The sequence below is a fragment of the Phoenix dactylifera genome, chromosome 7, assembly GCF_051530095.1.
Source record: "Phoenix dactylifera cultivar Ajwa chromosome 7, Ajwa_hap1_PhDact_Kaust_v1.1, whole genome shotgun sequence".
Lineage (NCBI taxonomy): Eukaryota > Viridiplantae > Streptophyta > Magnoliopsida > Arecales > Arecaceae > Phoenix > Phoenix dactylifera.
Genome location: NC_143196.1, coordinates 28,875,844 through 28,943,262, shown reverse-complemented (window position 1 = coordinate 28,943,262; position 67,419 = coordinate 28,875,844). Strand labels below are relative to the sequence as shown.

General features: G+C 38.6%; 4 protein-coding genes and 1 long non-coding RNA gene across 12 annotated transcripts; 2 read left to right on the top strand and 3 right to left on the bottom strand.

Moving 5' to 3' along the window:
- Nucleotides 1-3,529: 3,529 nt before the first annotated feature.
- LOC149753216 (uncharacterized) lies at nt 3,530-8,302 on the bottom strand. Its single transcript, XM_089924078.1, has 2 exons — nt 4,986-8,302; nt 3,530-4,214 (listed from the first exon to the last, which is right to left on the bottom strand). The coding sequence occupies exons 1-2, from the start codon at nt 8,300-8,302 to the stop codon at nt 3,530-3,532; spliced, it is 4,002 nt and encodes a 1,333-aa protein (XP_089780204.1).
- A 12,758-nt stretch (nt 8,303-21,060) lies between these two features.
- LOC103721206 (serine carboxypeptidase 1-like) lies at nt 21,061-24,372 on the top strand. Its single transcript, XM_017846201.4, has 8 exons — nt 21,061-21,721; nt 22,180-22,287; nt 22,479-22,753; nt 22,828-23,082; nt 23,390-23,508; nt 23,598-23,696; nt 23,823-23,928; nt 24,145-24,372. Exons 1-8 carry the CDS (start codon nt 21,325-21,327, stop codon nt 24,286-24,288), a joined length of 1,503 nt encoding a protein of 500 aa, XP_017701690.4. The 5' UTR covers nt 21,061-21,324; the 3' UTR covers nt 24,289-24,372.
- A 3,566-nt stretch (nt 24,373-27,938) lies between these two features.
- Nucleotides 27,939-35,180, top strand: LOC108511803 (transcription termination factor MTERF8, chloroplastic-like). 5 transcript variants are annotated; one of them, XM_017846200.5, is made up of 3 exons: nt 27,939-28,495; nt 29,152-30,457; nt 31,541-32,222. In XM_017846200.5, exon 2 carries the CDS (start codon nt 29,268-29,270, stop codon nt 30,432-30,434), a length of 1,167 nt encoding a protein of 388 aa, XP_017701689.4. In that variant the 5' UTR covers nt 27,939-28,495; nt 29,152-29,267; the 3' UTR covers nt 30,435-30,457; nt 31,541-32,222. The 5 variants fall into 5 exon arrangements, with proteins under 5 accessions (XP_017701689.4, XP_088557642.2, XP_088557640.2 ...); XM_088701513.2 differs by lacking the exon at nt 31,541-32,222 and adding an exon at nt 34,316-35,180 and having other exon boundaries at nt 27,941-28,495; XM_088701516.2 differs by lacking the exon at nt 31,541-32,222 and adding an exon at nt 34,288-35,180 and having other exon boundaries at nt 27,939-30,457.
- Nucleotides 35,181-35,647: 467 nt separating this feature from the next.
- LOC103721207 (DNA polymerase I A, chloroplastic-like) lies at nt 35,648-67,198 on the bottom strand. 4 transcript variants are annotated; one of them, XR_005507496.3, is made up of 13 exons: nt 66,681-67,139; nt 64,359-65,226; nt 63,583-63,771; nt 58,394-59,070; nt 54,826-55,240; nt 54,410-54,505; nt 47,986-48,078; nt 47,676-47,870; nt 42,249-42,341; nt 39,617-39,829; nt 37,777-37,866; nt 36,585-36,722; nt 35,648-36,330 (listed from the first exon to the last, which is right to left on the bottom strand). XR_005507496.3 is itself a non-coding variant. In XM_039117213.3 (12 exons), exons 1-12 carry the CDS (start codon nt 66,818-66,820, stop codon nt 36,169-36,171), a joined length of 3,231 nt encoding a protein of 1,076 aa, XP_038973141.3. In that variant the 5' UTR covers nt 66,821-67,198; the 3' UTR covers nt 35,648-36,168. The 4 variants fall into 4 exon arrangements, 3 of the variants coding, with proteins under 3 accessions (XP_038973141.3, XP_088557637.2, XP_088557638.2); XM_039117213.3 differs by lacking the exon at nt 36,585-36,722 and having other exon boundaries at nt 66,681-67,198; XM_088701511.2 differs by lacking the exon at nt 36,585-36,722 and having other exon boundaries at nt 64,359-65,269; nt 66,681-67,087.
- LOC148702997 (uncharacterized) lies at nt 48,833-54,403 on the bottom strand. Its single transcript, XR_016396004.1, has 2 exons — nt 50,650-54,403; nt 48,833-50,596 (listed from the first exon to the last, which is right to left on the bottom strand). It is a non-coding gene; the product is annotated as an uncharacterized LOC148702997 (long non-coding RNA).
- Nucleotides 67,199-67,419: the final 221 nt, after the last annotated feature.

Sequence of the window (67,419 nt, the reverse complement as noted above, 5' to 3'; positions counted from 1 at the left end):
TTTCCCCATAATGCACACTGAAACCTATCGAGAAATGAAGATGTTTCAGCATGAATGCCTCGCAAGAAATAGAAGAAGAAAATGCTCACAGTTTAACCTGCACTTGTCTCCTGTAAAGAGGAGGCAACAACAGATTGGCAGCTTGCATGGATATTGATAGCTGTAGGGACAAGATTGATGTTGAACTCTTGACATGACTTTCGCAAGTTGAAGCATACATCATGTTGGAAAAAAAAAAAACTTAAATGCGCACGCGGCCAAAATCTCGGGCCGCGTGTGCGTTTGAGAAAAGGTAACGCCCAGCGGGTGTTACGCATTTGAAAACGGACGCGTTTTACGCGTCCGCAAATGACCAAACGGCCCCTGTAAAAACCCCTATTTAAATCCCTTGATTTCATCTCTTTGGAAGCACGAAAAATTTCAAAAAAATAGTGAAAAAATTCTGGAAAAATTCTTCTTCCTCTTAGCCACTTCCAAATTTTATTTTTACATTTTTATTCAGTTTATTTAGTTCTTTTCATTCCGTTCTTTGCTGGATCTGCAAGTTCGATAGGGTTCGCTTTGACTTCTTCCGAGACGTACCGAAGAAGAAGTTGTAGGGTCGTCGTATCTCCGAGAAGGATTGCCGGGTGACCCGTACGTGGGGGCAAATACTTCTTTGGGACAGCGTCTACGCGCTTCGACCTGCCTTCAATCAGGCTACTTTCTTCTACTTTTATTTTTAATTTAATATTAGTAGATTTGTAGGATTTGAAATTCTATAATATAAATTTATTAAATGCATAGATTTATTTTGTGCTAGAATAGATTTATTTTGCATTAAAATAGAATTATTTGGATGCCGAATGATATGCATGTATATTATTCCCTTTAAGATTTTCCATTAATTGAATTAATAGAATTATTGTTTATTTATATGATATATTGCTAACAATCCAAAGAAGTATGTGCTTTTGTTAGTAATATATAATTAATTAAATTTTTTTATTACAATTGTGGCATATTAGATTTTAATTGCAATAATTGTTTTTGCTAGCACATCATTAATAATAAATTATTCTAAAGAGGTAATAATTTGGTTAACCTCCAAGAGGTTTATTATACCTCCATTTGGACTCCTCAAGGAGTAATTTCCAGATCCCATTCAAACGGAAATTCGGAAATTGGTTGATACATAATAATTAATCTATTGAATTGACCTATTAGATCTCAATCAATTATTTTAATAAAGGAATAAATCTTTTAATTCATTGAATTGACTTATTAGATCTCAATCAATTATTCTAATAAAGAAATAAATCTTTTAATTCATTGAATTGACATCTTAATTACATAATTGATTTGCTACAAAATTAGTAATTAATTATTCTAATAAGAAAATAAATCAATTCTAATATATATAATTTATTGAATTGATAAATTAGATTTTAATTACAATAATTGTTTTGCTAGAATTAAATTTAGTAATCAATCGTTACTAATTCGGAAAGGTCAAACGAAAAATTCAAAAATTAGTTAATTCGTTTAAATTTGCATTTAGGTTATTTTAAATATTGAATTTGTGTGATTTCTAGTGATTATATCCACTAACTAATAGTGTCTAAGCTTGTCAAAAAGGCATACGTGCCTAAGAAAGGCTGGTACTTAAGTGAGCCTAGTGCTCCACCACCGATCTGGAGCTGATCTGGCTATTAGTTTTTTGAATATATCAATTAGACATCCAAAGTTCAATATAAATATTAGTGCAACCTTTTGACATAGATTTTTTGCCTTCAATCAGGTTTCTGTCACTATTCTGTAACCCTGATCCTATGGCCTCAAACACTAGTGACCATCTTAGTGCCAAACCTGAAAAATTTGATGGCCATAACTTTAGGAGGTGGCAGAATCAAATGCGGTTCTGGCTCACCACATTAGGGTTAATCTCAGCCATAGTGATGTGGAACAGGATCAATGCATGCAATCTAAATTTCTTTTTTTTTCTTCTTATATATAATTAGATTTCAGCAACCTAATTCATAAACTATTAGCCAACTCAAATCTAACAGCTATCAGATGATTATATTAAAATCGAATCTACTGTAAGAAACTACCGACAATTGAACCAGTTCCTTTAACAAATTTTAAAGAAGGATCGTTGTTGATTAGGAAATCAACACATAATTAGGGCGCTTTGTTCTACTTTTATTTCCTGCTGTTAAGCATAAAAATTTGGGAACTTAAACTGAATCCAATAACGACTTACTCAGAATTTTAGTGGAAGGATCACACGGACACGATGCTCGAGAAAAAAATCCTGGAAGAGGGAGGCAAGTCCAGGGTCCTGATTTGCTGACGGGTCGCCCTTCGTTGAGACGGATGGAGGAAACCGACAAGATCTGGAACAGAAGTCCTGGGTTAGTTGAGGTAGCAGGATGTTTGGGAAAACAAAACACAATAATCTATTCAAAGGATAAATAATCCGAACGAAGATTCGTCGGATCGGGATGAAGTCCGGAAGAGGGAATGGGAAGCCGGATGAGGAGCGCCGCCTGCGCTAGAGGAAGTTGTGGAAGTCAGGGAATGCCGCGTTCACTTAGAAGAGAAGGACTTTAGAGAAGGGAGGAAAATAGGATCTTGGGATTGGACACCAAACTTCTTTCAGGCAATTCATCAAACAGCCTCTCTTCTTTTTTCATTCATTTTCTTCATCCCTTTACATAACGAGATAAACCCCTTTTATAGGCAGGGCAACCCATTTACATGATATTGCTGAAATAAATGGATCCAAAAACCAGCTGTTACATTGATGTATCGATGGGAAGATAAATGTTCCAAGGAATCGTGGAAGCTGGGAAGACTCGTGATGGGGAACAAGACATTGAAATGGATCGGGATGGCTTCTTCTTGGATGAGTAACGGCAGCGATTAAGATCTCATGGCAACCGGCTGATATTTCCTTGAAACAGGGATGCCTCTTGGGCTTCAAAGAACGGCTGGAAGGCGTTGGAACCTGATGGGTTTCCGTCGGTTTTCCCATCTCTTCATCTTCTTTGGCTGAAGCTGGGAGTGAATCTGATGCGGAACAGGTATGCAGAAACCGAACCGTCTCTTGCCGCTTCGGGAGGAAGATGAGCCATGGGAAGTCAGCTGATGGAGGCTTGGATGATCCCTTCTGAAAATCCATCGGTTGAGGCTTCTTTGAAGACGTGGCTGGGAAGAAGACTTGGAGCTTCATTCGGTTGGGAAGAAACTCCCTTGGAACCGGCTGGGGAGAAGATGAGTACGGTGCTTTGGAACAAAACAGGGGAGCTGAACCGGCTGGTGCTTGATGAGTGAACCGGCTGGAGCTTTGGGATGGTTCTTTTGAATGTAGACTTTATTATGACATGGACTCAATACTACTTGGGCTGGACCGACATTGACTTGACTCAGCATTACTTGAACTGGACTTGAATTGGATTGGAACTGACACGAACTTGACTTAAATAAATCACTAGAGAAATAAAAAAAAATAAAAATAAAAACTGGACGACACAAGAAATGTGGACTAACGGTCAAGCCAAAGTGATGCTGGCTCATTGGTGTCCCCACCAATTCTCCCGGACTGGAGAAAATTCAACTCCGTTGAAGGAAGTTGTTTCTGGCTCTGATAGTGCTCAAGAATGTCTGGATCAATCTGCTGCAGTTCTTCTCGGGTTATCCATGTGTCATCAGACTCTGGCCGACCGTGCCAACGAACCAAGTATCTCTGGTAGTCTTTCCTCCTAGTAGAAATAATCTGCTCGTCCAGGATCCTCTCAATGCAATCGTGTTTCTTGGAAAACTTTGGCCGTGGACACTCAGGTATGGGTTCACTCTCAAAGGAGGGATTAGGCTCAAATGGCTCACTGGGTATCGTTATTGGCTTTTTATACTTAACCAAATCAGAGATATTAAAGGTAGAACTAATGCCAAAATCTGGTGGTAAATCTACCACAAATGCATTTGATCCGATCTTCTTTAAAATTTTAAAAGGACCTGCTCCTCGTGCATGCAATTTCTTAACAGTTCCAGAAGGAAATCGTTCTGGTCTAATTCGTATCATAACATAATCACCTTCAGCTAAATCAGATGTCCGGCGATGTGAATCTGCTAATTGTTTATAAATTTGATTGCTGATATTTAATTTTTTTATAATATCTTTATGCAGATCTCTAATATGTTGTGCAAATGACTCAGCTGACTCAGATGTCCTGGAATGCATGGGTAATGGAATGAGATCAACAGGTTTTCTAGGGTGCTGACCGTAAACAACCTCAAAGGGACTCATGCCAATGGTTCTATTGACGGAACTATTATATGCGAATTCGGCTCGAGGGAGTAAAAGATCCCAAGTTTTCATATTTTCACCTACTAAACACCGAAGTAAATTACCCAGACTTCTATTTACGACTTCGGTTTGACCGTCAGTTTGAGGATGATATGCAGATGAAAATTTTAATTTTGTTCCCATTAGATGCCATAAAGTTTTCCAAAAATAGCTAACAAACTTGACATCTCGATCTGATACAATGGATTCGGGTAACCCATGTAGACGAACGATTTCGTTAAAATATATCCGGGCAACTTGAGAGGCATCGAAGGTTTTAGAACAGGGCAGGAAATGAGCCATTTTCGAAAATCTGTCTACAACCACAAAGATGGAGTCATGTCCCTTGGCAGTCCGTGGTAATCCTAGAATGAAATCCATACTGACATCTTTCCATGGATATTCAGGTATTGGAAGTGGAGTGTATAATCCCGTATTCTGTCTTTGCTGTTTGGCAACAGCACAGATTCGACACTGTGCCACAATTTTGGCAACGTCGCGCTTCAAACTGGGCCAGTAGAATTGACGCTCTACGGCTTCAATAGTTTTGGCCTTCCCAAAATGACCAGACAATCCTCCAGCGTGTAATTCCCAAATTAAAAAATCTCGAACAGACGTATGCGGGACACATAATTTATTATTGAGGAAAAGGTACCCCTCTTGAAGGGAATACTTATCTATCTCTTTCGAAGTTCCTTGTTGGAGTGCAGACATGATTCTTCCAAAATCAGGACAGTTATCATATTCTTCTTTTAATTTCTCAAATCCAGTGACTTGAATACTGACTATTGACAACAGGTTTGCCTTTCGAGATAACGCGTCAGCAGCTCGATTATCTACACCGGATCGATGTTTTAATACAAAAGTGTATGATTGTAAAAATTCAACCCATTTGCCATGTCTAGGATTTAATTTCTTTTGTGAACTAAGGAATCTGAGGGCTTCATGGTCTGAATATAAAATGAATTCTTGTGGTAGTAGGTAGTGCCTCCAGAATTTAAGAGTTTGAATTATGGCATAAAATTCCTTATCGTAGGTGGAGTATTTGCGCCTGGTTTCATTTAGTTTTTCACTAAAATAGGCCACAGGGTGTTTGACTTGACTAAGAACTCCACCAATTCCTACTCCAGATGCGTCACAGGATACTTCAAATACTTTAGAAAAGTCAGGAAGACGCAATACAGGAGCACTAGTCATCAAAGTCTTTATTTCCTCAAAAGCGCGATTACTAGCCTTAGTCCACTCAAAGGCTCCTTTACGAATACAATCTGTAATTGGTGCCATGATCGTGCTGAATCCCTTAATAAATCTACGGTAAAAGGTGGCTAACCCATGAAAACTTCTTACTTCATGCACATTCTGGGGTGCGGGCCAATTCTTGATTGCACTCACCTTTTCAGGATCTACAGATAGCCCATCTGGAGTCACAACAAATCCTAAGAATGTAACACGCGTAGTCATAAACTCACATTTCTTAAGGTTGATAAATAGGCTTTCGGATCTAAGCGTCTGGAAAACTTGCCGAAGATGGTCTAGATGTTCCTCCTTTGTTTTACTGTAAATGAGGATGTCGTCAAAGTAGACAACAACAAATGTTCCCATGAAAGGTCGTAGTACTTGAGTCATTAGTCTCATGAAAGTACTGGAAGCATTTGACAGACCGAACGGCATTACTAACCACTCATATAGTCCATCCTTTGTTTTAAATGCGGTCTTCCATTCGTCTCCTGGTCTGATTCTAACATGATGGTAGCCACTTTTAAGATCAATTTTAGAAAATATATTCGATCCAGAGATCATATCTAGCATGTCGTCTAGTCGGGGAATCGGAAATCGATATCGTATTGTGATCTTGTTAATTGCCCGACTATCAATACACATTCTCCAAGTTCCATCTTTTTTTGGAGTTAAAAGGGCAGGTACGGCACATGGGCTTAAACTCTCCCTAATGAATCCTTTTCTTAGGAGTTCTTCGACTTGACGTTTCAACTCGGCATGTTCGGTAGGGTTGAGCCGATAGTGAGGGGCATTTGGTAGGGTCGCTCCTGGGACTAGGTCTATTGCGTGTTGTATATTCCTCATAGGTGGTAGTTGATCAGGAAGTTCCTCTGGGATGATTTCCTCAAATTCTTTAAGAAGACTAGTCATTTCTTGTGGAATTGGGCTTGTTTCTTTCAGACTAACTTCTTTAACAGCTAAAACCCACACAGAAGGGCTTTCTTTGATGTCTCTTTCTAGTTCTTTTGCGTTGATCAAGTGTAATCCCTTGGGTTGTTCTTCCTCTTTTGGTTTTATTGGGTTACTATCCTTTGGCTTTTTTGGTGGTGAAGGGTATAGTGTGATTTTCTTGCCTTTGTGCATGAATGAGCAAGTATTTGTTCGACCAAAAAGCGTGGCATTTTGATCGAATAACCAAGGTCGTCCTAAAATAATGCTTCCGACGTCCATGGGAAGAACGTCGCACCAAATTTCTTCCTGGTAAGATTGAAACTTAATGGGTACCTTGCAACGGTATCTAACAGGTATGGATGAAGTGTCTAGCCAGGCGACCTTGTAGGGACTGGGGTGGTCGACGGGTGTTAGCCCAAGCTTGGAAATCGTATCAGTGGAAACTGCGTTGATGCAACTCCCACTATCAATGATAATTTTACAGACCTTGTTCCCATTGTTTATGTAGGTATGAAAAATTGTAGTTCTTCGCCAATCTTCACATTCCTTTGGTTGAGTCAGGGTACATCTTAGTACGTTTATCCTAACTTCAGGTTCAGTTTCTTCAGTGAAATTTGGTTCATCGAATCCCTCGGCTAGTTCAGGATCAGCTATGTGAATTTCTTCGTCTTCTACAGTTTCCCCAGGGTGTTCCTCTTCGATCTCTCCAATATGTAGGGCACGAGAAGGGCACTGGTTTGCAAAATGTCCAATTCCATGACAGTTGAAACATCTACCCCTTGAGCTACCCTCCCTACGTCCTTCATTCAGGGTGCCTTTGCCTCGGTCTTCTTTCCTGGGTGGAGGAGCAACTAATGGAGGTCTAGTGGTTGAGGTTGGATTTGGATTAGTTCTGGGGACTTGGTGTGGTTCGGGTCTAGGACCTAGTATACTCGAAGTTCTAGGTTCACTGGGTCGAGTGATTGGCATTCTTTGGAATCTCTCATAATCCTGAGCTAATTGATATGCCTGCTCTAGACTATAGACCTCTCGCATGAAAAGCTCTCGTTGGATGTCATTTCTTAACCCGGCACGAAATCGGGAAAGGGTGACAGAGGGATCCTCATTGACATGACATCGCATGAGATACTCATCAAACTTGGCGATGTAGTCAGTGACTGATTTGTTTCCCTGGGTCAAGGTCTGCCATTGATCAAGGAGGCGTTGTTGATAGGAAGTAGGTAGGTATTTCTCCCTAAGTTTATCCTTCATTTCATCCCAGGTTCGGATGGGTTCCTGTCTCCTATGTAAAATTAGACGTTCCACATTCTGCCAATAATATTTGGCTTGACCGAGAAGCCTCATTTTTGCAAATCGAATTTTACGCTCTTCAGACATATCGTACCATTCGAAATAATGATTCATATCTGACTCCCAGTCAAGATACTCATGAGGATCCATGCGGCCTACGAAGCTGGGTGCCTCAACCCTGACACTTCGAAGTATACGGTCATCGATGTCACGGTGATCATTAAGAGGTTGATTTATAGGATCACGACCTCTTTCATTGTGATGGGGCCTTTCTCTGGGATAGTCATCTAGTGGACGATTGAGATTTCTGTCAAAGTTTTGCCTATTCCTGGGATAGTCATTGACATGTTGGTGGTTCCGATCAAAGAGTGGGTGATCAATTCTTTCTCTTGGGTTATTGGCTAGGGAAGGACTACTCCTATCTTGGTATTCTTCTAAGGCATCGACTCGGGTACATAACCTTCCTAGCTTCTCATTAATTTCTCTAAGGATTGAGCTGATGTCAGGGTCCATCCCACGACTGGACTCAGGCTCGTCTGGTTGATAACTAGTTCCGGATCTGGTAGTCATGGAGTTTGGGTAGCTTTTCTTTGAATTTTATTTTTTTTTATTTTTTTTTTTTACACAAACACCCTATTACAATAAAACAAAAACATGCATCACCCAACAATTTCTAAGGTTTTCCTAAAAAATTCTAGACAGCTCCTAACTGGGTTGAAGAGTACACTTAAGCCTCCAATCCGGTCTAATAACCTAGTCGACCAGGTAAGCTCCCAGGTAAGTGGAGGGGTCACGTTGCATGTAGCAAAGGTCCCACTTAAAACCCACTTTCCTCGAACAGAGACTGTCTCCCTTTAATCACTTAAAGGGACAAAGCTTGCCTAGACATCGACCGGGATCATAGCGCGAAATTGGTGCAACTTTCAGTGGTCTTCGTCCTATTGAGCTCGATTATCCTTAGGGGCCAACGTCTAATTGATTTTAATTAGGCTTAGGATTTTATGCACGGGAATGATTTTTGGGCTAAGGACGAGTGATGAAATCCCGACCTTATCTTGTTAATGGGTTCAGCCCTTAGATTATTTTATGCAAATGCTCATATGCAACAATCAAGAATTTTTTTTTTTATCATTTTATGTCATGTCATTAAATTGCATTTGCATAGTTGATCAAACAAACTAGCTAAAAAAAAAAAAACTTTTAATCTTAATGTTGATGCCCAAATAAACTATACTCAGAAAAGGATGCGAAAAGATTAAAATTGGTGCCTAGTAATCCTAAGTTCTGCAATAATGCATGAAAATGGTGCCCTAATTTTTTTTTTTTTTTTTTAGAACCTGGCTCTGATACCAAATTGATGTGGAACAGGATCAATGCATGCAATCTAAATTTCTTTTTTTTTCTTCTTATATATAATTAGATTTCAGCAACCCAATTCATAAACTATTAGCCAACTCAAATCTAACAGCTATCAGATGATTATATTAAAATCGAATCTACTGTAAGAAACTACCGACAATTGAACCAGTTCCTTTAACAAATTTTAAAGAAGGATCGTTGTTGATTAGGAAATCAACACATAATTAGGGCGCTTTGTTCTACTTTTATTTCCTGCTGTTAAGCATAAAAATTTGGGAACTTAAACTGAATCCAATAACGACTTACTCAGAATTTTAGTGGAAGGATCACACGGACACGATGCTCGAGAAAAAAATCCTGGAAGAGGGAGGCAAGTCCAGGGTCCTGATTCGCTGACGGGTCGCCCTTCGTTGAGACGGATGGAGGAAACCGACAAGATCTGGAACAGAAGTCCTGGGTTAGTTGAGGTAGCAGGATGTTTGGGAAAACAAAACACAATAATCTATTCAAAGGATAAATAATCCGAACGAAGATTCGTCGGATCGGGATGAAGTCCGGAAGAGGGAATGGGAAGCCGGATGAGGAGCGCCGCCTGCGCTAGAGGAAGTTGTGGAAGTCAGGGAATGCCGCGTTCACTTAGAAGAGAAGGACTTTAGAGAAGGGAGGAAAATAGGATCTTGGGATTGGACACCAAACTTCTTTCAGGCAATTCATCAAACAGCCTCTCTTCTTTTTTCATTCATTTTCTTCATCCCCTTACATAACGAGATAAACCCCTTTTATAGGCAGGGCAACCCATTTACATGATATTGCTGAAATAAATGGATCCAAAAACCAGCTGTTACATTGATGTATCGATGGGAAGATAAATGTTCCAAGGAATCGTGGAAGCTGGGAAGACTCGTGATGGGGAACAAGACATTGAAATGGATCGGGATGGCTTCTTCTTGGATGAGTAACGGCAGCGATTAAGATCTCAGGCAACCGGCTGATATTTCCTTGAAACAAGGATGCCTCTTGGGCTTCAAAGAACGGCTGGAAGGCGTTGGAACCTGATGGGTTTCCGTCGGTTTTCCCATCTCTTCATCTTCTTTGGCTGAAGCTGGGAGTGAATCTGATGCGGAACAGGTATGCAGAAACCGAACCGTCTCTTGCCGCTTCGGGAGGAAGATGAGCCATGGGAAGTCAGCTGATGGAGGCTTGGATGATCCCTTCTGAAAATCCATCGGTTGAGGCTTCTTTGAAGACGTGGCTGGGAAGAAGACTTGGAGCTTCATTCGGTTGGGAAGAAACTCCCTTGGAACCGGCTGGGGAGAAGATGAGTACGGTGCTTTGGAACAAAACAGGGGAGCTGAACCGGCTGGTGCTTGATGAGTGAACCGGCTGGAGCTTTGGGATGGTTCTTTTGAATGTAGACTTTATTATGACATGGACTCAATACTACTTGGGCTGGACCGACATTGACTTGACTCAGCATTACTTGAACTGGACTTGAATTGGATTGGAACTGACACGAACTTGACTTAAATAAATCACTAGAGAAATAAAAAAAAATAAAAATAAAAACTGGACGACACAAGAAATGTGGACTAACGGTCAAGCCAAAGTGATGCTGGCTCATTGGTGTCCCCACCACATAGGTGAAAGTACGACCGAAGTTGATAATGGGTCCAACCCAACTACCTCTTCCAACACTGAACATTCTGCCTCCACTAGCACACCCTCTAGGACACCTGATGAGATAGATTATCATTGTATCCATAGAATCCTAGGTGCTCTTTCTGAGAGGCTGTATGATATCTATTACACAGCCAAGAGTGCCAAAGAACTCTGGGACACCCTAGATAGCAAATATGGTCTTGATGATGCTGGGGTAAAGAGGTTCAAGGCCTCCGATTTCAATAAGTTTAGGATGGTGGACTCAAAGCCTATGAATGACCAAATTCATGAATTTGAAACCCTGATCCACCAGCTTAGGGCTAATGGAACCAATTTGGATGAATCATTCCAGGTAGCCTGTCTGATAGATAAACTACCTACTTCCTGGTCTGATTTTGCCAAGACCCTGAGCCATACCCAAGGAGTTCTCATCCTAACCCAAGTCTTAAACTCCATTAGGATTGAAGAGCAGCATAGGCTCAGAAATAATACCTCTACTGGACCCAAAAATAATGCATATAATGTAGAAGCTCCTCCTAAGAAAAATCAGAACCGACCCTTCCGTAAGAATTTCAAGAAGAAACCCTACAACCCTAGAAACCCTAACCACCACTACAATGGGAAGCCTATTCAATCCCAGGAGCAGAAGAAGAAAAAAGAGGAAGGTGGTGCTCGTTTCTGTTATGTGTGTGGTCGGACCAACCATTTGTCTCCCCAGTGCTTCTATAAGAAAACTGCACCTCTTCAATCTAAGAAGAAGGGTCCACACACATCCAGTGCTCAAGTCAACATGGTGACTTCCGGCGCTGGCTCCTCTGAGACAGCTTTCAGGTCTGTTTCCTTCACTCCTGAAGTTAACATGACTTTACAAGCACTTGATTGGTGGATTGATACCGGAGCTGGTATTCATATTTGTTCGGATCGCTCCTGGTTTTCTTCTTACCAGATCTCAAGTGGAGGAGCTGTGATCATGGCAAACAGCTCGGAGGCGCGTGTGTTAGGAGTAGGACGTGTGGACTTAAAGCTTACATCTGGAAAAGTCCTGTCCCTGCACGGCGTCCAACATGTTCCAGTTGTTAGGAGAAATCTCATTAGTGGTTCCTTGCTTGTCCAGCAAGGCTTTCGTCTTGTTTTTGAGTCCAATAAGGTTGTAATTTCTCATGGTGTAATGTTTATTGGAAAAGGATTCCTTAGTGAAGGATTGTTCAAGTTGAATGTAATAGCTCCTTTAATAAATGAAAATCATTTGATTATGAATATAGAACCCCCTTCTATTTGGCATGGTAGATTAGGTCATGTAAATTATAATTCAATTAAGCAACTTATGAACCTAAATCTAATACCAAAAAGTGATCTTAAGAACCATGAGAAATGTCAAATTTGTGTAGAAGCTAAACTCCCTAGGAAGCCTTTTAAATCCGTTAAGAGGGATTCAGATCTATTAGAGTTGATCCATAGTGATGTTTGTGACTCTGGTAGAACTTCTAGGGGAGGTAACAGATACTTTGTAACATTTATAGATGATCTATCGAAGTTCTGTTACATCTACCTAATTAAAACCAAGGATGAGGTGCTCAGCAAATTTAAAATTTTTAAGATTGAAGCTGAGAATCAACAGAAAAAGAAAATTAAAATTCTTAGATCAGATCGGGGAGGTGAATATACATCAAATGACATAACTCAATTCTGTGAAGATCATGGAATCATTCATGAAGTGACTGCACCCTATTCTCCCCAATCAAATGGAGTAGCAGAAAGGAAGAATAGGACTTTAATGGATATGGTGAACTCCATGCTTATAAGCTCAGGAGTGCCAGAAAATTTGTGGGGGGAAGCTCTTGTTTCAGCCTGTTATATCCTTAATAGGATTCCCTCTAAAAATAATGATCTAACCCCATATGAAGTTTGGAAACATAGAAAACCTAATCTTAGCTATTTAAAAGTGTGGGGGTGCTTGGCAAAAGTAAAAAATACCTGATTTTAAGAGAAAGAAAATAGGCCCTAAAACAGTGGATGCCATATTCATAGGTTATGCAGCCAATAGTAATGCCAATAGATTTCTGGTGATAAGTTCAGAAGTAAATGATATTAGTAACAACACTATCATAGAAGCTAGAGATGCAACATATTTTGAAGACACCTTTCCACTTAAGACTAGAGTAGATAGCGGTATAGCTAGTAGCTCTAGTAGAATAAGGACAAGAAAAATAGAAGTAGAAGCAGAACCTAGGAGGAGTAAAAGATCCAGGGTAGAGAAAACATTTGGAGATGATTTTTATACCTTCCTAATAGAAGACTCTCCAACTACCTTTGAGGACGCAATGAAATCCTTGGATTCACCTTTTTGGAGAGAAGCTGTGGATAATGAGATGCAGTCAATTATCCAAAATCATACTTGGGAATTGACTGATCTTCCTCCTGGTTGTAAAACTATAGGGTGCAAATGGATCTTTAAGAAGAAACTTAGGCTTGATGGCTCTGTAGATAAATTTAAGGCTAGATTAGTTGCCAAGGGCTTTACTCAGAGACCTGGGGTAGATTTCTTTGATGTTTATGCACCTGTAGCTAGGATTACTACTATTAGAGTCCTTATAGCATTAGCCTCCATTCATAAATTAGTGATTCATCAGATGGATGTTAAGACAGCTTTTCTAAATGGAGACTTAAATGAAGAAATTTATATGGACCAGCCAGAGGGATTTAAAATTCCAGGCCAAGAAAATAAAGTTTGCAGACTAGTCAGATCTCTTTATGGTCTTAAACAAGCACCCAAGCAATGGCACTTGAAATTTGATGAAACCATACTGACATTTGGATTTGAAATCAATAGTACAGACGAATGTGTATACCACAAGAGAGTTGGACACAAATTTGTGATCTTGTGCCTCTATGTAGATGATATACTGATCTTTGGGACAGATCTTCAGATAATTGATGAAGTAAAACAATTCTTAACTCATAAGTTTGATATGAAAGACTTGGGACAAGCTGACTTAATTTTAAATACCAAAATAATTAGAAGTGCAAAAAGTATTGAGTTATCCCAAAGTCATTATGTTGACAAGATACTTAATAAATTTAATTATTCCGATTGTCAGCCTGTCTCTACTCCATTTGATCCCTCTACTCATCTTAAGAAGAACTTAGGAACTCCTGTCCTTCAAAGCCTATATGCTCAAATCATAGGCTCACTAGGATTCCTAACAAACTACACCAGGCCAGACATAGCATATGCTGTAAATAGACTTAGTAGATATACTATTAATCCAAATAGAGATCACTGGACAGCATTAGAGAGAATTCTTAGGTATCTTAAGGGTACCAAGTCCTATAGTTTGCACTTTAGTGGGTTTCCTGCTGTTCTAGAAGGCTATAGTGATGCCAACTGGATCAGCGATACCTTAGATGTTAAATCCACCACAGGATACGTCTTTCTCCTAGGAGGTGCTGCTGTGTCTTGGAAATCCACCAAACAAACCTTAATATCTAGGAGTACCATTGAGTCTGAACTGATAGCTTTAGACACTACTAGTACTGAGGCTGAGTGGCTCAGAGATCTACTAATAGACCTTCCTGTAGATGAGTCACCTTTACCACCTGTCTCCTTACATTGTGACTGTAAATCTGCAATAGATAAGTGCAACCAAGAAAATGCCAATGTAAAAATGAACAGGCACTTAAAAGTGCGTCATAAATCATTAAGATATAAATTGAAAAATAATGTTGTTGCCTTAAATTTTGTTAAATCAGAAAATAACTTGGCTGATCAGCTTACTAAAGGCTTGTCTAGAACAGTAGTTCTAGAGTCGTCGAGGGGGATGGGGCTTAGCCCATAAAGATAGATCACCACGGTGGGAACCCAACCTTAAAAGGTTCAATAGGTAGAAACAAACCGGAGTGTGACTAAGAGGAGCACTATTTCATGTTTTCCTCATCCCTATGGCGCTAGTGCTCATAAAAGCAAGCGGTAGGATGAGTTCGTTTGTATAACTCTTAATGAGTCCGAGACCCAAGAGGCAGGAGCTTCCTTGCTAGCTTCCTTATTAGGACTCACCTATATGTGCAGTCGTGAGGCCGCGATTATGGAAAATGGGCGATTCCCTAAAAAGCACATGATAGATATCTGCGCATGGCCATAACAGCGCAACCCGCTTAGAACCCAGATCGGGCTATATTATGTGTGTTGTTGATTTAATCTGAGCCATGGACCGAGGTTCAAGGTTAAGACCACCTTGGCTCCACAGATGTAATCAATTGTCACTAAGTGAAGGTTCAAACCGAAAGGTACCTACACCTATTACATAATATAAGATATCCAGCATTTTATTTTGATTTTAAAATTATTTAAGTTTTTTTTTTGTGGGGGATTGTTGGAAAAAAAAAACTTAAATGCGCACGCGGCCAAAATCTCGGGCTGCGTGCGCGTTTGAGAAAAGGTAACGCCCAGCGGGCGTTACGCATTTGAAAACGGACGCGTTTGAAAACGCGTCCGCAAATGACCAAACGGCCCCTGTAAAAACCCCTATTTAAACCTCTTGATTTCATCTCTTTGGAAGCACGAAAAATTTCAGAAAAATAGTGGAAAAATTCTGGAAAAATTCTTCTTCCTCTTAGCCACTTCCAAATTTTATTTTTACATTTTTATTCAGTTTATTTAGTTCTTTTCATTCCGTTCTTTGCTGGATCTGCAAGTTCGATAGGGTTCGCTTTGACTTCTTCCGAGACGTGCCGAAGAAGAAGTTGTAGGGTCGTCGTATCTCCGAGAAGGATTGCCGGGTGACCCGTACGTGGGGGCAAATACTTCTTTGGGACAGCGTCTACGCGCTTCGACCTGCCTTCAATCAGGCTACTTTCTTCTACTTTTATTTTTAATTTAATATTAGTAGATTTGTAGGATTTGAAATTCTATAATATAAATTTATTAAATGCATAGATTTATTTTGTGCTAGAATAGATTTATTTTGCATTAAAATAGAATTATTTGGATGCCGAATGATATGCATGTATATATTCTCTTTAAGATTTTCCATTAATTGAATTAATAGAATTATTGTTTATTTATATGATATATTGCTAACACATCATTGATCAGATTGAAACCAATAGCAACCTGCATAGATATATAATTCACTCAAACAACTTCATTCTAGCACTTCCAAAGCAAACAATCCACTAGATATATTCAATAAGCCAAGATTTCCATTAAACTAATTAGGCAACACAGGCCCTGTAATTCCTTGAACACTAATAGCCTCAAAGCAGGCAGCATGGATCACTGAAAGAGTAATTCGGATGGGTTCCATTGAGCCAGGAAGGGAGCTTGCACTGCTTCAAGTTCATGCTCCAAAGGCACATCTTCTATACTGCCCTGTGCACAAATAGAGTCCTGGCCTTTAATTCTGAATTTTATCATACACCAGGTTATAAGGAGAAACAGATAATGTTCAACACTAATGATATCAGATATATTAGTTTTAAAAAACGTTACGTGGAAGAGAGGATTTTTTTAAAAAAACAATATTATTTGAGTCTGTGTACTATGTGATCCAACGGAATATTACTTTGAATTTGCTCTCAGACTAAAGCAGATGCATTCCAATGAACTTAATAAAATGTCTGAGAAAGAAGATCCTCTGTTGTTATATGCATTCTGAAGGTAACAATGCAGTACAAAGTTGTACAATAGTTCTTTACTGTTACCGAATATTATAACTGCAGATGACCACAAAAGTTCATCTGCACTTGAAAACAAAAATCAAAAACACTGCAATAGCCAATCAATAAAACTGTGCGAACAATTCAAACAACCACCTTTTAAGAGTCTTGTAGAAAATAATGCAGTAGGCATACGTGGACAAAGTTTTCTCTTTTCAAAAAAAAAAAAGAAAAAAAAGATTAGGATCTTAACATAGGATATGGACATTGTTAATTCTGGAAGATTAGGGGCATCAATGAAATTACAAACAGCATAGACCACAGGTGGAGGACATAAAAATTTTCGCTCGGCCAGCAACTGAGATTGGATTGACTCCAAGTTCATGCTTCAAGGTGGTAGTCTTCATCACTGACCTCATGAGCAGGGTATTTAGATCTTATTTACACTGGTTTGTGGTAGTATTCACTGATGATATTCTGGTATACTCGAAGAACCTAAAAGAGCATAAAGCACATCTGAGGATAGTGTTGCAAACCTTCAGAGAAAAGATTTATCCTAAGCGGCAAAATAGTGTCGCTTTTTTTGGATACATGATATCCAAAGACAGTGTTTTCATCGACCCAAAGAAAGTATAATAGAATTGTCCTACTAATTAATGTATCTGAGGTGCACAACTTTCTATAGATGGTTGGATATTACTGAAGATTCGTTGACCGGTCCTCTCATATTTCCCTGCCCTTGTGTCGCCTTACTAGAAGCGGGTAAAGTTTGATTGGATAGAACAGTGCAAGCAGAGTTTCCAAGAGTTAAAAATGATAATATGTGACAATCCCAATGTCAACCATTCCATCTGAAACTTGAAGCACGAGGATGAGATGAGGGCTAAACATCCTCAACATTTTGAAATCCCAGGTAAGTTAATTTTGAGTATAAAAAATATTTTTAAAGGGGAGGAAATGTGAGGCCTAGTTAAAAAATAATCTAGCAAAGCTAGTGCTGTGTTTTTTTTTTTTTTGGTAAGCCAGCCTCTCACTACACTCAGAAACGACCCAGAACAGTCACAATACAAAATATGATTTAATGCCAGCGGCATACAATCGAAAATACTCCAAAAAATACTCACAAAATAGTAAGCTACAAAGGAGGCGACTCAGTCCGCTGCATTGTTCGTCTTCCGAAACACATGCGAAGCCCGAAATGACTCTAACTCCGCCATGAGCCGCCAAATATCCCAAAGTAGTGCGTGCCGCTAAATATTCCGGAGTAGCGAGTGCTATGTTTGAACAACCAAAACTGACTTCGCCCCCTCCGTGACTCTACCGAAGGCTAGGAAACCTAATCTCCATCTTTATTAAGCACCTCTTACCCCTTGTGGCATATCACCACCGCAATCGAGCACCTCTCTCTCTCTCTTCTCATTCTCAGAAATAATTATTTTCTTGCCGTGCCACTACTCTTTGTTCTTGTACTACCCTTGATACCTTGTCGAAGATGGGGTATTAGACATCAAACCCTTAGCTTTCCTTCTCCCCCACCCATCCCATGGTTGAGGCCGCCTCCTTCCCTATTCGAGCCTTAAATCCCTCTCTATGGCCCTTATCTTCCTCTTGCCAGCACTTGAGTCACTAGTGTCTTTGCTAGGACCTCGACCCTCGACTAGCAGCCGAGCCCAAGCCATATTCTTCAATCCCCTATTTTGCCTGGACCCTTTCATTCTTCTCTTTCTTCTTTTCCCTTTAGCTATTGAGCACTCATTGCTTCACTGCTGTCGAAGTAGCCATCTATCGCCAGACTTCTAGTCACTACCCACCGCTCCATCGCCAGACCACCATCACCTCCCATCTCATTTTCCTCTTTCCTAAATAATGGGACAACCCCCTTCCCTCTCCCCTATTTTCTTTTCTATCTCTCTCCTCTCTTTCTCTCTCTCTCTAGGGCTCGTTTAGTTCGCGGGAGGCATTTTTCCTCCTAAAAATATGATTTCTGAAAAGCAGATTCTTGGAAAGAGGATGCATGAAAAAGTATTTTTGACATGTTTCGTTGACGATAGAAAAGTAACAGATTTTCAGAGTACTTATGTTTAGTTGACCATCCACTTTTCTAAAAAAGTTATATGTAATTTCTATTATACCCTTAATAAAAATTAGGTCTTTAATGCTTTTGAAAAAAAAATAAAAATGGAGTGATTCTCGGCTCACAGGAAAGTAACTTTTCCATATTTCTCATGAAAAAGACTTTTTCATAAAACGTAGAAATCATATTTCCATAGGAATATAACTTTTCCATCTCTCTCCTTTGAAAACTCCAACCAAATAAAAGACATCTCATTACTTTTTCGTTGATCATACTTTTCTCCATTCTTTTCCCGCGAACCAAAGGAGCTCTTCAAATAGAGGATTCCATACCTTTTTCTCTATGGGTCCCAATAAAAGGTGTTCGGGTGACATTGTTATGAGTGCCCATTGTATTAACCTACACACCAGCCTATATTGACCTTTGACGTGCTGTTTCTATTTAGATCGGACTTGCAATCCTTGATTTTGTATGTTGTTGCCTAGATTTAACCAACTCAAGTGGACATCATTATCCGATTGACATAGTCCTTTTTTTTCTCTCTCATATTTTCCATCCATTGATAGTAGTCACTTAATATTATTTCTTGATTAATTGATTCTATAGGCGTGCAATCATTCGAACAAGAAAATGCTAAATAGGAATTTTACACTCTAGTCCTTAGATCGGCATAAAATCCTAACCCTTTATTTATTATGGTTAGATAGTGAAATCAATAGTTTGGATATTAAAACTTTAAAATTAGGAAACTAACAATTAATTAATTAATATTACTAATTGTTGATTGAGGACAAGTTGGTAGCATATTGATGTTAAATTATTTGGGCATGTTAGGTGCACACTCTGACTGAAAAATGATGTATTTGGATTTCAATCTTGATAACGGTAAGAATCAGTTTACATGATCACCTCCATAATTATGGATATTTTACACACACACATATATATCATATACTAATTATTAAGATAAATAATTTGTTAGGATCTTCTTTTCGTCCTTCCTTATATTAATTTGTATTTAGGTATGTGCATGCATATTATTGAAGGAAATGAACTTGACTTGAAGAGAAAATGATAATATTTATAATATGAGTATGATGGATGCATAAAATTAATATAGTTGAGAGTTGCATAATTGGACGGTTGGGTGAGATCTTTGGAGTGACCACATTCTTATCAATTACCCTATTATGGGCAGAAAATATAACACTACTGATGGTCCTATCACGAGCGTGAAATATGACTATAGTTAGTCTAGCTAAAAATCAAATATTTGATATGTCTATATGAACCATTTGGATGGGTGTTGATGCTAGGTTAATCTCATTATTATAGATTGTCCTATCATAGGATAGAAATATGGTATTATCGATTGTTCTGTCATGGATAGAAAATATGATACTATCGATTGCTCTATCACAAGCAAAAATATAATAATACAAATTCTCCTATTATAGGTGGGAAACATGACTAGGAATAGCCTAAAGTTGAAAAAAAATTATTGTCAAATCCGGATCATGCTGTTCAAAAAATGGCAAATAAGTTAATTAAAAGCTCTATTGAATAAAATAGATAATTTTGATGCAATATGATATATCATTTTTGAATACAATGTTTCCTTTGATAATATACCACATATATGTGTTTATCAAGTAATTTGAAGCATCCCGGATAGTTGATAAGTGATTTCATATTTATTGCGTTTATTCCATAATAATTATTTATTACCATAATAATTATTTACAAAATTCTATCACTAAATTATTTATGTTGGTGCATGTGAGGGGATTCTGAGCTGTCAGCTCATATCGCCTACCTTATTTTCTTACATAACCAAATTCATCGTTCATCAGAAATTAAGAATTTCCCAATAATGATATTGGAAATAATTATTTATTACCATAATAATTATTTACAAATTTCTATCACTAAATTATTTATGTTGGTGCATGTGAGGGGATTCTGAGCTGTCAGCTCATATCGCCTACCTTATTTTCTTACATAACCAAATTCATCGTTCATCAGAAATTAAGAATTTCCCAATAATGATATTGGATTATTAGAAACCGTTTCCAGTTGTTGTTCCCCTCCCAAGGAGCCTCTAGTGAGTTACAGACAGAGTTAGAAAAGATCAAATTTTTGATGATTCCATCATACATGATTGAGTTGCGAAAACTTCTGGATAGGTATCCTACATCTGAACTGAATTCTTTCTGGTTAAAGAATCTCCTTCTAGTTGCTCTGGAACAATTAGGAGATTCTCTGGAAGAAATACAGGGTTCTGCTTCTGGTGGCAACATGCTATTGGGTGGTGGTCCCGCTTATGGGATCAAATCAATACGTTCTAAGAAGAAATATTTGAATATCAATCTCATCGATCTCATAAGTATCATACCAAATCCTATCAATCGAATCACTTTTTCGAGAAATACGAGACATCTAAGTCGTACAAGTAAAGAGAAAAGTCATCAATTAATTCTTGTTGAATAGAAAAAAAAGGCATCTATAGAATCTTGCACGTCTTACCTAATTCCAGCCTCTCTAAACCTATAAATAATAAATTATAATAAAATAGAAAGTTTCGATAATCAAATATCTATGGTACATTAAATGATAGATTTTACTGATCATTGAGCATATATATCGATATATCCCATATTAAGCAATCAAATCTATTTATGGCCGGGCACAATAATATCAGCATCACTAATATCGGGATTCACACGGCTAATGAAGAACTCCACTGAGCCTCTCTAATCCTGTATATAAATCCCATCATCTCAATCCCATGTCGAAGGCAAAGAAAAAAATGAAGACTCCATCATTCTCTTTGCTTCTTACCTGCTGCTTCCTCTTTGCATTGCTAAATACCAGCAGAGCTAATGAGGCTGATCAGCTAAGAAAGTTCATCAATTCTAAGAGTTCATCATGGTTTCTTCAATCTGATTCACGGGCTGACTTAGACGCCACTGAGCCTGTTTCGCCGGTCTATATGAGCTCGCAGGTTGGGCTAATGGAGGCTGATAAGATCGAAGCATTGCCTGGGCAACCCGAGGGTGTGAATTTCAATCAGTATGCTGGCTATGTGACCGTGGATCCAAAGAAGGAAAGGGCACTGTTCTATTACTTCGTGGAGTCTCCTTACAACTCTTCGACGAAGCCTCTTGTCTTGTGGCTTAATGGAGGTATTTGATCCAACATTATGAATATCAAAGCTAGGTAGAGTTGTTATAAATCTTATGAGTTCTAAAACCAAAGATGAACTTTCATTGTGATATTTATTTTGTTTTATTGTATCAATATGTTCAACTCTATGTTCATATTTGATTATTCTGGATCACCTCTACGGCTTAAATAGTTGTGTGCGTCTTGCTACCACTTGTTGCACTAGTATTGTTTTTGCTGGGTCTATAGTTTCATATCTTATCACTAGAAAATGTACATTTTCTAATTAATCGTCGATATTCCCATCAACACCACCATGCATATGATTAGATTTCTTGGCACAGCAGTCCTTAAAATTCATTAATTGTCTAATCACTAGATAATTGTTGTTTATATAATTATAGCCAATTCTGACAACACCATTATTTGAATTTATACTAAGCAGGTTTTTTTTTTCTGATTGATGCTGGGTTTTCAGGTCCTGGGTGCTCCTCATTCGGATATGGAGCCATGCAGGAACTAGGACCCTTCAGAGTAGAAAGGGATGGGAAAACGCTTAGCAGAAACCAGTATGCTTGGAACAATGGTTAGGAAGCTTCACTTGCTACTTTTTTTTCTTCCCATCTTTCCTCAATCGAAACATTATAATAGAATTGATTTTCTTGATATTTTAATTAGTTGCTTAGTAGGATTTCCTACATTCATCAACCCTATGTTTTTGCATTTACTTTGCCTTGATCCTTTTCTCATCACAGCTTTTTCTTACAACTATGACAGTGGCAAATGTTCTCTTCTTGGAATCTCCAGCCGGGGTTGGGTTTTCATATTCGAACACCAGTACAGATTATACAAGCAATGGAGATAAAAGAACTGCCAAAGATTCATATACGTTTCTAGTCAACTGGTTGGAGAGATTTCCACAGTACAAAAGCCGTGATTTTTTCATAACTGGAGAGAGCTACGTTGGCCATTATGCACCGCAGCTTGCCTCTGTGATACTTCAGCAAAACAAATTACCCAACCACACTGTTATCAATCTTCAAGGCATTGCAGTAAGTAAATGTGGTGCATCAACTCTTTCGGCTGAATGCATCGATCTGTCTGATAGATGTTCTTTGTCTTTTAGATTGGCAATGCTTACGTTGATACTAAGACCAACGACCAAGGAGAATATGACTTTTTGTGGAGCCATGCCTTAATCTCTGATGAGGCCTATGCTGAAGTTCTCCAGGCCTGCAACTTCAGTTCTACAGAAGAAGACAGTACTTCTTGCCTTACTGCTGCAAACAACGCTCGAGCAACGTCTGGAAATATTGATGAGTACAACATTTACGCCCCGATCTGCCTCCACGCTGAAAATCGGACCAAGTCCAGTTTAGCAGTAAGAAATTATCATTTTGCCTATTCCCATCAAAATGAGACTGGGGCTTTCGAACTCAGCTCTCATTGCGAAGCTTTGCTCGGAAAGATTGCATAAATTTTATGATTACGAGTTTAATCTAACATTGATTCATGTAGCAGTCGATGCCGAATTGTAGAACAAGTCAATTAAGGGAAGGGAGTAGCTTATGGGCTTTTATGTTGCTATTTCTGAATGGGAAGATATAATCTGTAGGAACAAATTAGTCACTAAACTGCTGACTTAAAATCTGATTTTCTGAAGAACCAAACTGTTCTATCTGGACCAGATGGCTGATTTTGATCCCTGCACTGAAGACTACGTCACGTCTTACTTGAACAATCCCAAGGTGCATGAGGCTCTTCACGTAGACATTACGAAATCCACAATCCCATGGCAAGGTTGCAGGTACCAACCACTACTTTATTTGCTTCTTCAAGTAAGGTTAGTCCTCTTTATCTCACACTCCTTTCTTTCTTCCCGTGATCTTTATGAAGTGATGCTGTGGGCTATTCCTGGAAAGACGCGCCTGCTTCCGTGCTCCCCCTCATTAAGAAGCTTATTGGTAGTAATGAGACGAGGTTATGGTTGTATAGGTAAGTTCATCCTTGCTTCTGTCTGCAATCTAATCAACCAATATAGATATTATCACATTTTATTTATGAGCTGAAGAAAATTTGTTAAATGTTAAAGAAAAGTTTCTTGTTTTAAATTTTTTTCAGTGGTGACGTAGATGGGGTATGTTCGACTGCAGCCACGAAGTATGCCATCAAAGAACTAAAACTTCCCGTGAGGGATTCATGGAAAGCATGGTATTACAACGAGCAGGTAGGTGCACACTACATTGATCTCTTGTGCTTATCTTCATATTCCAATCATTTCTTAAAAGCAGCCAATAAAAGAAGTCATTTTATTGTATGACAATTGTGATCCTGGCTGATGGAGACAATACTTATGAACAGCTAAAATGTTATTTTCAGACTAGGAACAAATTGGAGATGAAGAATATGATGTTTTATACTAATTTAACCATAATCATGACAGGTTGGGGGCTATGTTGTTGGATACCAAGGATTAGTATTTGTTACAGTAAGAGGAGCTGGCCATATGGTTCCAAGCTACCAGCCTGAGAGGGCACTCGCCTTGATATCTTCATTCATCCAAGGAAAGCTTCCATCAACCACCTGATACCTTGAGGAGCAGAACAAGGATGTGGCTCAATTTGGACTGCATACACAAAGCTTGTGATTCAATGACCATGGTTAAGATGTTGCTCCTCATCTGAAATTATAAAATTCAATTGGAGTAATTTCAAGCTTCCGATGATCTTTTTTAGATTTTTTCACTTCAACAGAGAATGAAGAACAATATCTGAGATAAACAACTGAGCTAATTGCATTCCAATACCTTGAGGTGCAGAACAAGGATGTGGCTCAATTTGGACTGCATACACAAAGCTTGTGATTCAATGACCATGGTTAAGATGTTGCTCCTCATCTGTAATTATAAAATTCAATTGGAGTAATTTCAAGCTTCCGATGATCTTTATTAGATTTTTTCACTTCAACAGAGAATAAAGAACAATATCTGAGATAAACAACTGAGCTAATTGCATTCCAAATAAATAGAAACTGCTCGAATGAAAAAGGTGTTGCGCTCCCACCTGAACCCGAGAAGTTTCTCACAAGAAATTTATGTCAGATAACCAATCGGTGAAAGAATCAAAACACTGTCTTCTTGAGCAAGAACTAGAAGATGCATGTCTTCGATCCGATGGAGAAAAATCCGAAGCTAATCTTTCTTGGTGGTGTCAAGGGATAGAGTTTATTAATTCTAAGAAAACAAACTACCACTGCGCTTTCAGACAGTAAATATATATATATATACCGTGATAGAGCCCGTCAAGCCAACGGGTTGGCACTGTCTGTTCGATCTTTGTCGAGCTCCCCATGGCCCTCCCTCCATCTCCCAATTCCCATCTCTTCTTCCTCTTACTGCTTTCCTTTTGAAGCCATGCTCTCGTCTCCTTTGGCTTCTTTCCACCAGCCAATAAACGCCATTCCTCTCGTTCCTTTGTTGCTACCATGTACCTGTCTATCGATCCAGGGGTATCAGATTGTCTGCAACCAATCAACCATCGCCCCTTGTTGATTTACCGTCCTAAACCAATTTCCGAGTTGCCTAAAAGCACTACCCTCAACCTCGGCCGATCCATTTTTGATATGGTAATCCTTTCTATTCTCCCATATCTAGAGTAAATAGGGTCAGTCAACTCAACCCGACGAACGAGGTGGTGGTGCTTTAGATTTAGAGAGGTATTTAGCTAGATAGAAGAAATTGAGGTAACATGATTACTTTAAAGACAAGAAGATAAAAGAAGGGAGAGAGAATTAGAGAAAGCAATGACTCTCTTCTTTTTTAGATGCATGAGAGAGAATTCGTTTGTTTGTTTGTTTGTATGTATGTATGTATATATGTATGTGCATACATACATACATACTACCAGACTGCATGTGCAATGCATGTTTAAGAAAGATGCAATAAATATGAAAATTATTATTATTATTAAAAATAAAATAAAATAATAAAAATAAAAAATAAAAAAATATGATATCCATGTGATGCACAAGAAGATAATAAAATTTTATAATCAATTTCTTAAATAATTAAATAAGAAATTTGTATGATAAAAGAATATGTGTGTGTGTGTATATTGCAAACAAAATACCTTTAAAAACCTATTTTTGGTGACATGTCATTATACAATATTTAGGATACAGGTGTGGTTTTTCTAAAGCCGACCTAATCTATATCCAATCCGATGATTTATTGGTATATTTCTTACATTTATTTTTATATTTATTAATTACACCTTGAGGCTAAGTCACCATTTAATAGGCTTTGAGAGTAGATAAAAATTAAGCTTTCCAAAGATAGCACTTACTTGAGACCTTAATCTAGTTTTGATTATACGTAGTAATTCAAATTTATTCTACATCTGATCCAGCGCAAACCTGGTTGTGTTACAACTTTGACCTAAGTTAATACTTGATGCATAAGATTTGGGCTAAGATATAGTATCAATCCACCGGCATGCTTTGTTTTGCGAGGTACTTGGTCCCGAACCAAGCACCTCATGCCATTAATAAGTCATTTCAAAAAGCATAAGAAAACATGATATTCTAATAAATCCAATAACACCCTCAGACATCCTTATAAGTTGGCCTTACTTGCACTAATTGTTTTTTATTCATCTATGATTTATTATTTTACCCCAAAAGATTTTTATATTTATCAAATTAGGTATGGATTTTGCAATATTGGACTTTGATCTAATCTAATCTCATTTCACTAAATCAAAAATTTATACATCTCAATGCATTCCCATATAAGTAAGACTGATCGATGTTTGTCCTGCCAAATTAGGCTCCCATAGACCTCTCAAGTTAAGAAATTATAGTTAACATTCTTGGAAATTGCAAGAAACCTAATTTGAGTAGAGCACAAATAAATATTTGAGAAAAAATGTTGATTCCAACCACAATGTTAAACTCAACTTAAATGAGACATGAGATCAATTTTTGACTTGACTTGTATTCAATAAAGTGAAAGTAATTTAGAGATCATAGAAAGAAATTAAAAAATGAAAAGCAATAGAGATGAGTAAATTACAAAAATTTGGTAGATAGTGACACCTAAGTAATTTTATGTCTAGATAGTTTGAATTCATGTTCCTACTGAAAGTGGATAGTCGCAAACTTATTTCATGAAAAATATATAACTATTAACAAATATTTAACAAAAATCATGTCAAATATTTAACTATTGAATTCATGATCTAGTGCACCACTCTCCACTCGAAACGAGGGTTGATGCTTATATCCAACTCCAGTCGAGGCCCTACTCTCCCATCAAAGTGATCACCACCCGACTATTGGTCGCCAAAACACCTTAGATTATAGGAGTTGTGAATATAGGTTCTTCCTTCCTAGGTCAAAGGATACTCAGCCTAAGGTCTTCATTGAAACATCTGCAAAAGAAGACAAAATATTGTAAATTACACTATAAGGGTATGGTGAAATGGTTATCACTACAATTAGCAGAAACATTTTCGAGGGATCATTGGAATGGAATGGCATATGAGACAATCAGTCCTCCCCTTAGTAAAAATCACTTGAGATAAAATTAGGAAGGTCAATTTAAATGGGTGTAAGTGTAGGTTTATACAAAATATTAAGATTAAGTGTAATAAACATAACCTCATGAAGATTTTTCTGGGATTATTTTGGTTATTTTTAATTTTTTTTAGTGTGATATTTGGGTCCCATTAAAAGTTAATAGTTTGACTAATATTTATTAAGTTATGGGTTGAAGTATCGGATAAAAATAAAATTTAAAGAAGTAAGCATAGATTTTTCATACTATTGGATGTAAGTATAATTTATCCTTAATCACAGAAAAAAATTTTAATTTACTCAAAAAAAAATTATCTATTTATTCTAAAATCAATTTATTTGGCAACTATAGCTGCCACTTGAAAGATAACGACACCACTTCCAGAATGGGGACTATTTCTATTATTCTTTTTTTATGTTTGACAAAAATAATTTCAAATTGTTCAACCTTAGAGTTATCCAGCCAAGTGTAAGAAATTTCAGCCAAATAAACAGAAATAAGTATTCTAGGAGGAATTAGTGCCTACATGGACCAATTCCACCAGTGTCATCTCAGTTAAAAGAAGTAATAGGATAAACTACTACTGGATCCATGGGCTTTAATGTTTGATGCGGACCACGTGGACTTCTAAATCCGGTTGAGGTTGATGGACCTGATTCAAAACCCTAGGTTACAAAGATCTCTGAACGCCTCCTGGCCCAAAGCAGTCCAAGAACAACTTCACGTGGTATTCCACCATGAAATGGGGTTTAGGAATTAGGAGGCGGTCCTCGCCCGGCAAGCCGCCGCCGCCGCCGCTTCTTCCCCTCCGCCGTCGCTTCCGTCCTGGTCAGATCTCCCAAACCTCGTTTCCTGGTGGAATATCTCGTGAGCTCGTGCAGTTTTTCCCAGCTGACGGCGTCCAAAATCCATAAAACCCCTCGCCAGATTCGAGGAAACAAGACTTAAACAATTCTGGGAAGTTTTAGAGATCTCACGGTCTCCATGGCTTGCAATCTTGGAATTCTTTATGGATCTGCTTCTGAACTTCACGGGATCTGGATCTCAATCTCAGGTTTCACCAAATCCAGATGATGGATAATCTATCTGGATATACCAATATCTGTCGTCTGATATGAATCTCGACATGGAGGATGCCACGGTGGCTTCCAGCATGCTTCTTCCAAGACTAATTCACAGATTTGTTGATTATGCTGGGATTTAACAGAACCGAACTTGCGTGAGTTCATTTCCATGCAACTTGAGATTTATGGGCATATTGTACGATGATCAACATGAAAAGGAGTGCTTAAAACCCACTTAAAACTTATTTGGCATCCTTGAACATAGACAATGCAGTACGCATGTTCATTACTGTTAACAGGTTTCAGAGATCCTGACTCCAATTGCAGAATCTAACACTAACACAACATGACATTTAAACATGATAATGGATAAATTGTGTATAGATTTAAGAGATTTAAGATTACTCAGGAAAAATGTTCAACTAGGAATGTATGTTGTGATAATAGTGATTCAGGTTCCCAAATTATTCTTGTTCTTCTCTGATGGCTCTTGATAGAAGTTTTCTCCATTGTTCTTGTTCCTCTCAGATGGCTCTTGATAAAGCTTTTCTTCAATTGCCATTTGGTTTGGAAACAACAGGGGTTTAATTTAAGATTTGCTTTGGGAACAAAGCCGACATAAAGCCTGGAATATGTCTTATGCCAATCGAAAAAAAATAGCTGTTGCCATTCACTCGTGCCTTTTATTCTTTTAAATACTCGAATAGGGGTGGAATAGGACTTGTTTCTATTCCTCCTTTATTTTGATCGCATTGATACAACAAACTCACAAAATCAGTTGTAACCCTCACCCTAGAGTTATTCCTGCCAGGAACAAGTAATTTCAGCCCAGGAAAGCAGAAATAACTATTCTAGGAGGAATAAGCGGTTTGCTCCAGCGGGTCCAAAACCTATTCGCCGGGGACGGACCATATTCTAGGCCTCCCGATGTTGCTGCCCGAGCTCTCCTCCTCCCTCCGACGCAACGGCGCCAACGCCCTCGTCGCCTTCTTCCATGGCCGCCGGCGCCTCCTCGGAGACGTCCTCTGCCTTTTCTCCTCAACCGGCGCCGCCGCGACCCCGAAACCGCATTTCATGGTCGACTACCTCGTCGACTCGTGCGGGTTCTCGCTGGAGAAGGCCGCCAGAGCCTTGAAGCACGTCCGCCGCATCGAATCCCCCCAACAACCGGACTCCGTCTTGAATTTCTTCAAAAGACACGGTTTTGATGACCCCCAGATCAAAAAGCTCGTTTCTTGGCAGCCCAGATGGCTCTCCCTCGACGTGGAGAAGCGCCTGGCCCCAAAGTTCCGAGCTTTACGAGAACTCGGCTTCTCCGAGTCCGACGTCATCCACATCACGCTCTCAAACGCTTCCAGCCTCAATCTCAGGCTCCACGCCACCCTTCTCCCCAAGATCGAGCTGTGGAGGAGTCTCCTCGGATCGAATGACGTCCTGATAAAATTCCTCAAGAGGAGACTGCGGCTTCTCTCTTGCAGCGTTGAAAAGTGTGTCCTTCCTAACCTAGCAGTCTTGCGGGACTGCGGCATTCCAGAGAGCAAGATCTCTGTCATCTTGAAGCAGCATCCAGCAGTCGTCGTGCAGAGGCCGGCTTCGCTCCAGGCTTTGATTGATCGCACCGAGGGGCTTGGGATACCCCGCCACTCGGGAATGTTCGGCTGGGCCCTTCGTATCCTCTACAGAGTGAACGAAGCCAAGTTCAAGGCGAAGATGGAGTTCATGAGAATCTTGGGCTGGTCAGAGTCGGAGTTCCTTTCTGCTTTCCGTATGACACCCTCTATCTTAGGCGCTTCTGAGAAGGCGCTGCAGAAAAAGATGGAGTTTTGGGTGAAGGAAGCTGGTTGCCAACCCTCCTACCTCGCGCACCATCCAGTGCTCCTGATGTGTAGTTTAGAGAACAGGTTGATCCCTCGGTATCGGGCCATGGAGATTCTGAAATCAAAAGGATTATGCAGTGATGATTACAGTCCGTATACCATTATGTGTCTCTCGGAGGAGAATTTTATGAAGAACTTTATTCTCCGCCACAAGGAGGAAGTCCCTGAACTCTGTGAAATGCATGCCTCTTGCTGCAATAGAGGCAGAACCCGCTGAGTTGTGCAATTTCACAAATTCAGGTATAATTTTTTCTCCTTTGACCATTAGATTTTCAGTTATTTTTTGGCAAAATTTTTGAGAGAAGTGGTTTAGCATCAATATGAGCAAGTGAGTCTATGTTTGTGTGCTTAGTATATCCAGTTAATGAATTTGTTCTAATGAATCCCAGTTTCAGTTTTTGCCGAATCAATGGTTTCAAGTGTTGGCCTGTAATCTTCATGCTGACTGGCACATACGTTGCTAGACCAGTACCAGCACGCAAGACTGGGTTCTCATGACATTCATTTAAGTCCTTTTCTTATTTATTTTTACTAAGAAAGGCTCACTTTACATGTATCAGCATGGCATGAAATACCCATTGCTAGGAGCACCTCATGCTGATGGCACTTATTAAATCTTTGAACTTAGCATAACCATAGACTGATGAGTATTACATAGCCCAATGACATGTTAAAGAGTTTCAGCTATATCAGAAATTGAGTGCTAGGAGTTTTGACATGTATCAATTGTTCATTATAACCATGTCAATGCATACAGACATGTGTGTATGCATATATATGTATATCTATTTCTGTATACGTATACATAAAGGCACATTATCTTTTTTCTTTTTTATAATTTGCATATTGATGCTGATGTAGAAATAAGATGCACTAGATTGGACCCAAAAGAAATAAAAACAAACACAAAACCATCCAACAAAAAACAATGTACACAAAAACCCACTCGTGATATCTAAACAAACTCTAACAATAACACTAACAATCTAACATTAACACTACAATCAAAATTTGGTCAAGATTTCTGATTTCCAGTAACAAAAACCTCTCTACACCAATTTCAAGTCATTCAAGTCAATCCAAGAAGCGACGAACACAAACCCATCAAACAAAGAAAAAGCATGTATATATAAAAAATTTATCAAATAATCCATGCAATAGTATCCACAGGTAGTACGAAATTAGGCCAATTCCTGCAGTGACCCATTAAACACTTTTCCTAAGTACCTTTAAAAACATCATCAAGCTTTGTTTGCATGCAATGCCTTTTCTTTTAAGAATGTATTATCTGGCCGATAGAAGTGTTATAATATTCCTTCGAAGGTGATCTCCATGTAGAAGTCTCTCATGCTCCACATGGTGACATTGATGTGTGGAAGGTGGCGGCACCACTTGGTCCAAGCCTGGAGCTGGTAGTGGCGCACGACAATGTGGGAGAGGTGCTCCTCACCAGTCCTGCTCGTTGTGGAGGCTTTAGTAAGTGTCAGTTGCTATGAGGAGCTCGATGCAGAGGGTGTCGCCAAGGTGGACGGTGAGGCGGAGAGGGGTCTTACTATTGGGTACATCGTGGTGCTCAAGCGCAGTGGAGATGGTATTGGCCTTGGCCTCATTGCCAAAGGAGTGAACCTTGTTGCAGATCTCTAGAGGCTCGGTAGGCAGGGCAGGGTGGAGATGATGTTCTTCATGGCATCGTATTGTTGCCACCTTACATGGACTCAATGTTTCTCGATCTCTAAATATATTTAAATAGGAGTGGAGGAAGGATATTTGTTTGAATAGGATATCGTCCATTCAATTTGGACTTCATGACATAACATGCTCGATTTTTCTATAATTTTTTGTAGAATTTTTTGAATTTTGGAGAAGGTAGAGCTTTCTCTCTCCTATCCATTTAATAGGTATAGAGAAGATTGCTGAAAGCTTGATAGTAGCTGTTTTTCTCTCAAATTGAATCTGGCTCAAATGTGGATTACTTGATGAGCTAATGCAATGATACTTTACAATCCATGCTCGGTCATGTGTTGCTAGGTTGGGTGGCACTAGATGTGTAACAACGGAGGCCATGAACTTGTAGTTGGTGGTTTTTTTTATAATAACTATATTTTTTTCTGAATTTCTGTATTTTTATTATTTCCTGTCAACTCCAAAACAAATCATTTTCTTAGAGCAACGTGAATGAAAGAGTTTCTCTACCGTATCAACTCAAAAGTTAGAACTAGATCTTAGTTTTGACCATTGTTGAGAGAGTAGTCCAATATTGTGATCCCAATAGAAAGATTGGCAAAGCCTTAATCTCGATATGTGGAGATGGCAGTCAACATTAAAGTTTCTGTAATTTTGTAGACATGTTTCTGTCATATCTACATACTTCTGCTTTTAAATGGTACTCATCATCAACATCTTATCTTCTGTTTTCAAGCCGGTAAGCTAGACGATGTGTATAAAGCTGCTGTCCAACAAACTTGTGTTATGACCTCTCTGCAGTCTTGTTAGTATAGGCTGTGTATCCAGTGGAAATTGTATTAGCAGAATTTTGTCCAGTGTAGGATATTCAGGCACATTTCTGTGGTGGTTCTGAGATTCAGCTATCATGCTTTTGCAGTTCAACCACTAAAATCTTCTGTTCAATTTGTGTGGCACTACTAGCTTGAAACAGTACAGTATTCTTGAGATAGGTGCTGCCTAGGGTCTGTTCTAGCTTCAAATTTGTTTCTAGTGGAGAGAAACATTCTTTGAATACTTGAAATGATTTCTAGCCTGTTTTGCTAATGAACAGATTTAGAAACATCCATTGGTTCAACAAACCTAATGTGACTAGCATTATCAAATAGACAACTGGGGACAAACTCGGTAGAAATTGAAGAGTTGGGCACAGGTAAAGTAAGAAATGTATTTCTCAGTTAATGTGCAATTCAACCATTTACCCACAGTTATTAGCATGTAAAATCATAGTTGATAACATACGCTGCAGTATGAAACAATATTAGTCTAGGCATAATGGGAGAGGAGCGTACTGATATACATTGTTGCATCATCCTAGTAATTGCTTGGCATGGTATTAGATGGAATGATTTAAAAGGTAAGAGGATTCTGTAATATGTATGTCAGATTGCATAGATTGCTATTGTACTAATATTCTATTTTCCTCTTCTGAAGCACCAAACTGAAGCTCAAATATGTGATGAGTTATTACTCCATTTAATCTATTGGATAATACAAGTCAAAACTCATGTCCACTTTCTTTAATTGTGTGTAAAATGCATTCCCTGAGAGCATGATCCTGGAGCCAATTTGAGCTTCCTTTCTAGTTTAATGGATGTAATATATCTACATTAGTAGCCCATGCTATTGGGAATCTGATTGAAGCCACTAGTCCTGAAAGAAGTTGCAGCATCCATATCATCCTCTGGAATCCCATTCTTTGTGAAAGTTAACTTGGACCAATTAATACATGAAGAAAGTTGTTTGAATTATTTGAACAGTTTGTCATGCACTCGTTTCTTTTCTAATCTGTAAGTGAAGTTTTCTGTGTGTGCCTTCTCTGACTGGCAAGGCGGCCAGGAAGAGGGGATTGAGAGCTGAACAGCTTCATCTCTCCGTAGGCTTTATTACTGTCTGATTCTTTATGTATACCAGGTCAAAGCACTCCTGCATGCCATTTGCATATTACTGGGTGTTTATCAGCCTATAGATGGATTGAACAATTCTACACAATGATTCATCACAATGAATGCATTTTTTTGCTAACAGTGATGATTCTTTTAGTAAATGACCTTCAATTCTCAAGTGCATAATGCATTTGTTGTCGGAGGATTTGCTTTAATATATGGTTGGAAGCCTATACAACACATTCAATGAATAACATTTAATGGTCTTATTATAGTTTGAGAGCAAAGTCATTGAAGATGTGGACTGCATAATGTATCAGATTACATAACTTTTGTACTCCTGTTTCATTTTCTTTCGACCCTCATTATTGTTTACTATTATCAATGCTGAACTTTATTATATTCAGTTACTCTATTTAATTACTGCATGACACAGCTCTTTTTTTGTCGCTCGTATTAAAGTTCATCCTTCACCCTTAATGTATGCCAGATGGTACATGGCATGCTTCCTATGGGGCAAGAACTTGAAGCCAACTCAGTGCAGTTGCTGGCTCAACGGAACTCCCCAGTCTCCTTTGTCAGTGATCCATGCTTTTAAGAATTTTCCTGAAGCCATTTATCGTCAAGAAGTCACAATGCCTATGTCCTATATAGGGAGTTCCCAGAACACAGTGCATGCATCTTTGGTGCAAACGTGGCCACCAGAACTGGTCGTATTGGAGCCATTTTAGTTGCAAATGTGTTGATATGTCCCTTCAAATTTGCCAATCTTATAAAGGATTAAGTACCCAGGTGCTCATATTCTATGTACAAACATATCTTCTGCTAGAAACTATAGCAGCATTATGTGAGCCATTGCATAACTTTGTACTGCATCATTACTGTGTCAGAATTCTCAGGTACCGTGATGTGTGTTCTGTATTTAATTCAAGTCTTACTGATGTGGTTGTGATCCTGTCTTCTATTGCAAATATAACTTTGATGTTTATTTGTTGTTGTTTAAGGTTTTCTAGTGATATTCTGCTCTCTCTCTCTCTCTCTCCCTCCCCCTCCTTGCGCCAGGTTGGTTGAAGGCAGCCCGGGCTTGCACCAATACATGGACTCTTGATGCTGAGATCAGGACCGATCTGGTGAATTCTCTTCCCTGCCGCAAGGTGCCCACTAGTTCTTGGTTCTGGAATTAAACGAAGGGCTTGATTGCTAACAGATGGGTGATTTTTTTTTTCCATCTGAATTTTAGAGTTACCATAGCACTGCTCGTAATGTATCCTCCTCGCTGCTTGCTTGAACAAGGTCCGGCACTCTGTAGCATTAGGAAGAAGGGAGAAAAATAAAATGATTACATCTTCAGCACCTACCCACATACAAGACCGCTTCTGCAGGAACTTCTCTGTAGGCAGCCCCCACAAATTTACCTACAGCAAGCCACTAGGTTGTGCTCTGGAGCTCCACAACCAACCGGCTTTAACAATCTCTCCTTAATTGCTGACATGAAAGATGGGATCTCTTTATTTGAAGATTAAGAATGATAACTAGTAAAGAGAGAAGCATTAGCAGCAAACAGAAAAATGCAAGTAGTACCAACTTTGTTTACATTAACCAAGTGCTCGGATTTCAGCTTGAAATTCAGAACTCTACCTGTGCAGCGCAACTACTGGTGGTGATAGCTAATTTTTTTACAAAAAATGTTGAACAAGGCGATTTTGAAGTTGGCAATTGACAGAGAATTTCATGATCAGATTGGTGGGTGACGATATGAAAACAATAACAGATAAATTTCTGCCAAGATTTCATCCAACTTCTCATAGATGTACATCTGAAATACAAGAAGAATCAATTTTTCTCAGAAGAATATTATGTACAATAGGAGTTTGAGTATCTCCATTCAACTCAATGATGATCATACAAAATCACGAGTTAGAACAAGCAAAGGAACAAATCAGGACAACCATTATTTAGTCTAGAACTAAACAAGGACACCCTCCCTATTCTCCAGTTCAGTACACACCAGTATTTCCTCTCCATATAGGCATTTTTGAATAGAACTGGGGAACAAATGTGAAAAGGAGACAGCATTACTATAGCCACCACCTAATATACAATGGACAGCCATCTGAACAGCTTTTACTCATGTTAATACACATGAGAACGTGTGAATATGACCGATCAAGCTCCTCATGGCCACATACCATGCCCATACCGACCAAAAATTTGGTGCATGTCCGATTGACCAAAATTTCCATCACATAATACATTGTAGCTATCTTGCCTATGAACCAAGGTGGATCTGACACCCTTCTTGTTGGCTTTACAAGCAAAACTCTGGGTCTAATTAATGACTCCTTACTTGGCCGCATACCAGTTCTGTGCACACTTGGCATCAACAGAAAGGTCAACCTGGAGGAAGTTGGTGCCATAAAAGGGTTTGGACATGCATTCGGTGACTATAGCCTTGGCAAGCTCAGCTGACTCCGTAGGTCCTTCCAGTATCACTTCATCATGCACCTGGTTCCACAATATACTTGTCATTCTTCTTTTGGCTGCTTAGTGAAAAGAAAACTACCTACTCTAAGCAAAACTAACACCAAATGAGCTGCAATCTTTAGATGGATTGCTTTACAAAAATAGATGAATAAAAAAAAAATTATGGATCTTGTAGCAAGATTTAAAAAAAATATACTGGAAATAAAACAATGCTGATTAATTCAATCTGGAAGATTCACAAGGTTTAGCATCTAAAAGGAAAAAAAATAAATAACCTGAGATATTGAGAAAACAAGCCCACAAGTTAAAATTTGACCAGTAATAAGGCTTTCTTCTTTGTGGTTGCAAAAACATTTTGGGATGAGTTATCAGAACATGGCAAGTGGTAACTGAAGCAGGAGTCGCTCACAAACCTGATGACAATTGCACATAATATTCTGTAACAATGCTTCTAGAACTAGCCAAAAAGATATCTATATTATTGATGGAAAAAAAAAGTAAAATAGTGCAGATAAAGGTGCATTCTAATCAAACTCTGGCTCCTAATTCATGAGTCAATGCAGAAGCATCTAGTATCAACACTAACAGAGGACAGAAGAAAGTTACACTGGCATCAACATCCAATCAGACAATGCCTCTCATTGTGGTATATTAGGTCAAAAAAGGCATTTCAGGTCATCTACATCAAGTTCATAAGATCGTGATAATATAACATAAACCAACCTTATCAGCTAAAATTTTGCGTCAAAAAGGTAGTGCTCAATTTACGATTTGGGTTTAGAACTAACTATATGTAAGGTTATACAGTCAGGTTCCTGTAAGGAGTCAAAAGAAGTTGTTTGCAATGTAGGTCTAGTATAACTAGCACAGAACTGAAAAGAAAGTGCCGCCTCTAAACAGCCAGAAGCCATGCCCTGATGGAGTTCGCTAGAAAATTGGGATCCTTCAGAGTAAAATGGTAGAATATTCACATAAAGTGACCAAGGATCAATAATGTTAAAAAAAGAATGACATGACAGTAGCAGCATCACATTGATGCTCAAAAAGATATATGCGAGCATTAGTTCATTGACAGAAGGTAACCATCAAGCACTGTCCAGTAGGCACCGAGAGAAGAAACAACCGATATATTTGATGAAGATAAAGTGTTTAATATTCATTTTCAGAGAATAACTAATAAAATAACTTGGACCAAAAAAAAGTGGGCTAGAAACTCTAAATATGATGATCATAAGCATGTTACCCGTCTCTTACCAAATAAAATTAGCATCCAAGAGGAAGAAGGGGAAAGAAAGTTTATAGATAAATGAATCAGATTACAAGGATTGAGGAGATTAACCTAATCTGGTTGTCAAAAATTACAATTAATCTATTATCAGAAAATTATTAACTATGGATGATTAATTACTTTCTTTGTTTTGGATGAATATGGGGGAAAAAATCAAGAATGGGATCTGGTTAATAAACCTGCAATAATAGTCTCCATCCAAGCTCTTTCAGACGATTATTCCTGTCTATCTCAAGCATTGCACACATAGCAACATCTGCTGCGCTACCCTGTTAAAAGCAAAAGAAATATAATTGTTGCATAGGTAAAACAACTCTGCAGGAACAAATGCAATGGTAGCCATTTCAACTTTCAAGGAAAAGGACAAAAAATGAGATCATAATATTCTTTTCCAATTGATAAGTTGTTTTATATCACAATCAATTGTTCCAGACTTCCTAACCATATAGCATACATATAAGAAGGTCCAAAACTCAAGTTCACTCGAAACATTCATAAGATTTAATGCTTTTGATGATGTAATAAAAAACTGCACCATAAAGAAAACAGAGAAAAAAGTGAATAAAAAACCAACTTAACAGCATCACAAACTTCCGCACCAGATATCGGTAACAAGTTCACCAATGGTACTTGGTTCCACAGTGTATGCACTAGGGGGAGATTCTAAGTTCTCATATATCAGTTTAGGTAATGCTCTGTGTGTGTGTGTGTGTGTTGTGTTGTGTTGTGTGTATGTGCAACATACATGCTCTGTGCATGCAAGCATGTATAAATGTATATCTTAGTACATATCTAGGATTTGAAATTAATTTGCCATGCATGGAAGTATGTAACTCGAAAAAAATCAGATAATTTAGGAAATTGTTGAAAATTAAATAAATAAAAAGAACTTATTTTGAAAATATAGGATAGATAATATTCAAAAAGGGTTCTTTTTGGGTGTAAACCCTCCTAAATGTTCAAATATGCATGAATAACCTTGCAGAATTGCTATTTGCATATATAGCCTCATAAAACACTTGTTTTGCATGTATACCCTTCTTTTTCCTTTTTTTGCACATGTATTCATGTCATCTAATGCCGTTAAGAAATGAGCAGTTTAAAATTTAAATAACTGAAATACCCTTAATGGGTAGACTTGCCAAAAGAAAAATATATATGATATACATGTAAATGACAACTTTGTAAGGGTATTCATGCAAATTCAAAATATTTAGGAGGGTATACACGCAAAAAAACCATTCTAAAAATCAAGGAAATCTTTAAAAAAATTGAAAGTCAACATAAAAATCACAGAAGCGTGTTGTTATCAAGGAAGAACAAAATTATGAGAAAGTTTGGATAATAAATTTGAGAATGAGTTGCAAAAAATAAAATTGAGAATTACTGGATTATTTGTCAGTAGGTCATGGAATATCGTCTCCGGGATATTTATGCAATAAAACACAATCAAGAACAGGCCTTATCGCAATATCTTCAGTTTGCTATATGGATCTACACTCAGCCATCATCAAGCTATATGCAATTTACACCATTTCACACTTCACTGTGATTCAGTGCTTTCAGAGTAATCTTTGCCCATAAATGTGTACAAGTGCATTGCTCACCATCTAGTTCCTTTTTTCAGAAACACCAACTTTATAAGTGCTGCATCACGCCAAGGTTGAACAAAAGGATCATTTTGGTATTTCAGTAGGTAAAGAGATGTCTAACATCTTTTAGTTTTGTAAAAGAACTCAGAGGAAAATACAACTTTCAACTTCAGACATTGGTTACCTAAAGCAGGAGCAGATTTGAGTGTGACTGTAGGATACAGATTTATTTGAAAAATTGAAAATAGAAAGCAGGTTTTTCCCTAATAAATTCTGAAACAGGCAGGGAACCTAGATAGAAGTTTCCTGCTACTAATATCCAGACAACAGAACTCATGATAATGAATATGCTGATAACTTCAAAGGCAAATCTCCCAAACAAGTTCTTTCTAGTTGCAGCCAGGACATGCTAAAAAAGGAAAAGTACCTGTACTGGAGTATTGATTGCAGCTCTCTCCATGTGACCCTTCTGACCATGACTGGCATGAGTCATTGGAGGAAAACAGCGTCTCCGTCCTAGCAAAGTATAAACACACCCATGTTCCCATGCTTGTCTTTTGCATTCTTCTTGCCACCGGAGAACTTCTTTTCTATCATCGTACCAAAGTTTAACCGTTTTTTTTGCTTCTTTGGTAGAGACCTAAGCACAAAAATGTTATTGAGATGGACAGTTACATAGATATTTATATGATTCTTCCTAGAGATTTAATGACAATTGGTAAATATTAAATCAATACAGAACAATTTCCATCTATCTTTTAGATTATAAATTTTCTGCCAATAAATCCAGATATGTCAAAATAATATTCTTGGGACCACTGTTTCTGCATGTTTGTTTATCATTTTTCAATTCATTAGATACAACTGTATAACTATATGCTTAAGTAATTTTTTAAATGTGTCATAATACAAAATCATACATACAAAATATATACATCAAGCTTGGAAAACTTGTTACTTGAATGTCACTAGCCCACTTCTAAGCATCTGATTGGGCAACTCATACTTTTCAGAATAGATAGAATGGGGGTCCAAAAAAAGCTTTAAAATATTAAAAAATAACTCGATTTCATTTTAAAATGTATTATACTGCTCAGGACCTTCTAAGTATATCAATTTGTGGTCTCATGCTGAAAACTTGCATTACGTCTGTATATTATGACATGCATTTATGGATGTCGATGACCATGTATAACCACGCTTCACATCATTATTCAGTGGGATATACCATTCCATTATACTGTTTGATGACTATCCAAAAAAAAAAAACTGAATGGCTATTAGGCTTAACTGTTGTATAGCCAAGTCTTCATCAATTTTTTTTTACTTCTCTAAATTTATTTGATATCAACATCATTACACTACCAATATTCAGAAAACTTGCATAGTTCAAGCTTAATCTTAGGAACATGCTTTTCACAATTGAAAGACATGAGAGAGAATGAGAGCAAGATTAGTATAAATGCTCATATGACTTATATAGTATAAATCTGGCCATTAGAAAGTTTTTACTGAAACTCTGAAACCAACCTCAGTTTTAGATCTGATGTAGCTAAAACTGAAAAGGTTTGATTTTGTTTTGAGAGGTTCAGAAAAAACATCAAACCATATTCAAGACAGTTCATCAAATAGAACTCTTTTTAAAACAGCAAAGTGGCAAAACAAGTTAACAGCCACTAACAAACAAGAAAATAACAGATACATGCTTTTTTATTCTGAAAAAAAAAGAGCATGCAATGAGGATGATTCTAGAGCAGTGGGCTTGGCACCTCTATAAGGAACAGTGAGCTTGGTACATCTATAAGGAACAGTGGGCTTGGCACCTCTATAAGGAACAGTGGGCTCGGCACCTCTAAGGAACAGTAGGCCTGGCACCTCTAAGGAACAGTGGGCCTGGCACCTCTATAAGGAACATTTTCGTATTTTGACTTAGTGGCATCATAATAGGGGACATTCAAGGAGGATAAAGGTTCAAGAAATGGGAGCAAATAAATATTATCTATAACTTGGAAGGCTATCATAAATGTACATTTTGCTCAGTTAAGATTTTAATTTCATTCCAGAATCAAGTTGAGAGTGGCTTCAGATAATGCCTTAGAGTGGTGAGTTGTCATATATTTGCGTTTCTCAACCTTTGTCATATGCCAAGACAAGGATGCTTGGATAAGCTTTTTGCTCTACATCAATAAAGAGAAATCTAGCTAGGGCATGGATGAAATTTATTATGGAACCAACAATTAAAAGTTTGAGTGGTCAGGCCAGATACATAGTTGATGAATTGGTGCAAAACAAAGTTAAGAAAAGAAATTTATAACCTTTCTTGATTGACCTTCTCTCCTTTGATGTCCATGTGTTTTCCACGATCGTTTTGGCCTCAGTCGAAATGTCCGGAGACTATTGAAGAGGCTTTGAGCATTCACTCAGAATTTATAAAAAACGCAATAACCTAACCTATTGACTACATTGTTCTCCATCTAGCATTCTAGGGGACCACATGAAGAAAAGAAATAGCTACAATTATTAGGTTGAAGAAAAGTGATGAAGAGAAATGCAACAACACAATATAATTATATATGTAATTAGTATTTCATTTCGGATACTTAGCAACATCACTTGCAGGAATGGAAGGGTTCATGATGTCTCCATGCAACCACCAGCTGCTTCTGAGAATCTGACCATGGATTACTATATATTTTCATCTGATAGTTCTATACATCTTTATGAAGTATTTCTGTGTCTTTATGTAATCCATTTGCAAATAGATTCTGCCATGTCAAAGATCCATTAGCTTTTCTGAAGTCATACCACTAGAAACACCTTAAGACCTTTACAAACTAACAGAGTCGTGAAGCATCTAAGATACATGGACATGGATAGAAAAGCGAGTGCTCCACTATACCTAATAAAAGGCAATTAGTGCTTCAAGGATAGATCCATCCTCTTCTGATGTTACAGCTATATATTCACAAATATCTAAACGGAAATTGACTTTAACAGATTCAGCCTTTTTTAAAACCTCAAGATTAAACAGAGATGGCACCATTTATAGATAAGAGTACCTTCCAATCCCGAGAGAGCCCTACAGGAGTTTTTCCATAAGCAATAGAGAAATTAAGCATCTTAGCTTTCCTTCTTTCAGCAGCAAAAGCATCCTGTAACCAGCATAAACAGAAGGGAGGGACAGTACATGTCAGGTTCTTATTTTCCATGTAGCCATAAGCCTCGGAGGCTCAGAATTGGAACAAAAATGGTTAGTGTGATACAGATACAGAACAAACTAATAAATACTGATCCCTGACCTCTAGCTCAAAAATCTCACATATTAAAAAAAATTTAAAAAAACTTCAGCGATATCTTGAGATATCCTATCACATTCATGATGATGCAGAGAATCAAACACTCTGCACTATGCCTGCAATTGTCCCTTTTTCACATAATTTCATCACTCATGAAGAAATAAAAAAAAAATTACATGATTAAATCATACAAGGCAGATGCCAGTCAATATATAGAACAAGAGTTTACAGAAAGGTTCAAGTTGAAAGAGCTATTATCTGATGCATCAAAACATTCAAATCATCATGCTTACAGAAGGAGAAGTCAATTTTATTTGAATAAAAAAAATATGAACAGAAAAGATTCTAATTTATCTTGGTATTAGGGATTGCAAGATAAAAAAAACCATTAGGGATGGCATTGATTCTGTCGACCATCATACTCACATAGCAGCATGTTTATATCAGAAATCCCAAACACAGAGTCACAGACGCGCAAAAACCTGCACACCAACTTGCATGCACAGGAAAAAGGGAAATAAGTTGACATTGTAAGGTAGCAAGTCCGACCTTATAAAGTTTTCTGAAAACAAGAGGAAATACATCATTCATTTCATAATGCTAGTAGAGACCTAGTAATTTTATCTGGCATTATTAAAAGCCTTTGACTTTTCCACTGTATTTGAATCTCATAGCCATTGATACCTAAAAATGCCTACATTACTTACCATATTCTTTCATGCTATATGGTGATGACATTGATAGGACATGATAATAACAGTGACAACTTGCAAAACCTTTGACTGGAAGAAAATTGTGGTGGTACTTCTTCGAAAATTAGCATCCATTTAAATGTCATAGAGTTGGTAACTGAAAGGACAACTAGAATGATTGACTGGACAATTCTAGGTTACAATCCATACATGCAGAGAGCTATCAGTTGTGTATGCCTCCAGATTCCTCAGCTGTTTTACCAAACAAACATTATACAGTAGCAAGCCACAATTCATCTTCCTTTACAGTGCAGAAATACAGTGCTTCCCAAGGTTCAGAAAAAAACTAAATTTAGTATGCAATTCACTTCATGTACAGACAAATATTTAAATAGTTTCGGTAGTTTTTGTCCTAGTTTGGAAAACTGTGGTCAGGATTTAATTAAAAATTAAAAACAGGAATGAAATGGGATGCAAAAAATATGACAAAGAAGATTGAAAAAAGAAAATGGAAAAATAGTGCAGGTTTTAAAAACATTTTATTATCATTTACGACCATGACATTCTTTAACTAATAAAGTTTCAGCAGTCACAGTCTGAAACTAAATGAAGCAACAACATTTTATTTGCAAGTAAGAAAGATACATAAAAGAGAAACTAGAAAAAAAAATAGCAAAACCAAACAACCAAAGAACATATCACCCTACAATATGTTTCTTAAAAAAGAGAAGCATTTCTGCTGAAGAAAGAAGAAAACAAAGAGAAGCATTAGGTTGGTTATGGTAGCCATCATAGAAAATTAAATATCTTGGTTTTGAGATTCCTATTTAGTTTAGCAACTCAACAAAAGTAAGCATCAGTCTTGAAGAAACACAACTCAGCAATATATCAAATGCCAACAATTATGACCATAAATTTCACAAGACCATTAACAGACCAAAGAGTCCAACTTCTCTACATAAGGAACATATGCATTCAATTTGAAATTTACAAAGTCCCCACTTTTAATAATTTCAGAATCAGAAAATTACATGACTAAATTTGTGATTGTATGATCCAAAGTTCATCTCAACAAAGAATTATGATATAGTAGCAAAAGAATTAAGAAATATCACATATTTAGAAATAATCAAGAAATATCACATATTAACTCCAAATTTAGAAATAATCAAGAAATTTAGAAATAATCAAGAAATATCACATATTAACTCCAAATTGCATCTGAACATGAATACTAGTGCAACAACAAGTAATGAGAATGATGATAAAAATACTACATCCCAAGGAGATCGAATATGCTTGTGTAAAAAGCATGTGTATTGTAGCAACTTTCATTCAAATATTAGGAACTGAACTAAAACATTTGGGGATGAATTATCCCTATCCTTTGAAATTTATAGACTTCAACATCCAAATGCCTCCAAGCCTTCTGCAAACTTCCAAAATCCATCCAATTAAAAGGTTCAGTCTATAACATACTAGCAAGATCCCATTCTGAACTCAAGGGCATCATGAAAAAATAATAACAAAAGAATTTCAGCCAAGTTACAACTGAAAATTATCTGTTTCAATCTAAAACCACCCAACCAACCTATTCAACCAAAATAAATGAAAATACAGGATTTTTTCGAATCTAGATCATATCCAAACAAAACCAACCCAGTTCAGCTAGAAATGCACATTATGGTGCGTGGATAATGTTAGAAGTATGCCCTAGAAGCCAACGTGGCTGACGCATATTTGTAATCTGGGGCACAAATTTGTAATTTGACTCTTATTAATAAATAAGATTGGGCAATTTGTTTTTCATTCATGTTTGTATGTGTCCACGAATCGTCCAAGAAATTAATAGATGATGACACTTATTCTCAAGGAGTTGAGAATTTGAGGCATATGTCATTAGGGATTAATTTCTAAATGCTCCTGATCGATGGATCCATCACGAGGGATGGTGATCGATCCGCTGAGATTAGTGCACAGATCACTTAGTCAGATGGACGAGTCTCGAGTCCACGGTGTAGAGACACTGGAGTGATTATGCAAGTACTTGTTAGAGAACAAAGTACTAAGCGTAACCAAAGATAGTAGTCATATGGATGTTTATCCACTCGTCAGTGATTACTTATGCTGCAGTTGTATAACTAGTCCTTTGACCTGCGATGCCTCAGCTATTCACTATGAGGTTGCTGTAATTTGACGAGCATGTGAACTTGGGCCCTAGCCATTCGGATCCTTGTAGTGCGGATTGGTTACAGTAGGTTCATTTTGGAATAGAGTTGCATCTAGATCGGATCTATCGACCTTGATAAATTAGGAGTGATCCTATGTGATTTATGAGACTGAGTTCGATAAATTCCTGGCCAAGTATTTTGGAAAAAGAGTTTTCCATATCTCGAACTGGAAGTTATATAAATTTAACATATGACGGACGATGGGGTTTGACGAGATATCCATAACCTCCGTCACGTCGGGATCCATGATAGAAGGACTGTATCATACACTAACTGCACCTAGAGGTTCAGACATTCCATTCTGCTAGGTTACCACCACATACTGCTAGATGTCACTAGTGGATTGTGAGACTTGAAGGCATTCACTTGGTGATCAGTGAACCCTGAGAGTAGAATTGAAATCGTTTCAGTCCACTGAAAGGAGTTTCAGTGATATTGAGATGGAGATCTCAATATATCTCACTACCAGTCAGAATAGAACCTACGGAGTCACACACATAGAGAATTTAATTAGTCAGACTATTATAATTGTGATTTAGAATCACAATAGAAATCAATCATCAATATAATTGGTGATTGAATTAACCCACTAAGTGTTAGTGAGTTAATGGAAGAAGAATTAAGTGACATTGATTGCAATTGGGCTGATTTAATGAGCCAAATCAAATTGGGTTCGACCCAAATTGATTTGGGTTCATGATTGGGTCAATTTGATTAAACCAAGGTTTGTGCGGATTTTAAAGACCACATGTCGTCGTAGGATGAATATGACTTAAGTCATGTTCACACTATGCGGACTTTAAAGTCAACATGGCGTCGTAGGATGCATGCTCCCAAATCAATTAATTCTCCTAATGAGATTAGGAATCCTAATGTGATTAGAAAATTAATCAATTGATTAAGTGGACACATGTCATGCATCTATGAGCACAAGGATTGGACACTTGGCATTAATCCAAGGGTGGGTTATAGTCCCATACTCCTAATAAGATTAGGAGAGGCCCTAAACCCAATCTATAAAAGGGTAGCAAGGGAGACATTATGAATTAATTCTCTCCTCTTCCTCTCCACGCCTCCTCTTCTTTCTTCCTCCTCTACGACAGCAAGGGGTCTTCATCCTCCTCTTCTTCCACGGTAGCAAGGCAAGGAAGATCCACGTGCAAGGTTGAAGAAGAAAGCTTCTTCATCAAGAAGGTAAGTTGCAGATTCTTATTCCAACTTATGATAGTCATGAGAGGTCTTTGCAAGGAGCTAGCACTCCGGTAAGACCCATTCTCAGATGATTAGATCCTCGTGTGGATACCTGCAGAGGCGGAACAATTATGCGGCTCAAACAGGAACCTAGAATAGATCATCAGGCTGCGGTGTTCTACACCTGCAGAATTTTTGAAGATGAGAACTTCAAATCTAATAACTTCTGATTTTGTTTCAGTTTTATAAATCTTAATCAACCCTCCTCAAATCCTAATCTTCCCTTCCTAATGAGTTCAAAGATCTTCTGGATTTGGATCTAGAAAATTTTTTGAATTCTACGATCCGAGGCACGTTCATACGATGAACGACGTCCCGTTCGAATTCCGCTGCGAACGTCGCATCGAACGGGGTGTAACTCAGTAGATAATTGCATACAATCAGACATTTGAATATAGCATAAATACTTTGTAAAACCAAATGTATGTTAAGTTTGATTGAGAATAGAGATATTCACTAAATAAAGCATGAAGAAGGTTAGTGCCAGTTGGATACGCCATTGATTTTTCAAGGAAGCCGCTTGATATCACAAAAGAGCACTATCAAAAAAAAAAAGGACAAATGCAACTTCCACATGAGCCAAATTGTGACACCTGACAGACTAGGAAAATCCTTGACAATTTGAATTTTTTACATCTAGCAGTCACAAAAAATTACTGAGTACTGAGTCAACTCCGTAGGAGCTAGACATGCTGATTTGTCTTACTACGATCTGACTACAAAATCATGGTGTCCATAAGATCAATTAGATAAACAAAAAAAAACAACATAACGAAGTCGCAAATAGAAAGATGCTAGGAAAATAATAAAAAAATGACCTTTACATTTCTTTTTACAAGTGAAATTTTTCATGTTTATACTAAAACAACAAAAAAGAAAGCTAGAACGATGAAAGCATTATTTCCTTGACATATCTTCCAACAAAGTTACTGGAATAAATCAACTGCTTGCTATTCATAACGTTATTTATTTACGATCCCAAACTATGAGTGTACAAAGATTCAGCACATAATTACCTTCAAAAGTGGAACTGGAGGTTTCTCTTCACCAGGTTGAGGATGCCACTCAAGAAGTACTCTCTTTTCTTCAACAGCTTTACGGATATGGGCATACATATTCACAGCTGTCCTAGAATGGAAATCTCCACCAGCTTTGAAGGCATCCAGCATGCTTTTACAGTTTGCAAGATGTGCTAAGATCCTAAGCTCCAGCTATTTATGATTTATTCAACAACATCCAATGTAATAAAAAAACAAATTAATTCATGCAATAAAAAACTATGGTTTTAGGAAGCAACAATTTTTTATTGGCGTTTGGCCTACTAACCTGCCCATAATCAGCAACAATAAGAGTGTGTCCGGGTTCAGCAATAAAAGCCTGCCGAATTTTGTACCGATCCTTCTCTAATGCTGGTTGATTCTGATTGTAAGGCAGGAAAAAACATGTAAATAAAATCTTGTAAAATTTGTAAAAGACTATGCAATAAGCACAATTGTATACTAATAATCTCATAATAGGGGCAAAATGCAGGGTCAGTTTAACCGAATAAATCATCCACCAACCTTCATAGATAATAACATGATCAAATGATTGAGCTACGCGGTGGACAGCAACAAACTTTAGAAATGGGTTGTCAATATTACAAATGCTCCAAGAGCATTATACTTCCATAAATTACAGGATGCTGGTTCAATCCTACACTCATGGAATAAAATACAAAACCAAACAATATGCAGCATATAATAACACAAAACCCAAATAAATTTGACCTTACACAATCTCAAGTTTAGAAATTTTTCTAGGTATCTTTCTTGTTTCCCTCATACTATTTTATAATTAAATGTTTATCACTTGCAGAACTCAAAAAAAAATCCATCTAGCATCAAAAAATTGTTTCATTATTGCTAAATGAAAAATAAAAGTGCCAATTGAAAACTTGGTTTTCTAGCACATGAGAACATCAAATATCCAGATGGCTCAAATACAACAGTTTCTAAAATAGCTGCTTTCCTTCTAGGACACCCCTCTTTCACCTTAGTGAAAGGAAGCAGTTGTTTTAGAAATTCCCATTTCTAAAACTATAAATAAGTAGTACTAATCCTATTGCACGATAAAGATTTAGAAGAAACTTCTTATTCATGTATTAAAACATATGAATAAGAAGTGGAGAATCTATACCCCCGACTTACCTAACAGAGGGACGAGGGCTCTCTCTCTCCACTTCACCACCGGATACTGTATGGAAAATAACTTCTGATTTCTTATCCCGAACTTAGGACAAGTATCCGGGCAATTGTTCGAATACTTCTCCTGTTGTTCTGTTTCCTCTCCTCCCTTTCCGGAAAGCTGAAATTCCAAAAAACCGGATTTCAGAGTATAGGAATATTCCCTCTGAGGGGGACGAGGCCATAGGCCGAAGGGGGGTAAGAATATCCTATAAAAGATGGGAAGGGGAGGGGGTTCGGGGGAGGGGAAACCTTCCCTTCCCCTGATATCCCTAACCCTTGGAAGGGGAGGGGGTTCGGGGGAGGGGAAACCTTCCCTTCCCCAGAAATCCTTAAAGTTTCCCAAACCTAAGTTTGCGAGGTTCGGATTCCATACAGCGTTTTGTTGTATCCGTATGGAGCCAGTATCGGTCGATCGCTTGGAACACCACCCCGTTGGGTCATCGATTTGGTGGGAGTAGTTCTACTTCTCTTTTCCTACGGCGCGGCAATACACCTACCGAATTTTACCTAACCCAACATATCTCTGCCTTCTTGTATGTATCAATTCTGGATCTCTAAACCTTTTTATTCACTAAGATATGTTTGGTTAAATGAATGTAGGAGGAAATGGTTTAGAGATATCCAGTCGGTAAATCCTGAGACTAGTTTACTTCAGACTTTCCCGGCTAGTCTAGGGCCCTAGACCTGGCGGAGAACAACTTCAGCGATAATAAATCCTAATCCATCAGTGCCGTAGATAAATGGATCCTTAGAAGGATTTACTCGGGAAAGCTTTTCCAACTAGGTGATACATGTTCAGAGATTATTTAATGTTAAAAGTCATCCGATAAAAGTTGGACTTTAAGTCGGAGATAATCGGATCAACTTTCACCCACTTTATAACTCGTTTTTTATAGAGGAAATCCACGCTTCAAAAAAGAAGTGAAGTGAGGCTTTCCAAGCAAAACGAAACGAGGACTTTCCTTTTCAAACTTGTAACCACTCCCCCCGAGGGGGACGAGGCCATAGGCCGAAGGGGGGAAACACACCGTAAATGGAAGGTAAGTTTCTCCGACACAACTCCGATCGGAGAAACTTTCACTTGTAAGGACTCCCCCCGAGGAGGTTGGGGGGGAAACGTTCCACATAAACACTCCCCCCGAGGGGGTTGGGGGGGAAACGTTCCATAAATGGAAGAGGAGTTCAGGTATTGGATGCCATCTCTAAGGGAGGGCATTCAATACCGGATAAGAGGTAAGGCTTCGCCGTTTGAGAACACCTCTTTCACCTTAGTGAAAGGAAGCAGTTGTTTTAGAAATTCCCATTTCTAAAACTACAAATAAATAGTACTAATCCTATTGCACGATAAAGATTTAGAAGAAACTTCTTATTCATGTATTAAAACATATGAATAAGAAGTGGAGAATCTATACCCCCGACTTACCTAACAGAGGGACAAGGGCTCTCTCTCCACTTCACCACCGGATACTGTATGAAAAATAACTTCTGATTTCTTATCCCGAACTTAGGACAAGTATCTGGGCAATTGTTCGAATACTTCTTCTGTTGTTCTGTTTCCTCTCCTCCCTTTCCGGAAAGCTGAAATTCCGGAAAACCGGATTTCAGAGTATAGAAATATTCCCCCTGAGGGGGACGAGGCCATAGGCCGAAGGGGGGTAAGAATATCCTATAAAAGATTGGAAGGGGAGGGGGTTCGGGGGAGGGGAAACCTTCCCTTCCCCTGATATCCCTAACCCTTGGAAGAGGAGGGGGTTGGGGAAACCTTCCCTTCCCCAGAAATCCTTAAAGTTTCCCGAACCTAAGTTTGCGAGGTTCGGGTTCCATACAGTGCTTTGTTGTATCCGTATGGAGCCAGTATCGGTCGATCGCTTGGGACACCACCCCGTTGGGTCATCGATTTGGTGGGAGTAGTTCTACTTCTCTTTTCCTACGGCGCGGCAATACACCTACCGAATTTTACCTAACCCAACATATCTCTGCCCTCTTGTATGTATCAATTCTGGATCTCTAAACCTTTTTATTCACTAAGATATGTTTGGTTAAATGAATGTAGGAGGAAATGGTTTAGAGATATCCAGTCGGTAAATCCTGAGACTAGTTTACTTCAGACTTTCCCGGCTAGTCTAGGGCCCTAGACCTGGCGGAGAACAACTTCAGCGATAATAAATCCTAATCCATCAGTGCCGTAGATAAATGGGTCCTTAGAAGGATTTACTCGGAAAAGCTTTTCCAACTAGGTGATACATGTTCAGAGATTATTTAATGTTAAAAGTCATCCGATAAAAGTTGGACTTTAAGTCGGAGATAATCGGATCAACTTTCACCCACTTTATAACTCGTTTTTTATAGAGAAAATCCACGCTTCAAAAAAAAAGTGAAGTGAGGCTTTCCAAGCCGAACGAAACGAGGACTTTCCTTTTCAAACTTGTAACCACTCCCCCCGAGGGGGACGAGGCCATAGGCCGAAGGGGGGAAACGAACCATAAATGGAAGGTAAGTTTCTCCGACACAACTCCGATCGGAGAAACTTTCACTTGTAAGGACTCCCCCCGAGGGGGTTGGGGGGAAACGTTCCATATAAACACTCCCCCCGAGGGGGTTGGGGGGGAAACGTTCCATAAATGGAAGAGGAGTTCAGGTATTGGATGCCATCTCTAAGGGAGGGCATTCAATACCGGATAAGAGGTAAGGCTTCGCCGTTTGAGAACACCTCTTTCACCTTAGTGAAAGGAAGCAGTTGTTTTAGAAATTCCCATTTCTAAAACTATAAATAAGTAGTACTAATCCTATTGCATGATAAAGATTTAGAAGAAACTTCTTATTCATGTATTAAAACATATGAATAAGAAGTGGAGAATCTATACCCCCGACTTACCTAACAGAGGGACGAGGGCTCTCTCTCTCCACTTCACCACCGGATACTGTATGGAAAATAACTTCTGATTTCTTATCCCGAACTTAGGACAAGTATCCGGGCAATTGTTCGAATACTTCTCCTGTTGTTTTATTTCCTCTCCTCCCTTTCCGGAAAGCTGACATTCCGGAAAACCGGATTTCAGAGTATAGGAATATTCCCCTTGAGGGGGACGAGGCCATAGGCTGAAGGGGGGTAAGAATATCCTATAAAAGATGGGAAGGGGAGGGGGTTCGGGGGAGGGGAAACCTTCCCTTCCCCTGATATCCCTAACCCTTGGAAGGGGAGGGGGTTCGGGGGAGGGAAAACCTTCCCTTCCCCAGAAATCCTTAAAGTTTTCCGAACCTAAGTTTGCGAGGTTCGGGTTCCATACAGTGTTTTGTTGTATCCGTATGGAGCCAGTATCGGTCGATCGCTTGGGACACCACCCCGTTGGGTCATCGATTTGGTGGGAGTAGTTCTACTTCTCTTTTCCTACGGCGCGGCAATACACCTACCGAATTTTACCTAACCCAACATATCTCTGCCTTCTTGTATGTATCAATTCTGGATCTCTAAACCTTTTTATTCACTAAGATATGTTTGGTTAAATGAATGTAGGAGGAAATGGTTTAGAGATATCCAGTCGGTAAATCCTAAGACTAGTTTACTTCGGACTTTTCCGGCTAGTCTAGGGCCCGAGACCTGGCGGAAAACAACTTCAGCGATAATAAATCCTAATCCATCAGTGCCGTAGATAAATGGATCCTTAGAAGGATTTACTCGGGAAAGCTTTTCCAACTAGGTGATACATGTTCAGAGATTATTTAATGTTAAAAGTCATCCGATAAAAGTTGGACTTTAAGTCGGAGATAATCGGATCAACTTTCACCCACTTTATAACTCGTTTTTTATAGAGAAAATCCACGCTTCAAAAAAGAAGTGAAGTGAGGCTTTCCAAGCCGAACGAAATGAGGACTTTCCTTTTCAAACTTGTAACCACTCCCCCCGAGGGGGACGAGGCCATAGGCCGAAGGGGGGAAACGAACCATAAATGGAAGGTAAGTTTCTCCGACACAACTCCGATCGGAGAAACTTTCACTTGTAAGGACTCCCCCCGAGGGGGTTGGGGGGAAACGTTCCATATAAACACTCCCCCCGAGGGGGTTGGGGGGGAAACGTTCCATAAATGGAAGAGGAGTTCAGGTATTGGATGCCATCTCTAAGGGAGGGCATTCAATACCGGATAAGAGGTAAGGCTTCGCCGTTTGAGAACACCTCTTTCACCTCAGTGAAAGGAAGCAGTTGTTTTAGAAATTCCCATTTCTAAAACTATAAATAAGTAGTACTAATCCTATTGCACGATAAAGATTTAGAAGAAACTTCTTATTCATGTATTAAAACATATGAATAAGAAGTGGAGAATCTATACCCCCGACTTACCTAACAGAGGGACAAGGGCTCTCTCTCTCCACTTCACCACCGGATACTGTATGGAAAATAACTTCTGATTTCTTATCCCGAACTTAGGACAAGTATCCGGGCAATTGTTCGAATACTTCTCATGTTGTTCTGTTTCCTCTCCTCCCTTTCCGGAAAGCTGAAATTCCGGAAAACCGGATTTCAGAGTATAGGAATATTCCCCCTGAGGGGGACGAGACCATAGGCTGAAGGGGGGTAAGAATATCCTATAAAAGATGGGAAGGGGAGGGGGTTCGAGGGAGGGGAAACCTTCCCTTCCCGTGATATCCCTAACCCTTGGAAGGGGAGGGGGTTCGGAGGAGGGGAAACCTTCCCTTCCCCAGAAATCTTTAAAGTTTCCCGAACCTAAGTTTGCGAGGTTCGGGTTCCATACAGTGTTTTGTTGTATCCGTATGGAGCCAGTATCGGTCGATCGCTTGGGACACCACCCCGTTGGGTCATCAATTTGGTGAGAGTAGTTCTACTTCTCTTTTCCTACGACGCGGCAATACACCTACCGAATTTTACCTAACCCAACATATCTCTGCCTTCTTGTATGTATCAATTCTGGATCTCTAAACCTTTTTATTAACTAAGATATGTATCTCTGCCTTCTTGTATTCTAACCTTTTGAACATTTAAGTTTCCTGACTATAATATTGAGTCATGATATGCAAAGAATACATCCACATAAGATTAAGGATTGAAATATTGCCCCTACCAACCCTGTATTTCCCAGTACGTATCATATCAACCAGAGTGGCTTCTTGTGATGGTACAACAGATGAACTGACCACATACCCACTTTTGCCACTCTGAAACAACCCTCTGCCCCGTACAACTTGTACGCTTTTTCTGGCTCATTTGAACCAACAGGTACCAGCTCATCGTAGTGTGTATTCTACCAGCCAGTGACCAATACAGGTCCATAGCTCAATTTTCAAATCCATGCATTTAAATGATGAGTATGACAAAGCGATAGAAGGGAGAAGAAGTGCACCATAACATAAAACAATCAATGTGAAATTTATGCAAGAGGTATTAAATCTTTCAAGCAAAAATTAGCAACTTGGCAAGAATATCGGGAATATTGCCTCATAATCAACCATTCTCGCCACTTCGAACAACCATATGACAAATAGGGCAGCAAAAGAGATTAGATCAGAACCTGCAAGTTTGGTCTCCTGGCTGATAAACGTCCAGTTTCAGTATTGATGTTTAGAGAACAGTGAACGCGCCCATTTTTACATGATATATGACTCCCCTGCATCCACAAGAAGATAGCACCACCATCAGCCACTATATACTTTTGGCCAACACCAAAGATCTCTTCAAATAACTACCTTCACAACCACCACCACCACCACCCCCAACAAAACAAAAAAGAAAGAACATAACATGAACATATCAAAAGCATACTATCTTAAATCACATCTAAAAATTGTTTTGTATGTCACATTATCAGATGAAATTTTTTGAGAATTAGACAGAATTATATGTGCACCTATGGTTGTTCTGTTCTTATGTCCAAGATATCCTGTCCATAGATTAAAAAATTTAACATATGCCATAGTATCAAGTCACCTGTAAGGGAAGAATGAAATTGGATATCAAGGAATCAATAGAGCAAACTTCACAAAGGGCTGCAATTGCATGACAAGCCTCCCTCCCCTCCTTGCCTCCATTAAATGCTTCATAAGCAGATCCATAAAAGGATGTGTCTTTGCCATCAGAACTTGTGCTATCAGACTGATTTTCATATTCATCAATTAGATATATTTCATCAGTGGAGACCTTTCCAGCAAAAATTTTCAGAGCATCACCACAAACCGAAGGCCACCCACTAGCTGTATACATCTCAGTTGGCATTTGTACACCAAGACTGTCTAATTTAATAGTCCGATATTTAGAAGGAGACTTCTTGCCCTCTTCAATCACATTTTCAGTATTAGGCACTTTAAAGGTCTTTGATAAAGGCAGTGATTCATTTTGATCCTTTCTGCAAAAAAAATGAAATAAAAAAGAACTTACGGAATTGGTAGAAACCCAAAAATAAGAAACTCCTAATGTCAAAATACATAAGTGTGAGTCATCAAAATTGTGAGAAGGATGCAAGCATATATGTAGTTACAAATGACAATAGATGGGACTCAATGACTAACAATCATGCCAATCTATCAAGAGCATGGACTCAAAAGCCCCTGGAATGGGATTGTACTGTTGGTACCATACCATTCCGGTGTGAAACCAACACCAGTAACCCGTTCTGAGACAGCCTGTACATACTAGTCTATACTAATGAGTTCCCTGGTATCATAACAACCATACTGCAAATACCATCGGTATTGGTACCGTACTAGTACCTCACTATTTTGATGTTCTCGGTTTCAATATGTAGTTGGTATCCATACCATACTGATGGAAAAGAAGGGTATGGGATTCGATACTGCTATTTAAAACCTTGAAGAAGTGAATGTTTTAGCAATGATGAATGATGAGTAAAGACTCCCACATTTTCATCAAGGTTAAAAGCTCCTCCATGTAGGGAACGCCTAAACCTCTAAACCTCGCTTGATACACTAATCAAATACACCTATGTAAGAACCACATTGCATGGACCAAGTGAAAATGCTTAACTCCTCAACCAGGGTAGGATTTCAACTCTCTAGAGTCTAGAGTTCTCTAATAAATGTTCTAAGATGATTTTACATTCACATATTAGAAGGTTCATCTTTACGGACACGATGGTTTAGACATTATTCAAAGTGTTCCAACTTCCAATTCATACAAAACAATCATGTTGGACCCTCCTTACAGTTGTTAGCTGCATCCTTGGCCTTTATTAGTGTTCCAAGATGATCAGATAATTGAAACATTGTATAAAAGTAAACACTTATATCAATGATGTTTCAACTATTGCAGGCAACATGAAGCAAAAAGGGAACCTTCATTATCATGTTCACAAAAATTACAAGAGTAGGACATCATAAATTTACATGAATACAAATGCATACAACATGGAAGGTTATTATTTAGCCCCACCATTCCTTGAGCTGAACAGCAAATTGAGCCAACTTTATGGTGCAAACAAGAATGCAAAATGGGTACTTTGCTTAGATCAATACATGATGAAAAACGATCAGAATTGGATACGCCCTAATCCAAAAATTATATTCTATACAATCAGGTTTGAGTGCCAAACCTGGCCTTATTTATAAAGACAGAATTCTAGCCATTTTGGATCAAACCAGACCAGTCTACGCATAACTAGACCTAGAAAGTCAGCTCTGGCCCATAAATTCAGTCCTAGTTAAGCCAGACCTCATCTGAAGTAGGACACAGATTAAAGCTTGAAGCAGCCCCAAAAATAAACCTCTGTTGGTTCAATACATTGCGCGTCTTCATAGTTCCCTCCCCCTGAGCGTGATTTTACTTTTCCTAATTCCCAAGCAGATCGCCACTCCACCCGGCTTCTGGCCAAACAGGACTCTGCATGGGCCTCTGCACCCAATGGCCTCTCATGTGCATAGTACATATCCAGCTCTAGTTAATCTATATTATAAGCATTCTGTTAACAAACACAACTTCAACTCTATACATTTCAAGACTCAAATAAGCAAATTCAGTGAAACTTTAAAGACAGGATGTATGTTGTATTTCATGTTTTCTTAAGCATATATAGAGAGCGAGAGATGGACAAACAACTTTCTATGGTTAAACTGGGCTTGAATAAATAGAGTTTGCTGGCATAGTCAAGTGGCTCTGCACACTGTCACCACATCATCTGCACACCTGTAAGAAAGGTTTGAGAATATCAAGGTACAGGAGCCTACATCCTAGGGTTGGGTATGGTGCATATTTTATTGAGGATCATGACCACAGGGTGTTGATGGGTACACAAATAAATATGGCGAGCATGCTCTTGGTCTGCCTTCTCTCAGTTAATTTTAGAATTACAGAGTTTTTAAGTGCATAGTGTTCAAACCAAAATCTAAAAAATCCATAATATTTAATCCTCATTTAACAAAATTCCCCATGATTGTTTTCAACTAAAAACAAAATACAACTTAGATTTTTGAAGAAATAAGAAAAGAGGAGAGGATTTACCTAGCTAGAATGATCTCCTAGCCCAAAAAAAAATTTACAAGCAAACTTCAATCCTATGAGCCAATCTCCTTAAACACTCTTCCATTCTCCCTCACTTTATTCCCACCTTCAGATGGGGGAGAACAATTGCAAAAGGGACTATTTGGGGGTGGTACAGGCTCAGTCTGGTGCTGGTACAGGCACAGCTAGAGGCGAATAGACCACACTCTGCTGCTGAACTGCTCAATATGGGGTTGGTTTGAGTGATACAGGAGCATTTCTAGCAGTATTTGCCAAAACCAATGCCCCTTTTATACCGCCAATGGGTTGGTACAGTACGTAATGATGGGTATGTACAATGCCGACTAGTATCTAAAACCTTGCCCAAGACAAGATGGATTCACCCCCAAAAAATGCAAATATTAACTAATCTACAACTTTCCCAACTAGAGACAATTGAGACTTGCAAATTTTTTCTTGCGCACGACAAAACTCTTCAGAGCACTTAAACACTACTTTTCTGTCTAAAAAGACAGTTTCCCAAAACTACAATATTCAAATATTAAAGTTTAAAGTTATAGTGGTTAAGTCTTGGCACAACGGCAAGGTTGCTCTATAGTGTCTCGGGTGTCACATGTTGAAAACGTGGAAGCAATCTCTCTGCGTACGGAGTTAAGGCTGCGTACATCTAACCCTCTCCAAACCCTACAGTGGCAAGAGCCTCGAGCTACGAGCTGCCCATTTTTTTAACGTTAAAGTTCTAAGAAAAGGTGATCCAATTGCATATTCTAGATACCACTTTATGATATTCAAAAGTACATTGAAAAGTACCTTAAAATCAAGATTACATCACAACCATCTCAAGAATTTAATTGGGCTTACCAGATAAGTTGTACGCAGCAATTTTCATAATTGGTGCTTAACTAGGAATTTTAGAATAATATACAAGATAAAAAACAAAAAGACTGCACAACATTAATCAAGAAAAAGACTGGTATTAGGAGGAACATGGTATTAATTGACAGAATTTGAAAATTGTGCATTGACAGGAAGATGATGCAGATACCTATTTAGAGTACCGCCAAAAAAAAGCTGGCGGATTTGGGCATCACTGCCAATGTTCATGTACTTAGCATCAGGACAATACTTAGATGCCCACTTCCGAAATTTGTCTGCCACTACTTGTTGTTCAGCAATAGCAACTTTTTGGATCTCCGAAAGATAAGCTCGATCAACAAGCATTCCATCAGACTCCATTTTGACTAAAAGAACACCAAATGGACGCCAGTATTCTTCATAGAAATCATACATTGATCCTCTATTAACACCATCAAGAATCCAACCCATTTTCCCAAGCTTTTCCTTCAAGCTATCATAAAGTTTCAAAGTACTTATTGAATCTAAAGCAGAATAGCAAATCCATGGTACTCGTTCTTCTCTTTGAAGAATTTCAACAGGAGCAACAGTGATAAGCTTGCCTTCAGAGCCATCTTTTTTCACCTTTTTCTTACCAAATATGGACTTCATTGATATCTTCCCAACAACCAATTCCTTGTCACGAGATGACTGTTTCCTGGACATGACCCTTGAATCACCAGTAAGTGATTCAAGAGAATACCCACCGTCAGCTCTTCTTGAAGAATCCCATAGCCGTGCAAGATGCATGGTATCTGCATGGAACCCAGAAAGCTTGATCCCGTAGTTCTCTATAACATGACTATCAAAGCTATAATTATGCCAAACCTACAAAAAGTAGAAAAGACAGCATCTTTACTAATGTTGTAACTGTGGACAGTTCATGCATTCAACCTCAAAAATAATTAAAGTTAATCTCACATGCTATCCAGGTCATTAATTGATAAGAAAGTAGAACGCAACTTATGGTTTTTCCTCGACTGTTGTAAATAAGAGAGTACCTTCAAGTAGGCTTAAACATGAATTGCAAGTCAGCTACGTAAAGGTATGGTTAGATCAACATTTAGGCGCACAGGAGAATAATGTCAAATAAGCACTACACTTCAACATTCTTTTACATATAAAAGGAAAGAGAAACATCAAGCAGTTTAAAGTTCAAAATGCAAATGCCTGGTGGTAGGAAACTAAGTTTATGAATCTAACAAGTTTCAATTCATCAGTCTGTTTCGGCTAGATGGCTCATACGTCCTCAGTTATTGCTATCCAAGAACAAACCTAGGACGATCCAACTTAACTAGATAGTGGTTCATTTCATTTCTCACTACCTCAAGTAATTCTTCTTGGCTCTCCCCCACCATTGTTCTGACCTTTCTGTAATTGCGAACTCCTCAATACAGATGTTTAAAGCATGAATTGCACAGGTCAAAGCCAGCTTGAATACATTTTCCTCTCTCAATCCTCTATTTGTCACTGCTAGGCCCCATTCTGACCCTAATGCACCGAATAAAAACTCTAGTCTTAGCAAGCAGCTACAGCAGTAACTTATCTCTGATCAACTGCTCATGATCACCCAGTTAAGTCCAGCACTTTATTCTCATTAAGTTCCAGTTGTAATCAAGATTTGCATATCACTCAATAGGTGTAATTTCAGTTTACAATACCACTTTAGCCTTGTCAAAGGCAGCAAGAGCTATGATGTAATAATACTGTACATCTTTACAAATTACTATTGGAACAGAAAGGCCACATGCTGCTGGCATTTACTTGTTTGGAACATGAGACAATGTCAAATGTAGAAATTTATAGAATTGTAGCAAACATGCATGCCACCATAGCACCTCTGATTATACATGTCAATGAGGTTGGCAAAAGATACAAAGCCTACGCAACAAAGTGATGACATGACATTCAATATAGTCGAGACAACATTTGAACTATGTGATTGCTTGTACAAGAAAGAATCTTGTGTCATGCTAGAAAATCTAATAGCCCAATAAGCCAATCCAACTGGTAGTCAATAAGTGGGTCTGGATCCAACAAATAAGTCCCCATTCGCATCAGGTTTAAAGCCTAATGAAAGACACGATTTGATTTTAAAATCAGGATCTTGGTTGACTATTTCTGAAACTGATATTACAATCCTGAAGCAATAGTATTATGTATATGATATACGATACATAGACTTCTGTTTGTTACAAGTAAATTAGATGATCCTGTAGGTTATCAAAACCTCAAATTATATATATAGAGAGAGAGAGAGAAGAAAAATTGTTGACTTTTTCCTCTTGTTCACAGCACAATCCCCTGGACCCACCCACCCCCCCCCCCCCCCCCCCCAAAACCTCCTAGTATCTTCTTCCTCAACTTTGCCCTTCCTACTCATGCTTCTTGGACCTTGGCAACACTGTGCACCTATACATTGTGCTCTATCACTCTTGCTGTATTCTGTCACCTCCTCCACTTCCTCTTCTACCTCCCACCCTTCCCAACTTCACCCCTACTTCCCCCCTTCTTGTATCATCCATCAACTCAGCCCCTTATTCATGTAACACTAAACTGTCAACCCCCTCTCACTGCCAGCACATCTTCACCCTCCACTGCATCTTTCTCTAGTTTCTCTTCCCATCATCTGATTCTTTCCCTGCAAGCAAACCACAACTTAACTGAACCCTCCTTCCTCAACTTGCCTTTTCCTCAGCCCTCGAACTCTGCACCTTAAACCTTTCAATGTTGAAGTCCAGTATAAAGCTTGAAATTAGACCTAAACATGAAAGAACCTGATTAGGATCTAAATCTGATCCAGCTTTAGGCCTTGAAACCCTTTTTTTTTTTTGCTAAGGCGGGTAAATCATACCTGATGAGTACGAATACACCCAATAAAATCAAAAAATAAAATGCCTCGAAGTGCCCTGGGCACCTCCCCATCTCCAACCCATAGGATCCTCCCGGAGTGATAGGCCACATAAGCAGCCACCCAATTCACAGCCCCATTGGCTTCTCGGAACACATGCTTGGCCTAAATGGCCCCCCCTCCCTTAACATAATCCAGATATCACGGAGCAGTGGATGATTGCTACAGTCACCCCTAAGGCCCCCCTGGATCCAACTAATGCTTGTAGCCGAGTCGCCCTCCAGGATAATAGAGGTGGCTCGTAAGACGCGCCTGGCGTGACGAAGGCCCGCCCACGCAGCTCTCAGCTCCGCACCGGAAACTGAGGTGTCGAATAACTGCCGGCCCCCAGCGGCCACAACCCGGGCGTCCGGGTCCCGAATAACAAAACTTGCACCCCCCCTCGCGCCACCATTCAAAACAAACCCATCGAAATTAACCTTGAGAAAACTCGGAGGTGGGGGCTCTCAGATGAAAAACACCAACTGAGGTACTGCTAGAGCAGAATGGGAACCCCAGGTGTCCCGAGCTATCAAGGACCAGTCAACGGGTCTGGTGTGACCGAGATCCTCCACTAGCTATCAAGGACCCGTCAACGGGCCTTGAAACTCTTCAACAGATTTTTATCTACCTTAGTATCCCACCTTTACATGATGGGTTTGGTTTCTGATCTTGCATGGATCAAAGTTGAACCTGACTAATTATAGTCTTAGATATATGTTGCCATGGATTATGTGCTTAGTCATAGAAAAGACTTCCCCTATGGCTCTAACATATCCAAACTGAAGCACTTGGAAGGGGTGCATATGGGTCAGGTCGGTACTAGTTAAAGGTCAACCGACAACTAACCCAATATCAGTTCTCTATTTCTTGGAACCAAAACAAAACAAAACTATTTTAGAACCGAATCGAACCAACCCAACAACATCAGGTTAGCTCAGGTTGGTTATTGGATTACCCAACAATTTAAAAGAAAAGAGTATAATAATTTATTGACTCTACACAAGAAAATCCACTTACAACAAATAGTGAACAACATAAACCAACAAGCAATCCAACAATAGCATACAATAGTAATCGCAAAAAAAGCAAATTACAAATCTTGTACATAAGATGTCACAACAACAAGAAAACACCTACCATTTTATTTGACAAAACAAGAGTAAACAAAAACTACAAGTCTAGGATATAACGAACCATGAGATTTATATGCATACTATACTATAGGCTTTATATAGTATACTATAAATTTATATACATAATATTATATAATATTGATCGGTTTGGTTTGGGTTCGATTGGTTATCCAACCTCTTGACCCAAAACAAATCGATTCAATTGGGTGTTTCAAAATAAGAACCAGAACCGAATCATTATGTGCGAAAACTCAAGCCAAATCGAACCAATGAAGTTGGTTCGATTGAGTCCTCAGGTTACTTGGAAATATGCATACCCTACTTGAGTTCACCATCCACTAGTTGAAGTACCAACACCAATGCCTGTAAAGGTAAGCCTAAGGGCATCGACACCTTACCAGTATGCTATAATACTATATTGATACACAGTATACCTCTTGATGCCAAATGAGGTAATGTACTATGTTTTAGTAATGGTAATGGTATCAAAGGGCACACCAGTACCAATAACTTATTGATAAGGTATGGTCAATAAGCATCAATACTTAAATTCTAGGCTCCATTACTTTCTTATAACAGGTCAAGCTCTTATTAAAATACCTCTAAAATTGTTTTCTTAATGTTAGCATCATTTTTTTTATAGAGGCACCCATCATCTACCATATAATCAATATTCCTCATACATTTCCCCTTTTGCTATCATTTATGATATAATTTCTCACTTTTTTCTTTCAAAGTTAGCAGCAAAGAGGCAATTATATCAGCAAGCAGTAGATGTTAGTGAACAATCGATTCAAAAGCTGAAAATCTAAACTTAGAAAAACCACAGAACTAAACATTGCCCGCACTTGAGTTTATAGTAACCAAGATTTTTAAACTTAGTTTCAATTTCTGTTTTAATCATCTAGGTGGAGTCTCAGTTTAGACAGTATCACTCCATATTACGGTCCAAAAGGTAAGAAAAATTTTAATTCGAAAACTTCCTTTCCTCAATCTCAATCTTGATTCACGCAAAAATTCAGGATCATAATTTTTACAAGCAAAAAATTGAACAAAACAAATTGGCTCTGAACAAAACTTAAAACCTTTATAAATAACATACTTTAAAGAATATACAATAAATTGAATGGGAATAAATACTACATACAAATTGACATCCAATCAACAAATTCAATGACTAGAGCATATAGTAAAGTTCGTGAGACAGCACCTAATCAACATGTATGAAGAGCAGGATCAATGAATACTAGAGGAAAAAAATGCCTCAATATTAATATTTAGCATTATAACAAAAAGCTGTCCCTGATATTTAACCTTCTTAATGGATGGGTCTTCAAAGAATGGAGCAAATTCCATCAGAACATTTCGACCACCGTCAAGCACATCCACCCAAATACAAGATTTCCCATTACCGAAATCTGCTTCTGGACCAGAATAAATACTAAAGCATATGATCTCTCCATGACCAACAGGTGTCTCCTGTTTAACATCAATCTTGGACACCTGTGCAGAAATGTATTAGTTCAAATCAAATGAACTTTAAACCAAAAAAGCAGCAAAAATAAATAAGTCCGTACACTGTCTTCAAACTTAATTTAATATTTAAAAGAAACCATGCATTTTTATAAATGTGAAAAAATTATTTGTGTATTTTAAAGGCATATAAAGGCAGCGTCCTGTACACTATTTACACATGAAAATAGAACTAAATAGATTATGCTCAATGCTGAATCAAATTTGATTTTGAGGAGTTTTCCTACTATGATCATAAACCTTGCACTTTTCTATAGTGAAGCACTACAAGAAAAAACAGAAATATATGAACAGACTTTAACATAGGCAGCATGCACAACTCCTAATAAGCCATACATCTAACATAAGTATGCTCATCATTTAGAAAGGCATAAATCTTCTATATTTTGGATAGTGACACACACACACACAGAGACACACATATATATATATGCAAATTTCTGTATGCATCCTGAAAAAGGTATTGTAATAATTCTATTCACTACTCAGCAACAGTTAAGACAGCAGTGGACTTATTAGTATGTATCATATGATGATATATGGTTTGGCCCACTTGCCTCTGTATCACACGCATGGATGAAATTCCTGTATTTTGTCATAAGCATTTGAACTACTTTTTTTGCTGTTGAGATATTATCAACCACAGCAACTTTGTCATATATCTGAGCAAGCTTCTGTTGGTTTTCCCCCTTAGGCCCAATAAGGTTTTCGGGATGACTTCTTTGGTCAAGAGAAGTTTCAACGAAATGCTCAGTACTTTGGCATGTTTCTCTGTCTGCTTCACCTACATTGCCAGATCTAAGTCCGGCAAAACCAGAAAGAGGCTCTTTGACATCATCCATATGCTTCAACATCTGTGATCCATTGGGCTGGATCCCTTCCTCAACTGCCTGTGCCATTAGTGACTTTGAATGCCAAGGGGTATCCATAAGAGGGTTTTCCTTCAAACTTGTATTAATATTGCTGTCCATAGCAGAACAAGGAAGCATACTGCCCCTGATGGATGAATAAGTTGGAAAAATTGCCTTTTTGAAGCCATTCGCACTCTTAGAAGCAGTTTCATCTTGTAGGTCTACTAAGTCTTCTGATGATGCTAAAACACGGCCAAGAGCAATACCTTGACAAAGTTTGTCTCTCATAATTTTGCATGTCTCTCGATTCCAAGTAGATTTAGATTTGGAGTACATATCACGTGATGCATGCATAGCACTGTAAGCCCTTCCCATTACTTCATGATTGGAAGATAATCCAAAATCTGAAGAAAAGTTTTTAGGGCCATAAGGATTGCCATCAGCATGGTGCATGTCACTCCTTGTAAGAACTGGACCAGAACTACTAACCGGAGGTACAACAGGTTTTATGGAACCATAAGTCCAATTATCAGAACAGTGAGCCTCCGATTCTGGAAATGAATGATACTCCTGCCTACAACCCAAGATGCTTTAAAATCTTAGATAACCATAGAAGCCTGATGAAATAAGAATGCATTGAGAAGGTAAGCTAATACGTTCAAATTGAACAAAATTCATTCAGAGCCACATCGGCAGAGTAACATCATCCACAACATCATCAAGTGAAGTCAACAATAATACTGTACAAGGAGAATTTTCAAACTCATAGATGGAGCTAAATGGAACTAGCATAATCCTCAATCCAATAGCCTAGATGAAACCAATAGATACCTGTTACTTTCCAGATGTGTTAATGTTGATTTATTATGTCAAGATTATGATATGGTTTCCTAGACAACACCCTTATACAGCTCTTCTGAAACAAAGTTAAAATTAGTGTGCATCTAGAATTTGGCAAAAAGAACCATATGAAATGCATAACTAACCATCAAATCTTATAGAGTCCACAAAGTTATATGTCAGGTTATCACATTGACCACCCTATGTGGCTCTAGCAATTATCCCAACATTGGAAGAGGCAAGCTGAGATTAAAGACAGGTTTCAGGCATAATTCAAATAGGAAGTTGTTTATGCTGGATTAACAGATAGGAGCACCAAAGGAGAGAATCCTGCAAGACTTAGCCGTTGAAAACAGTTGTGCAGACCTGTACTGGATGCCAAATCGAAGTAAAGACATAAACTTTTTCAGATGGTTGGGACTCACCAGTTGCATTGTTCGCATTTACAATTTGAATTTAAGAACCTGTATGCAATCAGCATATGATTCCAATTCATCAAGAGCCAATTCCATGATGGATAGCAGGTGATCGTTGAAGAGAAAGAGAGAAAAATCAGACTTGTTGGATGGGACGGAAAATACACCTATCTGGATATCTACTTGATTTACAATTTCGTATATATAATTTGATTGATAGTTCGGCCGACTTCGGTGCTCTCAGCTTCTTTTCACCATTTGCACATGTCATGGACAGCACCATCATGCTTTCTAAGGACAAGGCCAGCTAATGTCATATTACCATGCAATTCCTTTGTTCCAAAAAAACAACATCTCGTGAAATTCCATTGGCAAAAGAACAATCCTTTAACTTATGTAACAAATGGATCAGAAATGCAAGCATTTCCATGGCAAAAAGCCCAGGAAACTTCCTGTGACCAACTCAGGGCACCTACAAGTGACTCGACCAAGGTCTCAAGTCTCAATCTACTGGGATCCCACTATCAGCAAAATTCAAAACACGGTGCCCGATTATAACAACCAGAAGTTCAGAAATTTCTGCATCACAAAACAATACTTGCCACTTACCTACCACCTACCCCAAGATTCCTATCACTTCCAGCCACCCAATTGAAATTAAGAAAAAGAACCAAAAACACACATGGGCATCTGGTATCTATCTATTCCAGCAATTGTTCACACCGGCACCTTCAGAGATGGTGAGTACATAGAAGTAGAGAAAAAGCAATACCCGACGACACCCAAGGCGGGTCGGAGGGGCGGCCGCGTCAAGCCCGTGACAGGGCGGCGGAGGGAGGAGGAGAAGCAGAAGGAGGGAGAGGGGGAGCAGGGCCTGAGACTGCCGCCGCAGGTGGAAAGCCCCATCGCCATGGCCCCCGCGACTCTCCCCAGCTTTCCACCGCCGAGGCCGCAAGGAGCCGTCTTGAAGTAAGAAGGGAAAGAGAGCAGCGGCGCAGCAAGAATGGCGCCTTGAGAGGGCTCTCCTCTTGAGGTCCAAGCTCGTAGCACTCTCCCCTTCTCTCTGTCGCTCTCACCGCCGTCCCCCTCTAAAACCCTAAAGAAGAGGGGATAGAGAGAAGGGCGCAAAGGTTGAGGAAACCGAAGATTTCTATGGCGGGCATAGATGCTCTCTATCCTTGTGTTCGCTCTGTTTGTAGAATACCCTCAAATATCTTCGGAATTATCTGTATGCCATTCTTTCAACTTTTCTTCGAAGAAATCATCAGCTGAAATCGAGCCAAGCCACGAGGGCTAATTTGGTAACGGCAACGGCGAAGGGATCAAAAATAATAATTTTTTTTAGAAATTATAGATAAATTATACTTTTATCTAACCATATAAATAATCTACATTCTGAGATTTTCACCTTCCATGTTTGTTTTTTCATGGACTAAAGTTTTTTTCTCCTAAACAAGTTGGACTTTATTACTCTCCATAGTATACTGTACCGTAACAAATCGGACCGAATA

Bases quoted from the DNA above. Each gene is read 5' to 3' on its own strand.
- LOC149753216 (XM_089924078.1), bottom strand. From the start codon at position 8,302: ATGGACCCTGACATCAGCTCAATCCTTAGAGAAATTAATGAGAAGCTA. The intron at 4,215-4,985 runs GTACCTTTTCCT...CATGCATTCCAG, and splicing joins AAGTATTCCCTTCAAGAGGG to GACATCTGAGTCAGCTGAGT.
- LOC103721206 (XM_017846201.4), top strand. From the start codon at position 21,325: ATGTCGAAGGCAAAGAAAAAAATGAAGACTCCATCATTCTCTTTGCTT. The intron at 21,722-22,179 runs GTATTTGATCCA...CTGGGTTTTCAG, and splicing joins TGTCTTGTGGCTTAATGGAG to GTCCTGGGTGCTCCTCATTC. The intron at 22,288-22,478 runs GTTAGGAAGCTT...CAACTATGACAG, and splicing joins CCAGTATGCTTGGAACAATG to TGGCAAATGTTCTCTTCTTG.
- LOC108511803 (XM_088701516.2), top strand. From the start codon at position 29,268: ATGTTGCTGCCCGAGCTCTCCTCCTCCCTCCGACGCAACGGCGCCAAC.
- LOC103721207 (XM_039117213.3), bottom strand. From the start codon at position 66,820: ATGGCGATGGGGCTTTCCACCTGCGGCGGCAGTCTCAGGCCCTGCTCC. The intron at 55,241-58,393 runs GTATCTGCATCA...TTTTTTTTGCAG, and splicing joins TTTGGCGGTACTCTAAATAG to AAAGGATCAAAATGAATCAC. The intron at 39,830-42,248 runs GTACTCTTATCT...TTTTGTGCTTAG, and splicing joins GGCTCTCTCGGGATTGGAAG to GTCTCTACCAAAGAAGCAAA.